The sequence below is a fragment of the Muntiacus reevesi genome, chromosome 3 (assembly GCF_963930625.1).
Source record: "Muntiacus reevesi chromosome 3, mMunRee1.1, whole genome shotgun sequence".
Classification (NCBI taxonomy): Eukaryota; Metazoa; Chordata; class Mammalia; order Artiodactyla; family Cervidae; genus Muntiacus; species Muntiacus reevesi.
The window spans coordinates 261,808,750-261,873,834 of NC_089251.1; the positions used below are offsets into that span (position 1 = coordinate 261,808,750).

General features: G+C 36.1%; 1 protein-coding gene and 1 pseudogene across 1 annotated transcript; both read left to right on the forward strand.

Annotated features, from left to right (window-relative positions):
* Positions 1 to 3,838: 3,838 nt before the first annotated feature.
* On the forward strand, positions 3,839 to 6,542 carry LOC136164249 (ribonuclease P protein subunit p38-like; annotated as a pseudogene).
* A 14,773-nt stretch (positions 6,543 to 21,315) lies between these two features.
* Positions 21,316 to 60,511, forward strand: COL3A1 (collagen type III alpha 1 chain). Its single transcript, XM_065931910.1, has 51 exons — positions 21,316 to 21,523; positions 31,972 to 32,174; positions 32,420 to 32,470; positions 32,895 to 33,008; positions 34,318 to 34,398; positions 36,115 to 36,168; positions 36,633 to 36,686; positions 37,448 to 37,501; positions 38,130 to 38,183; positions 38,342 to 38,395; positions 39,071 to 39,124; positions 39,552 to 39,596; positions 39,731 to 39,784; positions 40,208 to 40,252; positions 40,834 to 40,887; positions 41,295 to 41,393; positions 42,097 to 42,141; positions 42,289 to 42,387; positions 42,580 to 42,633; positions 42,754 to 42,861; positions 43,050 to 43,103; positions 43,732 to 43,830; positions 44,152 to 44,205; positions 44,362 to 44,460; positions 44,791 to 44,844; positions 45,143 to 45,196; positions 45,494 to 45,547; positions 46,010 to 46,063; positions 46,404 to 46,448; positions 47,000 to 47,098; positions 47,189 to 47,296; positions 47,506 to 47,559; positions 49,032 to 49,085; positions 49,168 to 49,221; positions 49,941 to 49,994; positions 50,974 to 51,081; positions 51,520 to 51,573; positions 51,854 to 51,907; positions 52,105 to 52,266; positions 52,382 to 52,489; positions 53,464 to 53,571; positions 54,403 to 54,456; positions 54,576 to 54,683; positions 55,171 to 55,224; positions 55,610 to 55,717; positions 56,013 to 56,066; positions 56,161 to 56,268; positions 57,178 to 57,475; positions 58,152 to 58,339; positions 58,711 to 58,953; positions 60,093 to 60,511. The coding sequence occupies exons 1-51, from the start codon at positions 21,445 to 21,447 to the stop codon at positions 60,237 to 60,239; spliced, it is 4,401 nt and encodes a 1,466-aa protein (XP_065787982.1). The 5' UTR covers positions 21,316 to 21,444; the 3' UTR covers positions 60,240 to 60,511.
* The last annotated feature ends 4,574 nt before the right edge of the window (positions 60,512 to 65,085 follow it).

Sequence of the window (65,085 nt, forward strand, 5' to 3'; positions counted from 1 at the left end):
GAATGGCCTATATATTGAACTAAAATTAGAGCTTTCAAATGTCAAAATTATATAAAAGCATACACTCAAGAAAGTGTTATTCTCTCTCCCTTATAACTTTTACTTTATTCTTCGCTCAAGTTTTCCCATCACTTTGTCTTTTCAAACTATTGTGAAAGTTCAATTCATAAATCAAAACATGATGGTTTTGACTCAAATGAACTTGAGGAAAATGCAACAGTTGTTTACTAATTATTAATTTGACTCCTGCTCTTTTCACTGTTCTCTTAGCTTAACTCAGAGTACTTTTATTTGTTATCCAAAAGCTGTGAACATAAAGACAAGGACTATTGTTTGGCACCACTTGAAACACACTCATTATAAAGGATTACTTATAAACTGAAGAATGAGAAGAGATTCAATAATAATAATCAAATTGTGGATATAAAATAGGGTTTGCCTTTTTTAAAATTTTGTGTGCATGCTCAATCACTCAGTCATGTCTGACTCTTTTGCGACCCCGTGGGTTGTAGCGGACCAGGATCCCAGGCCATAATACTGGAGTGGGTTGCCATTTCCTCCTCAGGAAATCTTCCCAACACAGGGACAGAACCCGTGTCTTCTGCATCTCTTGCATTGACAGGTGTATTCTTTACCCCTGAGCCACCTGGGAAGCCCATTATTATTTCAACTACCCATTTTCTTAACAACTCTTTCTCCTTTCTTCTATTTCACTCCTAAGTGAACCAGGATGCTGCGCATACATAACAAACTTGCTCAATACTTTTTCCATCTCAAAATCTTACTTCAATCAATTCCTTTTCCAAGTTATGCCATATTTTAATTTCACATTCATTTGTCTCACTTCTTAGATCTCACTTTAACATACCAAGACTTGTTCATTTCATATTTCTAGGAATCACCATTGCAGTAAATTGACAGTTCTGTGGTTAATTAACATCTAACCTGTTATTGAATCATTTTAATTGTTGCAGTTAAAGCAGAAAATTGGGACGATCCCCTGGGGGTATGGCGACCCACTCCAGTATTCTTGTCTGAAGAATCCCATGGACAGAGGAACCTGATGGGATATAGTCCATAGGGTCACAAAGAGTCAGACATGACTGAAGTGACTTACCACACAGAATTAATAACCAATATCTGGCTTTAAGTCATATTTGACAAGCTCTCATTTTCTTATGCTAACACTTATTAAGTCCTCTCTCCTACATTTTACTCCTTTATTCAGTTAGGGAATGATTGTTATAGATATCTTATGTAAGCGGAACAACAAGTAAAGTGTTACACTAAAATGTGAGTTGAGCCTTTGTTGTTGTTGCTCAGTCGCTCAGTTGTGTCCAATTTTTTGTGACCCCATGGACTGCAGCATGCCAGGCTTACCTGTCCTTCACTACCTCCTGGAGTTTGCTCAAACTCATGTCCATTTAGTGGATGATGCCATATTTGACCAAAAAAACAAACACAATGAAACAAACAAGGAACAAAATGCTCATATGTAAATTTTTTTCCTGTGATTTTTTAAAATTTTGTTGTTATTATTGCTTGGTTTTTTTAGTGTGTGTTTAATTTTACCAATATGGTATGGAAGAGAAAGTTGTACTTAAGTTCTACTTAATAGGAGTTCCTCTTTAGCATTCTTATCTTAAGCATGAAGATGGAGTTTAGTCTTGCAAAGAGACCAGATGGTGGACTACTCTGCAGCATTAGTTCATGGTCTGAAGAGAATGATAACATGTGGTAGAGTCAGCAAAGAAATGGATTCCAAATCCTTAGCAGAGCTCTGAAAGATGGTAATAATACCTCGGCAAGGAAAAATCAGATGTTTGCAGCAGTTTCAAGCTCAGATTGATTCCACCCTTTTTCTTCACCTACATTTCCAGCTTTGTTTCAGAGTGGTTATTGTTGCAGATTTGAGATGAATGGACAGAGAATCCCTTTATTGGGCTGTTAATGTCTGAGGGTCCACCTGGCCCTCTCTACAGCAAACTTCTAGGTCCAAGCAGATTGAATTTGATTATTGTCTCAGCACCCTTGAAAAGCAAGAGCAGAAAAGTGTGATCAAAGTTAGGAAAAATGACAGGGAAGTTAATCATTTTGTAGTTTGGGTGGTTCAAAAAGTTTGGAAAGATTAGAAGTATTAGGCAAGTTGGAAACTTTTGAATAGGTAGTGTTATAACAACTGAAAACATTTAATACTTCTTCTGATAATTTGTGGAAATTGATTGCCTGAGGGTTGGTGTTGTTTGAAGATGGAATAATTTAATAGCTATTTTGAGGAATATGTCCATAATAAATTATGGTTAGTTTAGAAGTACTTGATTAAAAATCCATCACGTGGAAATGACTTCTGAGAGGTCTCCCATCCCATTCGTTCCATGGAGTCACTGTCATTTTCATGGTGAACTGGGCTGGGTGAACCAGGTCCTGGCCTGGAGAGCATTCTAAATGCTCTCGCTAAAATAGAGTAAAAATTTACTAAACAAACATTCTGTGCACATTCACACCGATTACATCTTATCTGGCTGAAAAAAAAACAGTCTTGTGTGTTATTTTTTGTTGTTGTTGTTCAGTTCCTAAGTTGGGTCCAACAACTTGTGACCCAAAGGACTACAGCACGCCAGGCGTCCCTGTCCTTCAGTATCTCCCTGAGTTTGCTCAAACCCATATCCACTGAGTCAGTGATGTTATCCAATTATCTCATTCCCTGTCACTCCCTTCTCCTGCCATCAGTCGTTTCCAGCATCAGGGTCTTTTCCAATGAGTTGACTCTTCGCATAAGGCGGCCAAAGCATTGGAGCTTCAGCATCAGTTCTTCCAATGAATATTCAGGGTTGATTTCCTTTAGGAGTGATTGCTTCAGCACTCAGCCCTCTTTAGGGTGCAACTCTCACATCCATACATGACTACTGGAAGAACTATAGCTTTGACTAGATAGATGTTTGTCAGCAAAACTATGTCTCTGCTTTTTAATACACTGTCTAGGGTCAGAGCTTTTCTTCCAAGGAGCAAGCATCTTTTAATTTCATGGCTGCAGTCACTGTCCAGTGATTTTGGAGCCCAAGAAGATAAAATCTGTCACTGACTCCATTTTTTCCCATCTATTTGCCATGAAGTGATAGGACTGGGTGCCATGCTTTTTGAATATTGAATTTGAAGCCAACTTTTTCAGTCTCCTCTTTCACATTCATCAAGAGGATCTTTAGCTCCTCTTCACTTTCTGCCATTAGGATGGTGCCATCTGCATATCTGAGGTTGTTGATATTTCTCCCGGCAATCTTGATTCCAGCTCGGGCTTCATCAGCCTGGCATTTTGCATGATGTACTCTGCATAGAAGTTAAATAAGCAGGATGACAATATACAGCCTCGATGTACTCCTTTCCCAATTTTGAACCAGACTTGGGAAGTGCGTTATTTACTAGATATTTATTTAGAAACTTTTATGGCCTGGTAAGCATATTGGGTTAAATAAAATAAGAGAGTGATTTAAAGATAACACTGAAACATTTTCTGCTGGATCCTAAATGTGTTTTTATTATCCAATTTAAATTTTTAAGAACATTTATCTCCATGGGCAATCTAAGCTAGTTTCCATTCAAATACAGAATAAAGTGTAATTCCCCCACCTCCTCCCTTTCCACACTTTTAAAATTCATTCTTTCTCTCTTTTACTTGCAACAAATAACAAATGCATACCATAAGCTAAGCACCATGCTAAGCTCCAGGGATCTGGATGTGAAAGAAACAAATGAGATGACCATCTGCATGGCACTGAGACCCCCAACAAAGGACACAGAGGAATAATCAATTTAAATAACATGTGACAATTACCTTGAGAAAATGCCGGTACTAAGGAAGTACTTATCAGGAACAACTGGCTTTTTTTGTCCTTCAGGGAAAGTTTCCCAGGGCAAGAGCATCTGACTCTGAAGACTATATGAGAGTCAGGCTAATAGTGTGGATTGTGAGAAGAGTGTGTCAAGCAGAATATAGGTGACGATCAAAAGAAGGTGATGAGTTAGAGGAAGTCAAAGTAGTTTAGGATGGTCAGAGTGAAGACTTGGAGTGTTAGACCTGAGATAACAAAGTGAGATGAGGAAAACTGATCTGATTCTTCTTAAAATGTAGGTTTTTCTTCTAAGAGTGGTGAAGTCCATTGGAAAACCATAAATTGGTGCATGACAGGATAAGATTTGGACTTTAAAATAATTTCTCAAGAGATAGTATACAGAATAAATGTAAAAAGAAGAAAGCCTAGAAGGCAAGAAACTGGAAGGGTGTTACCTGATCCAGGCAAGAGATGGACTACAGCGCTGATTTCCAGAGTAAAAAGTGTGGCACTCAAGAAAGAGGTCAGAGTGAAGTAAATGATGATGGTTTATTTATTCATTCATTTATTTTTACAAATATTCACTGCATATCTACTATGTCTAATACTTGATACTTGAGTATTAGGTGCTGGAGTTACAGGATAGAACAAAAGAGACAAAAGTCTTGTCTTTATGGAATTCATAATCCGGTTGAAAAGGCAACAGTAGAAAAGTAAGTAAAATATATAGTCTATCAGAAGATCATAAGTGGTGAGAAGAAAAACAAAGCAGGAAAGAGATAGCAGAGGGCTGGTAAGGATGTGAAATTTTAAATGAGATAGTCAAAGAAGTACTCAGTGATATTGGAGCAAAGATCTGCAGAAAACAAGGAAGCAAACCATGTAGATGTTGGGAAGGAGAGATCCTGAGTGAGGAGGAGAAGAAGGGGAAGAAAAACAAAAGATATTTTAAAGTAAATCACCAACTCAATGGACATGAGTTTGAGTAAACTCCAGGAGTTGGTGATGGACAGAGAGGCCTGGCGTCCTGCAGTCCATGGGATAGCAAAGAGTCAGACACCACTGAGCGACTGAACTGATAATTGAACTGAACTGATAAAAAGACTACTCTAAAAATAAATGTTTAGCTAGAACTCTTTCTCCACTGACCGGGAGGGCCTTGACCAGAGCCCTCCCCTCTCCCCTCTTAAATTCAGGGTTTTTAAGAGATCAGACCTTGCTCTTCTGTGATATCCTGGGCCAACTTTCCATTTGGAAGTGTCCCGGTGCAGAAGAACAATGAAGAATCCTCCTGGAATTCAGGAGCCACAGGAGACGTGGGTTCTATCCCAGGGTCAGGAAGAGCCCCTGGAGGAGGGCATGGCAACCCACTCCAGTAAACTTGCCTGGAGAATCCATGGACAGAGGAGCCTGGTGGTCTACAGTCCAAAGGGTCACAAAGAGTCAGATGCGAGTGAGGCGACTTAGCACGCAGGATGCAGAAGAATGAGAAGTGTTCTCTGAGTGGTTTTGCACCTTCCCTCTTCCCCACCCCAACGCAAGGACTCTGTGCTCGCACATCGTTAGACTGTTCTGGAGCCTCTTTGATGCTTCCAGTCTTGGCAAAGGACTCTTCCTGGCTGGAGTCCATAAAGATCTTTCTCTGCCACCTTTCTAACTGTGCCACCCCTCTGCTTTGAATGTGACAGCTGCTCCTGACGATGGAGCTGATGCCCAAAGCACAGAACTGATTTTCAGAATGGCTGCAGCCCCCAAGTGCCCAGGAGGGGCTCCAGGTCGAAGGAGAGGCCTTTACCTGTGAAGGCAAGGCTGAATAACCCAGTGCAGCATCGGCAGGGAGGATATGAATTTCATACTGCAGACCCTGGAGGACAGAATTAAACCTCTCCAGCTTCAGAAGGTTGTGGACAGGAAGAGAAGAAAAAGCAGCCACCTTTGGAAAAATAAAGTGGAAACAAGATTAGCATGGATGTGAACACTGGTGAGGAGCAGAAGGTGGAAAAGACAGGAGGTGACCCTCAGGCGTCAGGATGGACTCCCGCCGACGTCAGGAAGCATTGACGCCATCGGCATCTGCGAGGTCAGCAGAGCGCCGGAAGGGAACCAGTTGCTCTCAGCCTTGGTGTGTCTGTCGGCCAAGTTAGACGTCGTCACGGCACACGTGACGCTGCTGAGCCATCAGCGGAAGTGCCACCATCTGCTGGATGCCCCAGCCCAGCCAGAGGCTCGCACCCGCCCTGGGCTTAAAAATGAGTCCTGAGCTGAAAATACGTCCTGGCCTCGGAATTCAAAAGAAACACCAGTCCCTTTAGGGAGCATCTGAGGGCCGTCACGCCCAGAGACCCCCAGTCTAAATGTGCCGTGACCTGGAGAAAACCTGGAGACAGAATCTTTGGAAAGCCTAAGACAAAGAGATTTTGGACACTTCCATTGAAGAATTCTCTAAACCAGAAAGAAAGCTCATTGAGGGTCAGCAAGCTGTAATGTTACACCCCTGAAAAGAAACTGATTCCAAAGCCCAATAAGATAAGGAAACCACTCAAAAGCAAAAACAACAACAACAACAAAAAAAACAGTTTCAAAATAATCTTAGATAAATCTGTCACTTCATACAGTTGTAAAATGACACTTCATAAAGAAGTCTTGGGGCTGCCTGGGTGGCACAGTGGTGAAGAATCTGACTGCCAATGCAGGAGACACAGCTTCAATCCCTAGGTGGGGAAGATACCCAGGAGTAGGAAATGGCAACCCATTCTGGTATTCTTGCCTGGGAAATCCCATGGACAGAGGAGTCTGGTGGGCCACAGTCCATGGGGTTGCAGAGTCGGACACAGCTGAGCAACTGACACTGGTAAACATGATTGACAGTAGTATGGAACAGGGCTTGTTCAGGAGCTAATGGCTTTTATAGATGTGTTTGCTCCAACTCTGAATGTTTTGGGTCATTATGATCTGGAAATAAAGGGTAACTAATCAGACTTTATTTTTGGGGGCTCCAAAATCACTGCAGATGGTGATTGCAGCCATGAAATTAAAAGACACTTACTCCTTGGAAGGAAAGTTATGACCAACCTAGATAGCATATTAAAAAGCAGAGGCATTGCTTTACCAACAAAGGTCCATCTAGTCAAGGCTATGATTTTTCCAGTGGTCATGTATAGATGTGAAAGTTGGACTGTGAAGAAAGCTGAGCACCAAAGAATTGATGCTCTTCAACTGTGGTGTTGGAGAAGACTCTTGAGAGTCCCTTGAACTGCAAGGAGATCCAACCAGTCCGTCCTAAAGGAAATCAGTCCTGAATATTCATTGGAAGGACTGATGCTGAAGCTTAAACTCCAATACTTTGGCCACCTCATGCGAAGAATTGACTCATTGGAAAAGACCTTGATGCTGGGAGGGATTGGGGGCAGGAGGAGAAGGGGACGACAGAGGATGAGATGGCTGGATGGCATCACTGACTCAATGGACATGAGTTTGAGTAAACTCCTGGAGTTGGTGATAGACAGAGAGGCCTGGCGTGCTGTGATTCATGGGGTCGCAAGGAGTCAGACATGACTGAGAAACTGAACTGAACTGAACTGAATCTGCCTTTTAGATGTATCTATCCTCTTTCCTAATTTCTTTCCTTAAAAAAAGCTATTGGCATGCACAACTTCAATGCAAGTCTGTTTTTTATGAAAGAGAGGGAAGACATATTACAAAAGCCCTTTGGTTGTCAGAATCTTTCATTGCCCAATTTCACATTTATGAGAATTTTCTGGATGGCTAAGGAAGTTAGAAACAACACCATGTTCAGTCTTTCCCTGATAGTGTAGAGGAGGGGAAGGGTAGCAAGACTGTTATAGACCAGGCCAAGGTTAGGATTTAGATGTAACTTGGATGAGCCTCTTTGTGTGAGGCTGGTGGAAAATAGAAGCAATGTCATTTTGAAAATCATTTGCTCTGGAAAACTCATCCTGACAGCTATAGATAGGGTCATGTGGCCTTCACAAGTTTCTGTATCATCTTTGTCATAGTATTTATCACTCTGAGTTGAAATTTCTTGTCAGCATTTCAGACTAGACTGTAGATTTATTAAAGATATAGATCAGGTCAATTTCATCACTAAGTCACATGCCAGACACAACACTTAGTACACAATAGGTATACATTTAATACACATAAGTACACATAAAAATATACATTTAATTCATAAATGAGGGCATAGGCCAATTTAACAGCCATATTTCCCTGATAAGATTGACTAAAACCTATCAACTATTTTTTTCACATCAACTACTAACACACAACTCCTCAGCTCCGTATATTCAATGGAAGGACTGATGCTAAAGCTGAAACTCCAATACTTTGGTCACCTGATGCAAACAACTGGCTCACTGTAAAAGACCCTGAGGCGGGAAAGGTTGAGGGCAGGAGGAGAAGGGGATGACACAGCATGAGATGGTTAAATGGCATCACCGACTCAATCGAGATGAGTTTGAACAGATTCCGGGAGATGGTGGAGGACAGGGAAGCCTGGTGTGCTGCAGTCCGTGGGGCTGCAGAGCCGGACACGACTGAGCGTGAAATAGGATGACAAGTACGACTAGTACACAGTCACGTCTCTTCACCATATTCCTGGGCAACCGATTTTTAATGTAAGCTTTAAATTTTAACAGCTTGTAATAAATTTTAATAGCATTTTATAAATGCAATTACATTAATCTCTTACATAACTTTGTTATGTCGATATCAGCCCACTATGTAACTAACCCCAAATATGTAGAATTGTCCAATGGGAAGGTAGAAATGTTGAGATTTTTGTCCTATCATTTTAAAGCATGCTCACTCTTCTCTGGGCAAACAAGGGTAACATTATTGTCAGTACTTTTCTAAATCAGAGTGAATCTTTATTTTAGAAATACTAAAAGAATGCATGCTTGCAAGACCTTGAGCTTTCTACAGGACAGTATGAATCTGACTCAATTGCTATGACTGACAAAACAATGTGATGGCCTGATGAAGACTATGCTTGCCATAACTCAACAAAGCAGTCACAAAAAGGCTAACGACCCTATCTCTGGATCATGGATGTTAACAGTTCCAATATTTGTTAAATGGCTAATACTCTTTTTAAAACTGCTGCATATTTTGATGTGAATTTTCTTTGATATCTTGCTATAAGAAACAGTTTAGTTGGACTGAGAAGGTAAGTTTCATTTTTCCTTTTTCTAGGTTTATTTCGCTAAACTATATACAATAGAAAAAATAGATGCCACCTACTAGTAGTGACAGTTTGTAAGCTTATTGCCTCATTCTGAAGCATCTCATTCAAAATTTATACATCAATGAATCAGGGTGCCTCAATTAAAAACAAAATGAAGTCAAATGTAATTAAATAACAGCAAAAAGAATGAATCTAGGAAAGGTATAATCCCCTATTTTAAAGTACAAAAATTTTAGCATGATCTTTAAGTGAAAAGCATCCATATATGAGTTCCAGAGAGAGCTTAAATAGCTCATAGTTCAGAAACCACTTCATGTGCAATTAAAACAAAATGTTTGGTTTTCTTTACCTGTGTTTTACAATAATATGCTCTAAGAAAAAGAATGATACTCTGTGAAGTCCAGAGAAGAGATGCATCTACTTCTGTGGGAGCTATTCGGAAAACAGATACTGCTGTAAAAATACAAAACATATTACAGGAGGGGAAAGCAAATCTAAGTAAATAACTGACACATTTTTAATTGGAGAAAAATACATATGATTTTTTAAAACAAATCAGTCAAATTATGTTTAAACTTATCACTTCATAAATGAATTTATTTTCTTAGAATAAAGGATTTTGTGGACAAAGTATTTGCTGCATATTAAGTAAATTGTATAATCTTTATAAGGCTAAGAATTGCATTACTTTTCTGTTTAACCATAGCAAATTTAGTGTTTTGCTTTGTACACAATAGGTAATTGAATAGTATAATTAGTTAATTTATCATAAACTGTTGGAATCATCAAGGAAATACGGCTATTCACCGAGAGGCACTTACCAGAATTGTTGGAAAGTAAGTTTGAGGAAAAATTGTAGAAAGTGGACAATGTTCTTGAAAATCAAAATTTATAAATTGAGATCAAGTAGCACATCTATTGAAGGATTACAGTAAAAATCAAATAAAAATTGGAATTTGTTAACTGCTTTAACTGTTAATAACCCATAGTGTCCTCCAACTAACTGTTTTTTTATGTTTTTCAATTGCTTCTTGGCACTAAATCAATATGTTTGTCAAAATAACAATATTTGAAAAAAATTTTCTTTGCAGAAATTGAAAATTAATAAAACTCTTTAAAGAAAATGATAGAGAAATCAATAAAGAGAAGACCCAGCTGAGAAATGTTGTAAAGTCTGTGAAATACTTGTAAAGACAATCCTATGATCCTTTTGGAAATATTTGTCTAAGTATGTCATTTCGGGACAGCTCCCTGCCACATATGTAAGTTTTGTTGGAAACTGTTCATTTCTGCACTGTCAGGATGGGATCATTTTGTACAGTTTACAACGTGGACAGGCCCTGAGGGGAGGGAAAGCCCAGTTTTTCACTTTCTGGTTTTGCTTGGCTAATCCTAGCTTAACGCTGACTGCAATAAAACTTGGGTTGTCCCAACAGATTCTGAAACAAACAAAAATCATATTTAAAAATGTAATTTAATAGCAGAATGAGATTCTACACAAAGATTCTGCTTTCAAAGGTACATGCATACCATCTCAATTCAAGACAATAGACTTCAAGGACTCTTCCACTGACTTTTAAATTCCATAAAACACTGAAAGATTTTTCGTTTTTAATATTTTTTCACTAATACAACAGAAAAAATTCACCTTTGACTACATCTTCAATTGATACATTATTTTTAAAAAACCCTTTTTCATCTAATCTCTGGGATGGTCTTTAAAATCATTTTCTGAGACATGAAAGAAAATTGGAATCATTACCAATCATTATCATCCTTTTGCTTTTTGATGCAATGTTACACAATTTGACTTGTTTAATACTACTTTTTCACCAGAAATCACAGCAAATTGTTTGTCGTAGTTAAAAAAAATTAAGTCTACTCTTAGTGAATTCATCAAAGGAAACAGTGAAAATAATGTTTCAAACAAATATGCAATTAAGAGAAAAAAAAAGAACTAAATACAGCTACTCCAAAGTTTTCATTGAAGAGAAAAACATTCATTTAAATGTAATGGTTCTAAAGATTGACAGCATTCAAGGTTACTAAATTGAACTTATTGTTAATATATGGGGATCAAAAGAATGGATCCTGGAATCAAATTTCCTGGGTCTGAACCTTGGATCTGGGTTCACTAACCTTGTGATCTTTGGGAAGTCACTTTACTCATTTGCAAAACAAGTATAGCATTCATCGTGCTCATAGGGTTGTAGTGAAGATTAAATAAATTATATATATATATATATAGTGTATGTTATATTTTTATATATTATATTAAACATGTATAAAAATAAATACATGTAAATAAAACAAAATAATGCTGCTGCTGCTGCTAAGTCACTTCAGTCATGTCCGACCCTGTGTGACCCCATAGACGGCAGCCCACCAGGCGCCTCTGTACCTGGGATTCTCCAGGCAAGAACACTGGAGTGGGTTGCCATTTCCTTCTCCAATGCATGCAGGCATGCTAAGTCACTTCAGTCGTGTCCGACTCTGTGCGACCCTATGGACAGCAGCCCACCAGGCTTCTCCATCCACAGGATTCTCTAGGCAAGAATACTGGAGTGGGTTGCCATTTCCTTCTCCAAAATAGTGCTGGTATATTCTAAACACTAAATAAAAATTGCTACCACTACTACTATTATTATTAAAGGCTTTGTTTATTGTTTTAATCATAGACAATCACCCACAATTATTTTTTCATGAAAATGACCTTCTTCATACCGAGTAAATCAAAACATGAAAACCCACTTCATAATTCATTCATTAAGCTGGAATTTACTGAGCACCTTATATGCCAGGCGGGCTACAGTCCATGGGATTACAGAAAGTTGGACATGATTGAGTGACTAACAGTTTCACTTACATGCCAGGAACTGCATCAAGCATTAGATATTTAATATTTTTCAGATTCCATTTTGAGATGATTAAAACTATCTGCATTAACACTCTTTAGGATGTGCTTAGTTGCTTCAATCACATCCAACATTTTGCAACGCCATGGACCATAGCCCACCAGGCTCCTCTGTCCATGAGATTATCGAGGCAAGAATACTGAAGTGGGTTGCCTTCTCCCACTCCAGGGGATCTTCTCGACCCAGGGATCACACCTGTGTCTCCTGCATTGCAGGCAGATTCTTTACCTGCTGAGCCACCGGGGAAGCCCCAACATTCTTTAAGGTTAAGGATTTAAATGACACAATCAAAAACAATACCTGAGGATATTTTATTTGTGGGAGGCCCTCTTCCTCTTCCTGAACCCCATTCCTTGCCTTTGTCAAGGCAAACTAACATTTACAAGCCAAGCATTTTCTTATAAGCTTTAAAAAGAATTCTCTTCTGGCTGGTGATTCAAAACAAACAATTCAAATAAGATATTGTTTGGAAAAATGTTAATAAACTTGCCCTGGCAAACTATTTGAGTTTTCTTGCATTACTTTCATTTGGCAGGAATTTTATTTGGGGACTAAAAAAAATAAGAAATGAAGAAAAATGTCATGAATTTACAGAAGGATATTTTTATTCTAAAGTAATGATTATCTTATAAAACCACTATTCCAAGTTGAGAATTAGGAAGCCTTTCATTTAAATTTGAATTATATAAATTACACTGGAAAAATAACGGAATCATCAGAAAGCTTAGGATCATTGGTATCAGACTGAATTCTCAGCATCTCATCTGTCAACAGATTCTCACTGAGTGCTTGTTCTTGGAGACTACTTACAAGGTGCCAGAGAAACAGTGACTACCAGAACCCAGTCCTTTCCCCCAGGAGCTTTCATTCTTGCAGAAAATGCGAAATAATAATTATGAGTAATCTAAGAAATTATCATAAGTAAATAACTACCAGAAAATGAGTCACTTTGGCAAGTGGCCAATCAATATGGCCCATATTTTGGCATTGTTTTTCAATATCTTAAAATCCTGTGTCTTAAGATTTCTTTATCCCAAACTCTTGATGCCCACTTTCCCTAAGTTCTAAACTTTGAGAAGAGGAAATGAGAAGTGTTCTCTTCACCTTCTTTAGCCAAGGAGAAGAAAATTTAGCTGTACCAATGTAGTGCTGGAAAAAAACAGCTAGGAAGAGAGCTAACATCATGGTCGGTACACATGGGTACCCAAGGTGCCTGTCATCACTGCTGTTTCTTCTTCTGGTTCACTGGTCACCCTTTCTTCTTATTAACTGCTAGGAAGGGCTTTGCTAACTACTAAGGCTGCAATCATTAGCAATTTGGTGAGATTCCAAAATACACAACCCCTAGAAATTTTCCTGGATTCCTTGCTTGGAGAAACACTGCAAGCAACTTACGGCACACAAATCAGAAAGGTTGGCCTGGAAAACCATTTATGTAATTTCTCTGCTTTTGTTTTGGGGAATCTTCCAAATGCACTGTCTAGAGAATCAGATATAATTTTGAGCAGGGGATGGTAACGTGGCTTCAACAATGATTTTACTTTTCTTGTAATTTTGCACTCGACATCATTTTTTCCAGTGGTGTGTCATGCTGTCCCAGTTGACCGTCTAGCCATATTTTGTTCTGGTGTTTGCTGTAGCAAAAAGTGCAGATATAAAGTTACCTTCTTCAACTTAATGTTAATTTCAGTGAAATATCTCAAGATGCATCATCTCCCCTTTTCCTCCACTAAATCTATATGATCTCAGAGTCCATCCTTTTTTGATTATATTTCAAATAGGAAATAGTAACTCTGATATTTTGAAATAATTCAGGAGCCTTATTTTAGCTCTGGATTTCTTCTTAATCAGTTAGTCATCACAACTAATAATTAGCAAATGTATTTATTTCTTATTTCTTCCCTTCCTCACCACAAAATGTGTTGTGCACATCACTTCAAATTGGGAGATGATGAGGGTCAATGAATTTTTACACAGCCCTTTGCAGTTTGATCACATCATGCCTCCAACTATTAACCTTTAACTGTTGGCCTCCCATTGCCAGTCACACCCTAACTGATATTTTAGAAGTGACTGTTTCAGCTCACACCAGGCAGCAATCAAGAGTGATACAACCCTGATGCTGAATCTCGGTCAATGAGGCTGCTCACTTTGGAGCTGTCCTTGATGCTAACAACCAAAAACTGGATTGCGATTCCTACACACAGGGGTACTCTTGATAATACTATTATCTGACTTCTATATATTCCTAGAGATACTCAACTAAACTGACTGGCGTTTGCGTACATCTCCAAGGAATTTAAGTCAATAAAGCAAGCATTCAACATTTGTCTTACATTATGTGTGAGGTGCCTGAATTTGTGAAAGAGAAGGGAAATTTCAGTCTTTTAATGACTTGATTATTTTACATTTTTTTTTCTTTTTAAAATTTTGACTGCAAGAAATTGAGTCAAAGGAAGTGAAGCAGTTCAAAAGTGTGAGAACTCATCTTGAGAGTATTTCATTCTCATGATATTCATTTATATGCCACTTAAAATTTTTTTATCCCCGGTAGAGAGGGAGGTGGGAGGGGGGATCGGGATGGGGAATACATGTAAATCCATGGCTGATTCATGTCAATGTATGACAAAACCCACTACAATATTGTAAAGTAATTAGCCTCCAACTAATAAAAATAAATGAAAAAAAATTTTTTTATCCCCAAAATAAAACAGATGAAAATTTCGATCATTTCTAGCTCAATTGTTTAATTTTTTATTAAATTAACCTGTCATTCTTTCTTATATTCCTTGGTAAATTACTTACATTTCTTTCCATTAAAAAGCTATTGCTATTATTTTTAATGCTCTTACTTGTGATACTTGTGGGAAACACAGAGTTCAACTGCTTTCAATTGGTTTGCTAACTAGTCCTATTGTTTACTTTTTTTAATTTTGGAAACAAATTAATAACATCTGTAAGTTTTAAAAACCCATTATCCAAAGACTTCCTATGCTGGAAAGAGTGACCTTCCTTTTTTCAGGTTTATGGAAATACTGAAAGTAATTAACTTATTAAAAATTGCATCAGTTCTAAAGAATACAAAGAAATAGATTACTTCACATGCATTTTGTTGGATTAAGTGTTTCATATTGTAACTCATGTGACACTTAACATTTACTAATTGCATATTGTATGTAAGACCCAGTAATCATTACTGTTGGGTATAAAATGATGAATGAGCCTGAATATTGCCCTGGAGTAGCTTTCAGTCTAGCAAGAAAGATAAGACACTGGAAAAGAAACCAAGAGCCATGAGAAGGGTAAGGAAGATTAGGAGAGGAGGAGAAAGATCTCAACAGGGAGGATCAAAGAGATTTCCTAAATCAAAGATCTTGAGTTGAGTGTTAAAAGTTGGAGTCGAGCATATAGAGATGAGGAAGGTTCATTTTAGACAGAAAGGCAGCATAAGCAAAGGCACGAATACAAATAAATATGTTAGGTATTGGAAAAAGAGAGCCTTCGATTTGTTAAGTTAGTGTCTGAATTGGGATGAATTGCATATCAGAAATCATCTAAAAGAGTTGTTGGGGTGGGGTTGGTCAATGGAGTCAGTAACTGGACATGAAAGAATAGAAATAAAGTAACATGAACCTACTCAGCATGATCATCCAAATATTAACACTTTGAGTAATCAGGATGGCATAAATTTTATATGGAAACTTTCTGCTTGGAGTGGCTTACTTTCTTTAGTCAGATGTTTGATTTAATTATTTCATGAAATGTAGCTAACATCTGTAAAATGGTGAAGAGCAGAGGTGGATTCCTGGTATGGGTCCTGTAATTTTAAGAAATGCCAATATTATTAAACTTTAACTTCCCCCCACACTTTTATTTATTTATTTTCAATAAGTTTAAAATCTTGAGGGGTGCAGCATCACATAGATTCTGTGTCCAGTGGCTTGAGCAGAAGGTTGCTTCAGAATTTGGCATTCACCATGCCACTGTTTCCATGAACACAAGTGGAATGACTTTTCCCCAGATTCTTTTGGTTTTGCTTGGTTTGCCACCAGGAGTCACTGTGTTCTTTGCTTTGTACACAAAAGAACAATTCTTGCTCAAATAGAATTCAGTTTTATTTCAGGGATTATTATCTTCAATTTTTAGAAGAGCTGTGTGGTGCTCTGTCTGGCTCTGGAGATCCTACTTAAGCCAGGAGAAATGGTCTTGGACTACAGCCTTCCAGACATATCTGCATTTTAGAAAGTCTATTCCCAGCAGGCCTTCACAGGTCCCAAGATGGTGGAAAGAGAATGTCTAATATTTTAACTAATCCATACCAATCCATTCCTTTTTTTTTTTTTACATTTATTAGTTATTACCTATGATTGACACAGGAAGGAGTTTACTGCTGTGCATTACTTTTAAAAAGGGGGATGGAAGTAAAAAATAAGAATAGCCTATAAACAGGAATAAAATAAATAAATATATGTACATATATATATATATATATACATATTAAGCAAAACTACTAAAATGGACATTGTCACATGAAAGCAAAGACTCTAAAGAACAACACTTCAATCTATTGGGATAAAAGGAGCCTATATACCATAGCTTTCTTCCACCAAGAATCTAATATTGAATTATTCCATAGACCAATACAAAGTCTCATTATAGAGCTTCTTTAAACATGACTTAATGTATAGACAGAAATGCAGTCTTCAGATAATCAAGCAGAATATGTTTTACATGAACATTAATGCTGACCTGAAGAAAGTTTAGCTATGCAGAGTAACAGTCATAATTTACACCTAGGAAAGCCACGTTTACTTCCATTTATTTGAGGACAGAGAAGCAGATGGCTCTAAATTTCTTTTTCCTAAGAAACTATTTGGATTAAAAAACCCTAAATATAGCCCCCCATGGAATATCTGAATATAAAAATATTGAGAGGAATTAAAATTACTTGAAGCATGTAAATCCAATAAGTTTGGCTTTGACCTATCTCAATCTCCTATCAGAAGACCGTAGTTTGGGTCTTCTTTTTATCTTCAGACAAAATTGGCTTCATTTGAAAAGCTATTGCAGCTGTGTTGGATACTGCTGAAAATTCCTAAGTATGACTCAGATGACAAATTCTATTTGATAGAGAGTCTAGTGGGATTTGCAGAGTGGAGCTTCAATCCTGAAAACAATTAAGACCCAAGAGAGAACTTCTGAACTACTATGAGATGTTGCATCCCAGAACCTTTAAGACAAAATTTATATTTTATAAATTACAACAGAATTTATAAAATAATCACACTGTTTTGAGATGAGTCAGTATGCTAGGTAATGTGATTGATTCTAATTTTCTATAAATTTTCAAATATAATTATAAAATTAAGATGGTAAATATCACTGAAACATAAGTATATAAAGACTTCATTCCAGGTGGAAATAACTACAAAATTTCATAAACTTTCACAATTCAAACACATATATTAAGGCAGTTTCCATGAAATTTTACTTGCTCAAATTTTTGTCAAACTTTAAAAGCATATGTGAATATATTTTAAAATATATACTCATGTATATATACATGTACGCTTACACACAAACCACACGCATAGAAATACATATGCAAATTCTCTTGAATGCCCTAAGATTAAACTCCATCATTCAGTGTAAATTAATAAGGATTAACTCAAAACATTTACAGTTATAGCAACACCAGAAATTAAAGACTAGTGATGAGCCAAAATCAGAATATTCCTTTTTTAATCGGTCATTAACTCTACAACAGTATCCTTTTTCTTCTTTCCATCTTTTTACAATCCCTCATTAAAAAAAATGTATTCACCAAGTTCCTAAATTGCATAAAAATACTGTTACCACATCAGTGACTAATTCAAGTGGAAAACATGGTGAAAAAAATTTGGAAAGTGTGCTATTTAATTCCCATTCCAATTCCAATGAGTAATTTTGAGGGTCATGTAACCTCTTTGAACTTTCTGTTCAATCTTGGGGTAATTTTCAACTGAAAAAATGCAAGGAGAGAAATGCAGGACCTCGGGCTTAACAGCAAAGAATATTAAAAAAAAAAATAGATAAGAACAGAGATACTAGTGTTTCCAAAATGAGCATATTTCATTTTATAAAGCATCAAGGAAATGTACCAAAGTAAAATTTCTGTGTTAAAGAGAAGTGGTTATCAACACAGTTCTATAGGAACAAAATTAAAGGGACAATTAACTCTACTTCAGAGAATAAGAAGACATTAAAGGGTCTTGAAGAATTGATCATGGTAATCATTCAAAAATTTGCCTGTTACGTCCCATTACCAATCTCACAGCCTCAATCTTAGATAAATCTATGGCTAGATATGCCCAAGTCCTTCACTACAGCATGACATTTGCAATCACATTTTGTCTCTTCTATATGCATATTAGTATTTGTTTAAATTATTTTTAAAGGAATGCATCTCTCCAAACATAATTTCACCACTGACCTACTTCTCTAGGAGTAGCAAAGAGAATATATGTTGTATTTTACAATTGTATTGTAAGTTATCATATTTTAGACTGCAATTCTGATATGGATTCAGTATATTTTTAGGTAAATCTTCCCACAGATACATTTTAAGTGTTTTATAGTGGTTTAAAAGCATATAGAAAATGTCCATTAAAAATGCATCTCTTATGCTTAAAGAAGAAAATCACATATGAAGCAATACAAGTGAGAGAGACAGAGATTTTCATGTGTTTTTCATGATGGAGGTAATTGATTTTCTTACTGCCCTTATAGAGAGCACTGCTGACATTCACTGGTCTACTGAGTTCATCACAGCTGTGCTTATGCGTCTCTCCCAAGCTCCGTTTTCAACTGGAAAAGATTTGAATTTTTGCTTGATAATCTGCCACACCCTGACTTTGCCTCATCTTTCTAGTCACTCTTTTTTGTTAAAGGAGAACCAGATTAATCAGCGCTTTAGTTGGTGTGGGTGTTTAGATTTGTGTTAAACTTTAGATGCAAGCCAGAGAGCAAAATGACATGTTCTGTTTGAGCTGGCTAATATCAGAGAAATCAGGGATGTATAGAAAGAAATGTGTGTCTAGGTTACTGTGAGGACATCAGCTGTTAGACTGCACAGTAGAATTCACCAGTGTGTGTATTTCACCCAGTCGTGACACTAACTGTGATCCACATCCATCTAGATACCATATTATAAAATATTTTGACTTGAAGAAGAAAAATAGGATCTGGGACATAGACTACAAAGGATCCTGGTGCAGGAACCTCAACATGCTCAAGGTAGTGAAGAATGCTAAATCAGAAAATTTGGAGTATGAGATTTATCTCTGGATCTTTCATGGATATCTTAAAACACAATTTGTGTGTGTGTGTGTAAAATATCAACTAACTTTTCTAATGAGCACATTGATCATGGATTTTTCTTATGGGTATAAAAATTTTATTTGAATAGATATCAAATTGAGAATTTTAAGAGAAAAATTACAGTAGAAATCATATATGTAGTGCCTGAAATAAGACATAAAAAGCATTATTTTAAAACTAACATATCCAATTTTCCATATTAGAAAGCAATTCTAATTATAATGAAGAAATGTAATGCATTTCAACTTTCATTGATCATTTAAAATAATAAGATGATGTGCACAGATAATGAATTTTTTCACACAAATGTCAAAGACATCAGGAGAAAAATTAACCATGTTTCAGAATTGGTTTGAATACAAGGGAATTTTTTTTAAAGTATAAAATAAAGATGACTGAGAGATAGAAAGATAGATATAACAGTCTTTTCCCCTAACATGTCCTCTTTGATCCAAGAGCAGAGCTTGTTTTCATGACTGTTCAATCATTACCCTTTTCTTTTTTGCATTTAAGTAGCAAATCTCTGGTTTAAAATCAGAAGATGTACAAGAGATTGGTCCAACTGGTTTTCTTTTCCTGTCACCAGATGATGTCATCTATATTGGAACATCTGTGTGCTTTTTGTAACTGGGCCTATAGGGAGGCCTGTGGACTACTGTCCTCACTTATAGCATGGATGAAACCTGGGATTCTACAGATAACATGTGAATCGAATAAAAACTGAGTAATATGAATTGGCAGAAAGAGAAAGAAGAAGATGAAAACAAGTTTAATGGAGAAAAGTTTTGAACTAGGCATTAGAGAAGTAACTTCCATGAACTGCTGTGAGGTGGGGAAAATTTTATGTGCACATACATGCATGGAAATGGCATGGTTAAGTTGACATGGCAAAAATAAAATAAATGCAGATGATCATGATTACAATTGAGTAGCTCATCCAGAATATAGAGATAAATGAAGGGCTGATGATTAGGTTATAAAGAAATATCTTGATTGCTAGAAATAACTTGGTACTGTAGATAAGCACATTATTCTTGCAAAGATTTATCAAAGACCTATAAATGGTATTTGCCCTTCTTTCAAATACAACCCAGAAATTACTCCCCACATCCAGAAATAAATACATTGAAAAGCTATCTCAATGTGGTCTGGAAATTAGACACATGGAAATCCAAATTTGGAAATATTTATACTAGTATTTATACCAATCCAGATAAAATGAGAACTTCTGGTACTATTTTGATATTTCACATGACAAGCTCTTTCTCTTTCTGTTTCTTACACAGTCAAGACATGAAGGGCTAAATTTTCCTCTAGAAAAATCCATTTCAGCTTTTACAAGCAGCATAAAATTTGAAATCTCACAAGGAATCCCTCTTTGGCTGGCTAAAGACATTTGTGAGAAATAGAAACAGCTCTAGATAAGCATCTAACTTTTCAGGTGCCATTCAAACATACCTTAGATACATAGCCTTTTGACATTTACCTAAAACTGAATTTCCAGGACTCAGAGTGGGTGGATGAATGAAAGGGAAAAACAGAGGTTTTTCTTCCAGTTAATTTTTTGCAGTTCCCTATTTAAATTGAGTTAGGGGGGATTCTGGCAAAATCCCAATATAAATATCTTCTAGGAAGATCAGGGTTGCAAATTAGTCATGCTCAAAAATGGGCATCAGGCAATTTCTCAAAATTATGCAGCTGTTAATAAGGGGTTATTTAAAAATACACACATGTAATTCTTTTATTAAAACTCAAGGCAGAGCATTTTGATGTATATTTTAAGTTATGCAAATATACATATGACTAAAATATGTAACAAACATATACATACTCAGATGCACACAAACTCCAGATGTGCCATTTTTCTTTGTGGGTTGTGTCTTCCATAAGGGAAAAAGGCATATTAATCATTTCTTTTACTGCTAAGGGGATGGGTGCTGCTCTCATATTTCAGAAAGGGGCTGGAAAGTGAGGGAAGCCAAACTTTTTCCTATTTAAGGCCAAAGCACAGGAATCTCAGTGGCTGAGTTTTATGACGGGCCCGGTGCTGAAGGGCAGGGAACAACTGATGGTGCTACTCTGACCTGCTTTTCTTTTCTCCTTTTTGCACAAAGAGTCTCATGTCTGATATTTAGACATGATGAGCTTTGTGCAAAAGGGGACCTGGTTACTTTTCGCTCTGCTTCATCCCACTGTTATTTTGGCACAGCAGGAAGGTGAGTAGGTATTGCTTTCAAGAAACTTCACGGGGTTTTTGTCTTTCCTTCTCCTTACAAAAAGGTAGAAAGGGGAAATCTCTCTCATAAATGCTAATTTTGTCTGTCAGCTCCCAGCTGTGAAATGTAGAACTGACCAGGATGGTGCCTTTTATATTTGCTTAAAGAGAATATTGTCATTTCTGTATTTAAAAGTTCTCCGGTCCTTGAAGATAAAGATGTTCTTGTACTAGCTTGTTTTCATGTTAAGAGCACTGGAAACTCTTTAAATGGCTTTAAAAAGTTCCCCTCCTGGATTGTTAACATCTTGGAATGCTTCCCTAAGCAATCTGGAAGTTATTGGTCTCTTGTAATACTTTTATGCTCTCCTTTGTATGCTGAGTTCTTTGTCAGGATAGTGTATTAAGAATTGTTCACTCAGTAAGATGAGATAATTAAAAAATAGCATGCTTTAAGTATAAAGGGAAATACTATCTATTACTAGAATCACTGAATATATTTCTGTAAATAGCAACAGTATCTTCAGCATTCTTTAAACAGGTTCAAACTGCAAAGAAGTTTCATCATTTCTCTTTTTTTTTTTTCGGTTTCAAGCACTTACATAGTTGATTAACATGTATTTGCTAGTACTTTATTGTTAAGGGTCTAGTGTTTTTGCATGTTCTACATTTTAACTGCTTTTATGTTAATAAGGAGAAGATTTATGAAAATATTTTCAATAAGAATGTTTGACTTTTCTGCAAACAAGGTAAAGATACTAGTGTTGTTTGACTTAAAAAGTTGATTTGCTCTATTTTCTAATAAATGCAAGCAGTGATTTTCACATTCTAATTTCCTTGAAACCATGTTTGGTTCATTATTTCATTGTGTAAAAACATGTCTTTTAATTTATATGTTTCTCAGAGTCATGAAAACATCTGACATATAAGAATTAAAATTTTCATAGAAATAAATCTTTAAGTGCTAAATTTGAAGATGCTAGAAGAAGCCTCTGCATCTACATTTCTACACACACATAATAAAAAAGTTTGCATTTAAGCCTATTGCTTTGGTGAACATGTATCTGAAAACAGCTTTGCATTTTTAGTATCATGTCTTTAATGTCCTCACAGGTTGTTTATGTAAGTAAGGGGACACACCCAATGGTCTCGCTTCAGTTATATTCAGCCCATGGTCACAAAAGAAAAGAAATATCCATATTCTTTGTTCCCTTTATTTCTTCTGCTCCTTTTTCCTTTTCTCCCTTCCTTTCTCCACCTTCTTTTCTCTCCGCCCCTTTTGGCCTCTTTCGACCTCCTCCCCCTTGTCTTTCCTTCACTCATCACCCCACCCCCTTCCCAGGCAAGCCCATGTCTCCTGTTCCCTCTCTTCTTTCTCTATCACTCTCTCCCTCATCCCCAAGTGTCCTCCATGTGCCTCCATCTTTTTTCTCTCTTCCTTCCTTCTGTCTCCTCTGCCTTTCCTTCCCTTAATTCTCAACTATCTTTCCTCCCCCCTCTCTTTCCCTCCACATGCTATCCTCCCAGAAGATGTCACAACTCCCAGTCCTTGGCTAAAATACCAAATGACTTCTACCACATCCCCACATCAATAAAATCTTTTACTTATCTAAAAATTCTTAAATTATCCTAATTTCCGGGGTGTGGGGGAGAATCACAGAGTTCTCATTTACTGGAAAGACTACAAAACTTTTGCATTTAATTCAAAAGAGTAACAAAATATTTGTGGTTGCTTGGTGGTTACAATCTTTTATAATCATTATGGCTATTTTCCTTCTCATTCTGACTTTAGAGGGGAAAAAGTATTTTAAAAGTGTTCTACAGTATCTTTGTATCACATAAATTCTTTTCATTTTCCCTTTAGTTTCAAAATATAGTAAATAGCCATGAAATTTTGCTTTTAGGCTTAAAAAAAGTTGAAAAAGATTTTGTTCAGCTTACTGTTTTTGTTTATCATGAAAAAATTGTTTTAAAATAGTATATCTTATTTTTATTACAGGTTTTAAAAAATCTTTCTGTTAGATTAGCTATAGGAAAGTTATAGGAGGTGGTTGAATGTCCAACACGTTGAGAATAGTCATATATAGTTCTGGGGTATGGATTTCTTATAAATGTCCTGAGAATACCAGATAGAAACAGAACAGCTCTAATGAACACTAACTTCTAGTCTACTAACATAATTTTCTGGAACATAAAACAGGTCCTTACAAAATTTTGGTCTTTTTACAAATCTGTGAAAGTTCTATTTAATTCACATGTTTTTTTGAACCAATGGAGAAATGTGATCTGTTTTATATTTCCTGTAGTTTATAAACATGCCAAGTTTTAAGTATTGATACAAAGACTCGCCACCTAGTGGCTGACAGACAGTTACCATTTGCATACTAATGCCAACATAAATTTTACACAGCTGTATTCCATAACTTTATAATGATATTTTAAAATATTATTTGTGAATTTTAAATATTCAATACTACTTTGCTAAGAAAATAGGTATGATAAAATAGGTATATTACTGAAAAAAATATTGTCAAGCACACTTACTCACACACAAACACATGATAATAATATTCAAAGACCTTAGGAAACGGACTTGAAGGTTATGGCCATATTCAAAATTCAGCATATAACATTACACATATAACATATAACTATTTTTGTGAATATTTGTAAAGTTTCTGATTTTTTTAGAATATTTGACATAAGTATTTTAGTTATAGCTTATTAGTTGGTAAATAAAAGGATTAACAATTATTACTTATATTGTTTTATTAGGAAAGGGAGATAAACTTTTATTTTAATTAAAAGTGTTCTAATGTTTCAGCTTATATTTTGTTACTCTGATAATTCCACTGTGATAATGAATTGTGGGCATTTAATTGTTTTAGAATTAAAGTCCACTGTAAATGGACTCAGAGAATCAGTTCTTTACCACAGGTTATGAGAGTCTATTTTCTGTTATGCTTATTTCCATTGTGTTTTAAGAGGGGATTTGTAACTGATCAAGCTCGTTCAAGTTTTCTGGTTTGTGTTGTCCTTAAAATGAAACTTTCCAAACTACTGAAAAAATATAGCATAAAATCACTAGAAACAATTGTACTTTTAAAAGGAAAGAATACATACTTGGTCACATAAATACAGCATATATATTTAAGTCAGTCATGTAACATAGATTCAGTGCTTTAGCTAAGATTCCACAACTAGGAAATATCTAGGGGTTAAGACTAGGACAAAAATTCTGTTAAATCTTAGGTAATTAGAGGATACAAAACAAACATTTAATCCAGGGTATCTTAATTTTCTTGTTTTTTAACTGTCGTTCATAGGGGATACTAAAAACTTGTATATTGTCCTAGAAAACATATGAGTTAATGCACTTCTAAGGTAAAAAAAAAGATAATTTGTCTGTTTAACACTTTGAATTGTTAAATCTACTTTTTAAATAGGAGCCTCCTTTATAATTTAACCAGAAATTATCTCAGTTCTGTAAAAATATAAATTTCAAGTAAATAAAGTACTGATACAAAATTTTGTGTTTTTCATTCATGATACCTTGCATTTTCTTCCTATCTCTGGAGTATTCATCATCAGATAACCTAAATGCCTATAAGTAAGCAGATTCTGATTAAATTCTGAAATTAAACATCTCTATTATAAGAGAAAAGAGCAAAGCCACGGAAACAATTCTGGTAAAGAAAGAAAGACTGTGGTTATGCGCTTTTTACTAATTCAGATTCTTGGGTTGATGTCTTATCTAAAGGCTCATTATAAAAAATCAAGAACTGTTGGATGTGAGTTTTTCAGGAGTAGAGTTGAAATTGGAAGCCCTCACCAAAGTCCCCGTCGCAGGCAAGATTTTGCGTAGCCACTCAGGGAGAAGAGCGCCATCTACTGAAACCCCACAGTTTCGTTTCCACTGTGGATGGCTGGCGCAGAGTTCCAGAGATTATGCAGCTCAGTTCCTTCATTTTGGAACATCAAATGATAGCACCACCTTGAAGTGATTAAAGTGGATTGCTTAAGAGTTAAAGTTTTAGAGATGAAAGATGTTATTGCCTTTGCTGGACAAGAAGAACATTTGTAAAGTTTCCAGGTCTACAATAACTTTCTGGAAACGTCTCAGAGGGCTGTTTCTTGTAAAACAGTTTTCCTTAGAAAAAAGTACAGTGCTGTTGTTTTCCACATTGAAAAGAAAAAGATAGAAAGGAGAGGGGTGGTGTGGTATAACAAATATCTAGAGTTTTCAAACGGGAAACTTGGCCTGTTTCATGTCACGATGACAACGGAAAAAACGAGATAGCAAGTCTTACACAAATCATTTGTTAACTGCAGTTTGGGAAGTTACATTAACCACTAGAATTTCTGTCTGCGCCTAATGAAAACACAGCAGAAATGGATTCCTTTCAGATTAACTAATACAACCCTTGTATTTTCCATGACTGAGGTCAAGAACTGCCGTTAAAATGTAATCTTAGTGAAAAAAATGAGAAGTTCAAAGAAGAGTGCAAAACTTAGTGTTCCCCAAAGATGTAAAAATTGAAGATAAAGGATCCAGAACCTATTAAAAGTTATATTTGCTTTGAAAAGTCAGATTAAGAAATTATTGTTTCAGCAAAATGGCACTTATTTTTTCAAAACTTTGTTTTCTATAATATTTGGTTTGGAGGAGAGCAAACAGGAACTGTTTCTCAAGTTAATTAAAATCAGAGAAACTCTCTGGAGCTGCCTGATATGTTCATATATGTCCACATTCAGAAGGGAATCTCTTAATGAAGTTAGAAGTTCATTAATATGACTCATTTAGTTACTATGTGTTCTGCCACTCAATCTTAGACATCCTAAATATATATATTTTTCTTCATGAATGCATAAACCTTATCTGTTCATTGTTATTGCTACAGACAGGATCCTGGTTTTCTGTATCTAGTAAAACATATGCTGAATTCCCAGTGCCAGTTAATCCTGTTGGTGGTCTGGATGTCATTAGGGTGGTCTTGGAGTTTAAACTCTTTTTCATAAGTTCAGAAGAAAATAAACAACAGAATTCAATTCCAGATGTTATCTTCTTGTGTTGAGGCCAGATTGAAAAGATTTTCTATGGGAAAATATTATTCCTTTAAAAAAATAGAAAAGAAAACCCTGCTTTTTTACATTCTGATTTCAAGTTTGCTGGACTTAGAAATTATAATGGGAAAGAGCCTATCCTGCCCTTGAAACTACAGAAAGGGAAAAGAAAGTAGTAACTAAGAATATCAAATTTAGAGATACCTTTCCTAGGTTTGAATCTTAGCTTTACCTCTTACCATATAACCTTGGGAAAATCACTTCCTGTCTATGTATCTCAGCTTCCCTATCTGTAAAATGAGTATTGTGATGGCACCCACCTCACCAGGCCAGTGGGAAAATTAAGTAAGATACATATGCAACACATTTAGAACAGTGCCTGCAACACAGGAAAGACAGACACAAACTCTGCCTAGTATGAGTTTTACTAAAACTGGAAAATAAAATTACTGTAAGGAAGGTGAAATTAAAGTACTTCATAATTCAGTGATAATGAAAGTAAGAATAGAATTTTGGTTATCAGACATAAAATTTAAAGATGTTTGCCAACTGTAATTATACAAGTAGACTATATTTTCTTCAGTATTCTTGTAATTTGTCACTAATTAGGTTATATTATAATGCAATGGCTGATTGTTAGATAAATGATACTTTTAATTCTAATTCTTTAATTATTTTTATTTTTCACAGGACAAAATCTTAAAGGAAATATCTAATTGGAGACATAAAAATCATATATCTATAAAGAATAAAACAAGAAAACATCTAGAAATGATTCATAAAATTTCTTGGTCTTTGGTTTTTTTGTAGGGGATAAGAATAAGAAGACTCTACCTTGTCCATGCAAAAACCATTTTAAAATTGAAATTATCCATCTACATAGGTCTACAGAGATTTCCTTCAGTCCTTTTTGTTAACTCATCTAACATATTTTAACATATTCTGATTAATAATAAATAGCCAAAACATATTTAATAAAAGTGTGTGTTTTCCAAACATTAGTATCATTTAAAAGCCAAATATATTTCAGTTGAAAACTGTATGAACGCCTTTTGTTCACACTTACAAAATATTCAGCTTTCTACAGTAATAGGAATATGTTATGATAATTTGCTTATCACATCTGTTATTTTTAGATTTTCAGATTAAAGAACACCTTTTCTCTGAGAAAGATTCAGTAAGAAGGGAAGAGGAAAAAAAACTAAACTTGCCACTCAAGCTAAATTAACAATTTGATTGGATGCTTCAAGACATATAATTTTTACTCCAAAACGAGAATTAAAACAAAGATAACTTACAATGTATTATACTTTAGTCACAAGAGTAAAATTTTATCAAATCAGCATAAATTAACATGAAGAATGGAAACCAAAACAACAAAATGAAAACTCTTAAGAACATCTGAAAATATGTTACTCGATTTTATTTTTCTCTGAAGTTCCAAAACAAAGAGCTAGAAAATTAAAGAGGCAAAGAATGGATTATGTCATAGACTAGTTTCATTTTGTTTTATAGCTTAGATGATGATTTAGTCTAATGCATTGTTGTGTGACCACAAAGAATTGATTTCAGAACTGCTTTTTGTACTCAGAAACAGGAAGTGACATGAGAGATGGGATTTAAAATTAGTTACACATTGGAATGGAGAGGCTTAGTTTAAGCAATAACAATAAAGGAGGGAATTGGGAAATCTACTATTTGTCCAGCAGTAAAAATTAGATTATTTGCCTTTTCTTTAACATATTTGCAAAAGTATGTAACATTGTCATCAAAGCTTCTCTGAATTTAGATATCTAGAAAAGAAGGGAATAATATGAGATTACTATTGTTTCTGAATTTCATTTTTTATTTCTAAACACTGCAAGTGGCTAGCTAGAGCATTTAATTCCTTTTAAAAACAAAACATTTTTTTTCCCTTGACTCTGGCATGATTTTTTCATGTACAGCTAGGCTATGGTCCTAAAACTGAGGACTGTGAGACATCTGTGTAAGAGGTATAGCTTCTAAGAGAACATACTGCCAACCATATTTGGTCATACACAAAACAGAAAGCTAAAGGGAACTGCATAAAATTCTGTGTTCTTTCAACAAGGGTGACTGAGATAGAACAGTAAAGAAAAGTCGGCTGCAAGTTTCTGTAAGAACTGACTTCAGGAGAGTCAAATTTCTTTCAAATGGATGAGAGATAAATTATGGCCATAAACAGAAGTGCATTAATCCTTACTTTTCAACCATTCCAACTTTCTTATTTTATTGAGGACAAATAATAGTTTTTAAAAAGTACACCAAATTAACTCAATCTTTATATTGAGACCTTTATGTTATAAAAAGCGTAACACACAGGTATGACTTCAAATAAAATTTGAAAACAAAAAACTAAATAATTTCCACTTATGTAACATTGGGCTTAACCCCAGTTCTAACAAATTCATTTACAAATTTAAATATCAATATTATGCTTATCTGTTTAATGGTTTGCAGAGGGAATGGAAAATGCTGTGTTTCTAGGTTTGATGATACCTCCAATGAGACACAAACATAGGACTATGAATACATAAGGGAAAATTTTTATGTTAATTTTAAGGCAGATTATAAACATAGTAAGAGAAGATATTAAAAATACGAGATACTTGACCCTAGCTCTGTCATCTTCATTTGTCTTTAATACATCATCAGTATCCAGCAGCTAATTTTTATAACACAAGCCCTATGTTAAATACAGAAAGATATTCTTGACTCAAAGGCAAAGAGCTGAAAAAATTGTTAGTATAAACTGATGGTGTCTTTTTTTCTTTCCTAGTTTTATTGAAGTGTAAATGACAAATAAAATTATATATATTTAAGGTGTGCTTCCCTGATAGCTCAGTTGATAAAGAATCCGCTTGCAATGCAGGAGGCCCCTGTTGAATTCCTGGGTCGGGAAGATCCTCTGGAGAAGGGATAGACTACCGGCTCCAGTATTCTTGGGCTTCCCTGGTGGCTCAGCTGGTAAAGAATCTGCCTGCAATTCAGGAGACCTGGGTTCAATCCCTGGATTGGGAAGATCCCCTGAAGAAAGGATAGGTTACCCACTCCAGTATTCTGGCCTGGAGAATTTCATGATATTGTATAGTCCATGGGGTCGCGAAGAGTCAGACATGATTGAGCAACTTTCACTTTCAAGGTTACAACATGATGAGTTGATATATATACACAATGTAAAATGGTTACCACAATCAAGTCAACTAATACATCCTATATCTCACATAGTTTCCTTTGTGTGTGTGTGGTAAAAACACTTAAAATCTACTCTTTTAGCAAATTTGAAACACACAATACAATATTGCTACCTGTAGCCAATATTCTGTACACTAGTGATATTTTCAAAGATGCTAAGAAGCCTAGAAGCCATATTATTAATGAGAAAAGTCTTGAACTAAAACAAATCTGTTGAAATACTTCATATAATGCTAGTTTAAATAATTCATTTAAGAAAAGGGAGCCACTGTAAACATTGAAGAGTGAATTTCATGCAATTTTATTAAACAATCTTTCATCTCATCAACACTTTCGAACCTTAGTTCCTGAGTATAAGATGCCAGTTCTCCTTAGGGAAAGAGTTTAATGTCTGGATCTTTACTGTTCATAAAATAATGGGAAAAAAGATGGCACTTCTATTAAGCATGCCTTTCAAAACACCATTTCGATAGGCCTACTTCATTCACATTAGGTAAGCATTCTGGCATTCAGCTTTTATGCTCTCAAAGTATAAAGGAATGCTCCTTTAAAGCCGAGACAATGTTTCTTTCCAATGTTCTCATCTGTTTCAAACATGGAGGAGAAACTAAAATAACTTTTAAAAATAAACAGATTCTTTCTTGCCTACTTAAAATTGCAATGAAAAAAAATTCATGCTTTCTCTTATTAGCCGTAAACCACATAGGGTAATTATAACATATAAGAATGGACTTTTAAACCTCTTGAATCCATCAAAGGTGTAGCACAAGATCATTCCAGTTGGATGTACACACATAGATGGAAATGAGGAATAGAGGGATCCTGCACAGTCCATAGTTTCTAAAATTCTACTTTTTTTTCTAAATTTTTACTGAGTCAGTTAAACCTCTAAACCCAAAATATTGGGTTGGTCAAAAAGTTCATTCAGGTTTTTCCATAACATCTCATGGGAAAAACCCAAACGAATATTTTGGCCAACCTTACATTTAACATGAATTCAGGTCTGGAGAGGGTGCAAAAATAGGAACTTGGAAAGGTTTGCTTCATGTCTGTATGTAGTATCCAGAAAGAAAAGCCTAGGACTCTCCCGGAGGCTTTTAGGCCATGAGGCACCAAAAGTGTACTCAGAGTACTGGCTGTCGCCCAAGCAGGCCTCTTTCAGCAGGCATTTTAAAGATCATGGCTCTGAGGAAATAAAATCTCACTGTTCCACAAAAACACAAATACTGAACAAGTATATGATTCGTTTGCAAAAATTTTTGCAGATGTTTAGTAACTTCTGATTTATTTATTCAGTTACTGGCAAGTTATCATAGTAGCCCTCAAGAACTAAAGTTGTATTCAACCACAATTCAGAGCCACTGCTTTAAAAATTGAGACCAGGTTTTAGTTTGGCAACCCTTAAGCCAACTCATTGTTAATAGCCACTGAAATTTCAGTACCCTACCTATAATTAGGAAACAAGTCTAAAATTTTGGTCAAAGCGAATTTTTGACCATTTTAAGCCACAAATACACATGGTCATGATTCATATTTCTCCCTATTATTTTAGCATATTCCTTGCCAATGTTTATTTAAAAAAATTTTAGTGATTTGGAGACCACTTTACATCCATATGGGATATACAATATATTGTAGCATATCATGTTGTCCTAGTAATGCCCAACAGAGCTAGCAGTGATAGTCAATACATGCAATGAGACTTCTTAAGGTTTTCCCAGGAATCTGGAAGAGTTTTACGTGGCCAAGAGTAGCTCAGTTTTCCCCTGAATTTCTCAACTAGGTTAATAAAATCCACAAAGTCTTCAGAGTTAGTGACAGAACCATCTTTATAGTTTAATGCTTCCATCTATAGCTAAAGCAAAGAATAGCAATTAGAAAAACTTCTTTTCAATTGCACAATTAATAAATAAATGCTTAAGTGAGTGTGGGATTTCCACTCGTGGTAAATTCTTACTATAAGCAAAATTAAAATATCTACTGGCCTTAAGGCAGTTTTATCTTGGTGTGCTAGTTTGATGTTAATAAACAGATTTGGTTTTTTAATTATTACTTCATAATTAATTAAGACTACTTAGCAAATTATGTAGGGAGAACATAATACTCTTGAAGTTTAACTTCTGGATTTTTTTTAATGTGAAATATCACACCATCTCTCTCATTTTCCAGCTGCTGACGGAGGATGCTCCCATCTCGGTCAGGCCTATGCAGATAGAGATGTTTGGAAACCAGAACCGTGCCAAATATGCGTCTGCGACTCAGGATCCGTTCTCTGTGATGACATAATATGTGACGACCAAGAATTAGACTGTCCCAACCCTGAAATTCCATTTGGAGAATGCTGTGCAGTTTGCCCACAGCCTCCAACAGCTGTGAGTTTAAAGAAAATCTGTATATATTCATGATTCTTATTTAAACACATGAGTAGTTCCTATGTCATAGGAGCCAGAAAGGAAATAAAGGTCGTATCTGGCAAACAGTCAAATGGGCATTACCAGTAAAAGGTGAACCTTCCTATTTAAAACCAGGGGTTAGATATGATTTAGGGTAAGAAATTGGGACATATTTCATGGAAAAGTTTTTCCTGTGCTTAATCTCTATTTTTTCCATTTATTAGCCCACTCGCCCTCCTAACGGTCAAGGACCTCAAGGCCCCAAGGGAGATCCAGTAAGTAAACAGTGAAAGGAAATTAGTTCCTTGATGAGTTTTTCTTTTTTTTTCCTTCTAATAACCTTTCCATATTTGAACTTTTATCATTTATACATTTCCTTTAGTACCACATATTTAAATAATAACACAGGATGTCTCAAACTGAGAATCCGTAACTGTACATGTAAGCATTTGATCTCCCAAACTTTGTCTAATGTCTTCACTTCTATTATCAGTTTGAAAAATAAAATAGAGGTCAATATGCAAAGGAATAAATTACACTGAAATGATTTACATCATTTGTTTAAAAATGTATAGATTCCCAAGAAAACGTATCACATATATTGATTTCTTATAAAGCACAGAAGCTACAATTTGATAATGATTCTAAATCACTAAGAATTTTCAGTGTTTTCTTTATTTTTATCTCTCTTTTTTTTAGGGTCCTCCTGGTATTCCTGGGAGAAATGGTGATCCTGGTGTTCCAGGACTGCCAGGTTCCCCAGGTTCTCCCGGCCCTCCCGGAATCTGTGAATCATGTCCTACTGGTAGCCAGGTAATAAATTCTGGGACTAACAGATCACCCATTTAAAACTATCTGCTTCATTTTCTCTTCTTTAGTCCATATTGCATCTCACTCCTGTGGCGTCCCTATATCTATTCTCTGATCTTATATATTTCGCAAATTATTATTTAGTGCTTATGTCTGTGCTAGGCACAGTTCTATTTTATAAATAAATTCACTTTCTCCATAATTCTAATGCCATTGCTACTATATCTTTACAAAATTTCCCAACTTCTCAACAGGCATATAATATATGCACCATGTTTGAGAAATGAGCAATCAACTACCCAAAGAATTAACCCTGCGAATTTAGGAAGCACTGCAACTGTGCCTTGTTCCCCTTATAATCCTCACGGTAAAGCCTCTGAAAGTCTGTACAAAAAGCAGTTGAGGAGTTATGAACACTCCTTAATGACTTGAGGTCAAAAGGATTATAACTAGACTATGCAACTACTCTTGTCCAGGCTTCAGAGCATATCCTGCTCCTCTGGAAAATCATGGCAACCCACTAACTCTGCATGTAAGCTCTACATGTAACTCTGCATGTAAACAAATAAGTAAATAAGACAATGCTTCTGCTGCGTGGAATTAGGAAGAATTAGAAAACACATACACAAATCACTGTGGATTGGGGAAAAAAAGATTTTAAAAAAATCAATTCAGCAGGAGGCAAGGATAGAGTCTAGCTTATTCTTATCATACTGACAAACAGAATCCATTGCTAGGCCAAGAATTCAGAATAAAATAATATCCAAAACAATCCAGTAAAAATATAAACGTCTCCATTATTCTTGGGCTTGTTATGGGGATGTCTATTTTTTGGTGAATCTGTTAGGCATTAACCAAAAACTGGAGATAAAAATTTCACTTGTATCAGTAACTTTTGGACAAGTAATTTTATATCTTCATTTTTTTCTGCTCAAAAATGTTATTTGATCAGGCTATTTGATCTCACGGCTCTTTCAGCCTTAATCTATGATCCTATGTTTCCAAAGCTGTGGATATCACTTAGAAATGATATGCTTGGTAAAAGCATATAAAAACAAATTATTTAGAAACAAATTGCTTAAAATTAGTTGAGAAAATTTTGCATTACATAGACAAGTATTTCTGTAGGACATTTAATACCTAAAGTTACAGGGAGAAATAGCAAGATAATTAAATCATGCATATACTCTCTGGCATGCAGAAAACTTTCTATCAATGAATAGATGTTGCATGCATTTCTACTAAATGCTTTTGAAAAGAACTATGATCTATATAGCAACATGATCTTGTCTATCTGGTCTCTTTACTACAGAACTATTCTCCACAGTACGAGGCATATGATGTCAAGGCTGGAGTAGCAGGAGGAGGAATCACAGGCTATCCTGGACCAGCTGTATGTACAAGTGTTTGTCAGCATTTCTGAGAATTATTTAGCCTTCCATTCTGTTAACCCTTGAATGGTTGTTCTTCTAGTAACACGATATTATAGCAGAATTGTACAAAATAGCTTATTTTTGTTAAGGCTGGAAAAGAAAACGGTAGGTTTACCTTGATCCCTCTATCCGAATTCATTTCTTCCTTCACTGACTCATTTCACACCTGTTTTGCCACTCCTTCCTTCTGTATACCACCAGGGGCACACCTGCCTTCATGCTTAAATCTTACACTCTATTTCCCAATTGCAACCAAATTTTGTTGTTTTTTGCTTCCACTTTTCTTCTTTTAATGTCCATTCATTATTTAAATGCTGCTATCTGGATAACAATCCACAGGATAAAAATCCATTATCACAATTCATCTCACCTCAAATCCTGAAATCAAATACAAATGTTTCCAGAATTTATCAAGTCTTTAAGTTCATCTACTGTAAGGGATAGCAATTCACATTGTACCCAAAGGGTTTTCTTCAATGTAAATGACCTAGAGTTTTGGTAGAAGAAAATAGCAAAAGAGCATTGAAACCTGGGCATTCATGCTTGATGCATGTGTCCCATGTAAATGATGGTTTTTGAAGAACAGCTCTTAGAAGGAACAGTACCAGGGAAGGTAATGATTTTACTGCCAGAAATGTAAGTCTGTGTGAATGAGACATGGAGCTGGATTGCCAGGGATCATGGAGGATTGCTGCCCAGATCGTTGGACCCCATATTTCAAAAACTTCTAAAACTAGGAAGTATAAAACTTCAGCTATTAGATCTAAATGATAAATTACAGAAAGACGCTTAGTAGGTAAAAAGTAAAAAGAGAATTTTAAAGTTTTAGAGCCTGGGTTTTATTTTATCTTTATTTTTTGTATCTTTTAAAACCAGAATGATAATTGCATTAACCATGTAAATGTCAGTATCTCGCGTTTTTCAGCTACATTCACATTATGAATCCTATTTTTCAGTCATACATACTGTTTATACTAAAAAGCAAGCAATCAAAAACAGCTAAAAAAATCGAATACTTATTTTTTTAATTAGAAGATTAAAATTTAAGAACTGACTTTCTAAATTTATTATCAGTATTAAGTATGCTACAAAACAAGATTTTCCATTTAATCTGTATTTCTGAACAATGACAAATCATTTATAATTATAATTTATTATTGCCCCAGATACAGCGAGTCTTACATACACATTTAAATCTTCATATCAACACAGCTCAATGATACTGGACTGATTGACATCATTATTTTTAGAAACTTGTGTTTATAGTGTGCAGATTAATATTTTTCCACATTGAGTTGGGCTGCCAGGCAAAAGTGTTCTTCTTCACTAGCTCTAGCATCATCTTAATGTTGCCGAGATTCTCATAGCATTTTATATAGATTTTTCCAGATTTGGAATGCCCCTTTTGGAAAACTCAGGTCAACGTTTTATAACATTTGTCTATAATTTTTATTGACTCTGAGAGAATTTCATTTAAAGTGAAGTTTTTGTGATAAGATTTTCATTTAGCATTAGTAAAATTAATTATATCTATGTATAGGTACTGCATGATGAGGTACGTTGTTCTCATTTTTAAAGATGTCAGCATCATTCCAAACAGAGGCATCTCTGGTGCCTAGACAAAGTGCATTTGGGAAGCATTTGGTTTGTACTGACCCTTCTCATCTGTGTTGCAGGGTCCCCCTGGCCCACCCGGACCCCCCGGCACATCTGGTCATCCTGGTGCCCCTGTGAGTAGAGCCGCTAGCGGTGATTTCCTTCTCATGACTATTGTATGAACCAAGTTAATACAGAGCTTGCTGCAATTTTGCCATTCCAGCAGACATAATCCCCGTTAAGTACAATAGTAGCAACCAAGAAACTATCATTCCTTCAAAGACGGAATTTCATGCTTAGTTCCTTTCCACCAACAACTATTAGCACTTAAAACCTTGGTAAAAATTAAATCATATTTTTAATTTGCATGTCGTATGGCTTCAAGTCTGAAACAATGCAGTTTCAATAGAACTAAGTGTGCAAAATGGAATAAATGGACTATTCTGACCTGAAAATTTTTGGTTTCCATCTCTATGAACTGGAATAAAATTCACTGACTTTATTCACAAATTCTGATTTCATACTATCTTCAAAATGTAAATGAATCATATGAAATTAAGTTAATTTAAAAATATTTACATGTTACATTATCCACTAGGGCTCTCCAGGATACCAAGGTCCCCCTGGTGAACCTGGGCAAGCTGGTCCTGCAGTAAGTAACATTTATATCTATACTTAATAAACTGACAGTTTAGATAGAAACCACCTTTATATTCAAAAGCATAACCTGCAAAATATTTATCAAATTTATTTAAAATAACAAACTGTACTTTTATGATTGTTGAACTGGTTCCAAAGATCTTTTGGATTCAGTCATTTCGATATCTTAGAGACTCTATTTTAATCTAGGAATTTATTAGCTAAATAGCCACTACAGCAGTCCACTTCCTAGTACGAATACAAGTCCTCTTTCTGTTAAATATAGATTAATTTTCCTAATGCAACTCAGTTCACCTGCATGTCTACTCTTTTGAAATATAATTTTTAAACTTAATTTTTTGAAATAAGCATATTATAAAAGTCCACCAAGAAAATATGCTGTGTAAGTAAGATGAAGTTAGTTTAAATTAATATTCCAAAATACCTATATATTTAAAAGTTCAATATCTCAAAAAATGTAGAAGTGTATTTGGGTTATATATATATATAATGTGTTATATATATAATATATATATATATATAAAACACTTATACATGGTACTTATAATTTTCATTAAACATAACTTTAATAAACAGTAATAATTAGATTTAATATAGATAACTTATTAAGCCAAGGTTTCATTTTCATAATGAGACACATTGAGAGTATTTTCTAAAAGGATTTTTTTTCTAGGAATACACCTAATTATAATAATAAATTGATTGTAACAGAAAAATCTACAGATATATTTGTTTTTTATTTCCTTTTTTCAGGGTCCTCCAGGACCTCCTGGTGCTATAGGTCCATCTGGCCCTGCTGGAAAAGATGTAAGTTTTTAAGAAATGCATGGGGATACAGTACAATTCAATGCATGGGGATACAATATTCTAAATAATATAATCCATGTTCTAGAATCTCGAAGAAAAACCTTATTCCAAAATTTGTTGATATCTTAATAACATTTAAGCTCATGTTAATCTCTGAATATCTATGCTCTATTTGTATAGGTATATATACCATTTTTAAAATTCGAAACTAACAAAACCCCTCATCCAATGAATACATCACTTAACTAGAGATGTTTCTTCTCTCTGTCTCTTGTAATAAAGAAATTGGTATCAATGCTTTATGAACTCGAAAACTTAAAAAACACCATTAATATTATTTTATTCTCTTTTTCCATTTAATTTCCAATGGCAAATTCTTCCCACTGGACTGAGAGTTGTTCTTAATATTTGCTTGGAGCGATGCCTGAATTTTTAATGAGTTTATGTCAAGGTGGAAGAAACACGCCTCATTCCTCTTGCTGAGGAAGCTTTTCTCACAACCATATGTTTAGCCTAACCCTGTTCATGAATCCTCAGAGAGAGAAATACAAAGTAATCAGTTCACTAACTGGCTACAGTGAGTTTTCTCTTACACAAGCTCTCATATATTCTTTTTTTCTCCACCTAGGGGGAATCAGGAAGACCCGGACGACCTGGAGAGCGAGGATTGCCTGGCCCTCCGGTAAGTCTTTAGTATAGAATGAATTAGTTGGAGAAATCACAGTGGTCTTAAGTTGAAATTGTATGATTAAATTATACTTTAAAATAGAAGGCATTTTACTAATGGATTGTGAGTCTACTTGAGAATTCATTAATATCATTTTTATTCCTTTTTTTTAGGGCATGAAAGGCCCAGCTGGTATGCCCGGATTCCCTGGTATGAAAGGACATAGAGTAAGTACAGTTTCTAAATTAACTCTTCCGTTGTTCCATTTGGCTATGTTTATTTACCTAGCCAACTTTATTGGGCAATTGAGTGTGTGCCAAAAATGACTGGTTCCAACTAGTTGTTTGGGTGGTGTTTTTTTTCATTTTCTGAATCTATCAACTTTGTTGACCAAATCAACTACTTATTTTACATAAAGCAATAAAGCTGAATTTAAGTACATGGAAGATATTTGTAAAAGAATAAGTTTCTCATCGCCACTGTCAGAAAAGATTAAAATAAATTATTGATAACTATTCTTGACTTAGTCAATATGATTTACAGATCAAATCAAATGACTCTATTCTATGCAAAACATTAGGTAGAGTCAAACAACTAGATGGAAAAATCTATCAACTTCATAGAAATAAAATTTATGACACAGATATTTGCTACTGTACAGTTAAGGCAACTTCCTAACTGGACTAAATTGTACTTTCTAATTAGATCGCATTTTTTTTACTGTAAAAATCAATGTTCTAGGTCTTCAGTGCACTGTTTTAACAGAGTTTTAGATCATTTATGTCAGTGTTGAAACAAGTGCTATGTGCTAAAGCTAGCTATAAAAATTTAATGTAAAGTTTTTAACTATTCTGAATTGTTAACAGGTCTTAATATTTTTACTACTTTTATATATATCATAGGGCTTTGATGGACGAAATGGAGAAAAAGGCGAAACTGGTGCTCCTGGATTAAAGGTAAATCACAACAAACTCACATTCTGATAAATAAATTTATTTAAACGTTATAGCTATATTTAAGGTTTATATTTTAGGGTTTGGATTTTTCTAAAACCTGCCTGAGTTTTGCATTTTAGGAGCTAAGTAATAGTGAGATATAACTGAGATGTTCTATTAAAGCTTCCATAAAGCTGATAACTTAAACTGTCTACATTAGAAATGACTAAGTATCCCCAAGTAACACGCTGACTTCTTCTGTCTAGTCTTCAAGTTTTTAAAATGCAAAAATTGAGGTTTACAGTATATAAGATTGCTACAAAATTTTATATTGCTTAATATAATTTTTTTATTCAGTTCCATATGTTTTTTATAATATATTATGTTGAAAAAATTATAAATTTTTGTCCTGTTATACAAAATGGTGACATATTTTGCATGTTTCTAGGGGGAAAATGGCCTTCCGGGTGAAAATGGAGCTCCTGGACCCATGGTAATTATGTTTCCTATCATACAATCTTCAACTGCACCATCACATCTAATGCAGAACTTGCCTCACTGCTTCCCCAGCCATTTTTATACATGTCTAGTTGAAAGTAAGATCACACTTTTAATTTTATCCTCTAGGGTCCAAGAGGAGCTCCTGGTGAGAGAGGACGGCCAGGACTTCCTGGAGCTGCAGTGAGTATTCCTACTGACATTACACAATTGCAATCCGAGTCACAGATAAGCATCTCAGTCAGTTTTCAGGCTGTGGCAATCTGCCAAAAGTTTTTTATAAAGTTGCATTTAAAGTCACCTCCATAATTAGCAATAATTATAAGCAAACAAATAAGCTTTTTATAGTTATCTGGTGAGGATTTTTTAATGTGTTAACTTGCATTCGGTTCTTAAAACACAAAATCCAATCTTTCTACATCAGATCATTGCTATACATATCAGAATTTTTAACAATTTGCCTTTAAAAGTATATCATTAAGCAGATTTTAATACACTAGAGGAAAAGTCAACTCAGTTACATCAGACTTTTAGTTAAAATATCACTTCACTTGTGAGCAGCCTTTCAGAAAGACGAAGATGTTTGAGACCAAATTCTCTTTTTAGGGGTCTCGAGGTAATGATGGAGCACGAGGAAGTGATGGACAACCGGTAAGTAACTTTTTGTTGAACCCTGATATGCTCAGTGTAATGAGAGATTATGGGATTGTGGAATATTGAAATAATATGGATTGCAAACCTAAAACTCAACATTGTTCATGAATATCTGATCAAACTGACACTAATCCCATAAACAAATTCTAGAAACAGTTAATCTAAAAACTCTAAGGCCATAAACAAAATTCTGATACTCCTTATTATACTTGGCCAGTTGCTAACATCTCTATGGTGCTTAACAATGTTCGTTAAGGGCTAATATTGAATTTGGGACAATTAAAAGAGTCTTGCAAAGATAGATAATAATGCTATCTCTATTTTACAAATGATATTTCAAGGCTAAGCAACCTATACAAAGTCACAGAATTCATGGCATAAATGGTGGGGAATGGGGGATCCAAATTTTCATTTTATTCTGCCATATTGTTTCTCCACATAATGGTCATCTCTGCTGATAATACTGTTTTTAATCTGTACAGTTTTCCTCTGTATTGTGCACGTACCCATTCATTATTTACCAGTGGTATGAGTTTTCCTTTACTTAAGAGATCTTGATTTTTTTTTTCATGTTTTAGGGTCCCCCTGGCCCCCCTGGAACTGCAGGATTCCCTGGTTCCCCTGGTGCTAAGGTAAGCATGTATTTCCATAGAAGAAGGTAAAATATATCTTGAAGACTTCAGAAAATCATTGGATTGCTTCTTGAAAATGGCTTTTTAATAGTCAAGTGGATTTATTTGATTTATATGGATGTTTGAAGCCCTGTCCTTGACTCCAAAGGGGATGTTATCCCTGGCTTTCAGGATTCTGATCTCTTCTGATGTCTTTTCTTTCTTCCCAATCTCTTTCTGTGAACAGAGATAACACAGTTACATACACAGTTATGATTTTTCTCTGCCTTTATGATTAATGACACCTCACTTTAATTTTCATACTACTCCAGCCTTTTAAAGATGGATTTAAGCAGGGCTGAATAATAAACTAGCTAGGAGATTAGAAGTGGAAAGGGAGACTGACTACTAAGGGTTTTATCTCTTAGGGTGAAGTTGGACCTGCGGGATCTCCTGGTTCAAGTGGCCCCGCTGGACCAAGAGGAGAACCTGGACCTCAGGGACATGCTGGTGCTCCAGGTCCCCCTGTAAGTACCAAAAACTACTGAGAGGAAGAGTGTCGCTACACTTTATTTCATGAAAGCATATATTTTAATGTTGCTATCAATTAAAGTTACTTTTTTGAAAAAAAAAAAAAAAAGCTGCTTAGTGCTCTGCAATACCTCTACTAAGATAGATATTGATTTGATTGTACTGAAATTAATTTTTGAGGTCTGTGTTTTTCTAGAATTTATGAAGGTTGTGGTTATATGACACCAGATGAAGTAGAGGGTGAATAGCTATCTGATACTCTGAAGACTATGCCCCAAACTAATCAACAATCAGAAACATTCAGAGAAGAAAACAAGACCAAAGAAAAACCCTCTTCTCTTTATGTACTTACTTAATAATTTAGTCCTAGTGCATATTATCTTTAATTTATTAAGATAATGATCATTTTTTGCTACTTTTTATGTGCTGTCCTATAGTTGGAGGAATCACCCAATCTCTATAAAGCACAACATGTGTGCGTGCTAAGTCACTTCAGTCATGTCCAACTCTTTGTGACCCCATGGGCTGTAGCCCACCAGACACCGATGTCCATGGGATTCTCCAGGCAAGGATACTAGAGTGGGTCTTCATTTCCTACCCCAATAAAGCACAACACCCATCAACAAATTTATTTTACAGTTTATATAAGTGACCTCAAATGTAGGTGCATTATTATGAATATGCTCTTTCCCCCTCTAGGGGCCTCCTGGGAGTAATGGTAGTCCTGGTGGCAAAGGTGAAATGGTAAGATGTCCCCACGACTCACCCTCATCTCGCTCACGCTCACTTTCCTGGCTTCCTTTGCATTGAGCATGATCATACATGTAAGTTGGTTATTGAGCAAAGAAAGTTCAGGTCTGGCTCACGTGAGTGTCCTTGGGTTGTTCCTAGGGCCCTGCTGGCATTCCTGGAGCTCCTGGGCTGCTGGGAGCCCGCGGTCCTCCGGGGCCTCCTGGTACCAACGGCGCTCCCGGGCAGCGAGGTGCTGCAGTAAGTGGCTTGTTTCCTTCCTTGTCTGAGAGGTGTGGCTTATTTCTCACAATAAAAGTAACAGGCTCTTTGTTCCTGTTCCATTGAATTTATATTGATTGCATTGTTTTTGTAATTGAATCAGTTGTGACTGGTGATGATTGTGTTAGTCTATTTTCCCTGTTTATTAAGCCACAATTATGTTCCATTTAGGGTGAACCCGGTAAGAATGGAGCCAAAGGAGATCCAGGACCACGTGGGGAACGGGTAAGTATTGCCTCAACAGATCCAGTTATTTCTTAGAAATATAGAACATAGTTAAGAACTAAGCATGTTAAAAAAAGAAAAAGTGCTTGAAGTTCAGTCATTATTTCTGTCATTTCACAGGGAGAAGCTGGTTCTCCAGGTATCCCAGGACCTAAGGGTGAAGATGGCAAAGATGGTTCTCCTGGAGAACCTGGTGCAAATGGACTTCCTGGAGCTGCAGGAGAAAGGGTATGTCTCCCATGGGCATGGAAAAGGAAAACAATCATAGAACTTCACCTTCACGGTGAGGCAATTGTATTTGTTCTTAATCTGAGTAGTACTCAATCCCAATGATTATTTTGAAGCATCTCATACTATGCGAATTATGAAAAGTTTTTACGTTTTGGAGTTAAATATTTGCCTTTCCCTATTTCCAGGGTGCGCCTGGATTCCGAGGAGCAACTGGAGCAAATGGCCTTCCAGGAGAAAAGGTACAGAACATTAGTTTCAAAAAAAAAAAAAAAAAAAGAACATTAGTTTCAATTTTCAGAAATGCTTGTGCTATATATAGATATATTCTTCTAAACAGTTTCCCGTTAATTAAAACCTAAATATCTGAAAGAAATATACTGGAATTAAAAATAATAATAATTCCAAATGTAAAACAATGACTCCAGCTCCTATTCAGCCATTCTCCTAGCTTTGTAACTAATGTTACTCAACCTCTGTGAGAACTCTTTAACTTATCTTTCAACTAGGAATTATTTATCTCAATATCATTGCAAGAATAAATTAAAGTGCCTGAAAGTTCTTTGAAAGCTCTGAAGTGCAATATAAATTGGATTTCATAGCATCAAAGATATTTGATTTTATATACACCAAGATATATTGATAAGCCCACTAAATATCAATTCCTTCAGCATGTGATGTTCATCAAAGTTACCTTATAATATTACTTAAACTAATAGATAATGTACTTTACACTGAGCATTTCAGCTATGTCCCATCTCTCTTGAAGGAGACAAAAGAAGTTCTCTAGCTGCAACCCCAGTACCCTCAATGTCTAGGTCAATGAAGGCACTTTTACATACATGTTTTTTTTTTTTTTTCACTACATAGGGTCCTCCTGGGGATCGTGGTGGCCCAGGACCCGCAGGGCCCAGAGGAGTTGCTGGAGAACCTGGCCGAGATGGCCTCCCTGGAGGTCCAGGATTGAGGGTAAAGAGAAACACTTGTTTGGTCGACACTATCATTTAGTAAGAGGAAAAGCAAATGAAGAGCATTCAAAAATAACTTAAGTCAGACACTATGTTTTGTAGGCTCAAATGAAACAAAATTATTTTACAAAAATTTAAGCTGGTATAGATTGAAGAACATAAAATAGAATGCTTCAGTAAGATATTTAAAGACAGAAAAATGTGTGTAATATGAGGCTATATATATCAGTGGAAATCTCAAAATTTTATGCATAGATTTTTTAGTTTTTTCTTTTCAATTATCATTGTTAAATCAGCTGACTGACTGAATTCTTCAATTTAGGGTATTCCCGGTAGCCCCGGAGGACCAGGCAGTGATGGGAAACCAGGGCCTCCTGTAAGTACATTTTCAACATCTCATTTTACAAGTCCAGAGAGTGATTAAATGCACAATTTGGACTAGCCTTCATGTATATTGTATAGCTTTAGTATGTACATTGCATATTTTATCAGATTTTTTGAAATTTCTGTTAATATAATTTTTTCTTATTAGGGAAGCCAAGGAGAAACGGGTCGACCCGGTCCTCCAGGTTCTCCTGGTCCGCGGGGTCAGCCTGGTGTCATGGGTTTCCCTGGTCCTAAAGGAAATGATGTGAGTTCCTCCCTTCATTTCTTCAATAAATAGTTGATGGAAGTCCTTTTATTTTCCATATGGGGGTGCAGATGGCCCCAAATTGATTTCCACTTCAAAACACAGAAGAGTATATGAGAAAGAAGCTTCCCTCTACCGTGTGAGAAGGGAGCTAACATTTTTTCTGGAGTTCCGGGCAAACAGCAGAACACTTACAGAAGCCTAGTCTAGAAAGGAGTTTTCAGTTGGGGTTATATACATGTGTGAGTAGGGGGCAGATCAAAAACATGAGAGAATACGATAACGAGTAATTTCCTTTTGAGATTTAGTAAATACTGGCTACTTCTTTAGGGTGCTCCTGGAAAAAATGGAGAACGAGGTGGCCCTGGAGGTCCAGGCCCTCAGGTATGTAGCCTTTATCCACTCATTTCCAGTCCTCTGACAGTGCTCCCCAAACTTTTTGGCCCCAGGGACCAGTTTCATGGAGGACAATTTTCTCCTAAGACTGAGGGAGAGGGGATGGTTTGGGGATGATTCAAACACATTGAATTTATTGTGCACTTTATTTCTATTATCATTAGATAAGCTCCACTTCAGGTCATCATCCTGGAGGTTGAGGACACCTGTTGTATTAGAGGCATTTCTCTCCAACCCTACGACTTCTGTTTTCTTTATCTCCACTTCCATAACTGCTTTTTTTTAGGGTCCTGCTGGAAAGAATGGTGAAACCGGACCTCAGGGTCCTCCAGGACCTACTGTAAGTTTCCTCACATGAATTGGAAATGGAAGTGGATGGGAATGGGCCTGACAGTATTGTTATAGTTCGCCAAAGCAATTATGAAGATTGTTTATTTAATCAGCTAGCTAAATACTGCACTGAGTAAAGTTTGTGCTGTATATGTCTTCCTTACACCACTTCCGAAAGCCAGACTCCGCCTTCCTTCATACCATTGATTTTCAAATTAAGCAGTTGGCCTGTTGAGATGAAAACTATTTGGACTAAATATGAAAGGATATTTTATAGTGAAGCATCTCATTGTATTTTTTTACATAGGGGCCTTCTGGTGACAAAGGAGACACAGGACCCCCTGGTCCACAAGGATTACAAGTAAGAAATTGTTAATTAAATGTCATTGGGCCCCTATTTTTATCAGTAGTTTCCTTTGATAGCTATACTTGTTAAACTAATCAACACTTCAATTTTTTTGTGACACTGAAAGATAATTCATCTTAAGCTTAAAATGTGTGCATCTGACTTCTACTTTGAAGTTCACATAATTCAATATGCTTATATTTACTTTTATTGTAATTTAAATGTATCTGGCTAAATTCATCTAATCATAATTCATTTTTAGACACAGCAACAGAAAGAATAGAGGGAGATGAACATAGGTTTCTAAGGCTGAATATCACCTCTGTCACAGGATTTTGAGGGCTAAAAATTTTCTACACCTAAAAAGACTGCTAGAACCGTCTTTTGAATACTCTGCAGAAACATCCTTACTTAAGAGAAGCTTTCCTATAATCAACCTTTGACATGATCATACAATACAAATATGATTCTTTATAGGGCTTGCCTGGAACGAGTGGTCCTCCAGGAGAAAACGGAAAACCTGGTGAACCTGTAAGTTAAATGTCAAGTTTTCAAAACTCGGAAGCCAAAAGAATAAGCAGTAACCGTGTATAAATGATTAGCTCTCACATTTTCATGCCACAGTATCTGAGTTTTAACGTTTAGTTTTGAAATAACAAATGTTATTTGTTAGTTTGTTAGCAAAACAAAGAAAAATTATTCAATCATAACTATTCCATGAAAAGTTTGAATTTTATCATAAAAGGACTAAAGGAAGAGAATATAGCTCATGACTGGATAAACTGAACAAGTCAAGTTGTATTTTGCTTGTTTATTTATATAACATATATTCTGATAGAAGCCTAATCATGCAACGTCATCACTGTCCTAGGGTCCAAAGGGTGAGGCTGGTGCACCTGGAATTCCAGGAGGCAAGGTAAATATTTCAACTTACTTTCTCACTTCTTCAGCATTTTTAGTATATCAAACCAAAATATTCCTTTTTTAGACATGCAACATTGAAAATGTTTGATGATTACATTTAGGGTAATCCAAAACATTTCCAATACATTAAATTTGCATCATCTGGAAAATTAAATTTTCTGACATGAATAAATAGAGTAGAGTCACCTATAGGCCTGAAATTAAAAAAAAAAAAAAAAAAAAACAACTTTCTAGTGTATTGCTTCTCTACAGGAAAACGGTCTTGATAGAACAACTTTGAAATTTTCCCCTAGTGATAAAATAATAATAATAGTGTCAAAACTAGCTCATCAGGCCAGGTATAAAAATTCCTTTGCTTAGGGTAACTCATTTTAAGTTTCCATTTCATTCAATTGATCAAATGCAGTTTATAATTATTAAAATTTTCAGATTATTCAAAAGTTAAGAGCATTGTGGTCTGTATCAAAAGAATACAATGTAGGGTATTGTTGTTTGGCTGTAAGCCTGAGTTTCCTAACAGGGATGTCTGTCTTCCTCCTGTAGGGTGATTCCGGTGCTCCTGGGGAACGCGGACCTCCTGGGGCAGGAGGGCCCCCTGGACCTAGAGGTGGAGCTGGTCCCCCTGGTCCTGAAGGAGGAAAGGTAGTGCCCCCAGCCAATTCAATTCACTTAGACTTTGCAAAATGCATTTTGTTTCTTTCTTGTGAGCTATGGTTTCTCCTTTAATTTCAGGGTGCCGCTGGCCCCCCTGGGCCAGCTGGCGCTGCTGGTACACCTGGACTGCAAGGAATGCCTGGAGAAAGAGGGGGTCCTGGAGGCCCTGGTCCAAAGGGTGACAAGGTATCAACCTATTTCTTGTTAATTATGTAATATGACATACTTTTTTGGCTAAAAGAAGCAACATTACTGGAAAGTAATCTGTTTCTAGAGAAACTTTTTAATTGAAACACCTACAATGTATTGCAGTGAATCTTGAGGGTTGCTCTTCTTTTTGTCATATTTTCATTGGAGATGCCTCTAATCTGATGCCATTGTTTTTTATTTGACAGGGTGACCCTGGCAGTTCAGGTGCCGATGGTGCTCCAGGCAAAGATGGTCCAAGGGTGAGTACTCAAATTGGGGAGAAGCAAAATTTACCTTTATGTAGTATGAAACAGCCCTTCACCTCAACTTATTTTTTCCAAAAACTCCTCATGATAAGTTAGATCATACTTTGCCACCTTCAGGGCATTAAAAAGAACTAAATGACATGATTGTTAAAATTCCTGATTTCTATCACTAACAGTTCAACAATGACCTGAGAATGGGAAAATTGCAAAAGTATGATAAATATTACAAGCTAAAGTCATAGTAATTGACTAAAATCCAAGATAATCAATACTGCTCATGAAAGAACTTTTTCATTTAAAAAAAAGCACTGAAATTTCATGGTATATTCATGCCAAGGAAATCTACTTAGCAATAAAAAGGAATGAACCATTGATACATGCAACAACGTATACAGACACCAAGGACATCATGCCAAGTGATAAAAGTCAATCTCAAAAGGATCCATACTGCATGATTCCATTCATGAAACATTTGAGATATGGAACAGCTTTATGGTTGCCAGAAGTGAGGAATAGGGGAGAGGGAGCTGGATATAACTATAAAGAGATGACATAAGGGGGTCTTTTATGGTAATTGGATATTTGAATATCTTGAGTGTGATGGTGGTCATGCAAGGTTATACAAAATAAAATTGCATTAAAAACCACATACACATATACACACAAAAATAAGTGCATGTGTAACTGGTGCAATCTGAAAAACTCTATGGATTGTACAAATGTAAGTTTCTTGGTTTTAATACTATACCATAGTTGTGTAAGATGCAATCCTGAGAGAGGCTGGGAGAAAGATGCACAGAATTCTCCTGTATATTTCTTTGCAACCTTCCATGAATCCATAAAACTATTTCAAAATAAAAGTTAAAAAATACATTATAATCAATTCTGTCCACATTAGAGAACACCTAGATATGACTGTAGCAAATAAACATGATAATTAAGCCATTAGATAGGCATTATCTTTACTGAAGTTGCCTTAAATTCATAAATGCTTCACTTTTAACAGACTAGATGGGTAAACCATCATCCAATATTTTAAAATCTAATATTTTATTTATGTAATATAAGTAAACCTTAATATTTGAAAATTTTGATGTGAAAACTTTGATATGTGCAACAATACTTTGAGTGGTTAAATATTTTGAATTATACAGTTAAATAAAGCAGTACACTTTAATTTTAAAAGATATGACTGTAACATCTTACATCATGTCTTATTTTTCTTCTGCAATAGAAAGAAAACTGAATGAATAAATTGCCACGGAATTATACAACCCATAGAATCTTGTATTTAGTAAACTGTGCAGTATTTACACATTGAGTAAAGAGGATCTAATTCAAGCCACCAAGGAAACCACATTATCCAGTTTATTAGATGAACAATATATCCATGTATATGCTTTTTGATCAATAAGGAAAATGATGCTGCTCATCTTCAATATCAAAGTATATTTCTTTTTCTTTAGGGTCCCACTGGTCCCATTGGTCCTCCTGGCCCAGCTGGTCAGCCTGGAGATAAGGTAATGCTTAGCACTGTTTAGAAACAGAAAATGTCTTTTGTTGTTGTTTGGATGAAGGACAATTTTTTTTTTCTTTTTAAAGGGTGAAAGTGGTGCCCCTGGACTTCCGGGTATAGCTGGTCCTCGTGGTGGCCCTGTAAGTGTTACAGACATTTTAACATCATTTTAGCCCCACACAGGCAGCAGCTATCTGTGCTTCCCTCTTCAGCAATTCTGTCCATGGCCCTAGTCTCAATGGTGGGATACTACTTGTTAGCATCATATGACATGCAAAGCAAGGTGAAAGTTGGTAAAGCCAAGATTCACGAGAGACTATGAGACCATTTCAAGTCTTGCCATCTTTCCTAAGTAATTCTGGAAAAAATATAAAAGTTACATAAGTAATAATATGCATTTGTAAAAGAGTATTTCTTAAGGCCATAGGATCTTTGCCTGAGGCTACTTCTAGATCTAAAATTCTCTGCCTTCAGGGTTTGCAGACTCAGGAGATATATTTAGTAAATGTTCTTAATTAACTAATCGAATGATTTCTCAACACTTTAACCTTATTTTTATTTTCTAAAATCCTTGCATTTTTGGAAGTTATACAATTAGGTTTTTTAAATACTTCAAAATTCTCAAATTATTTTTATTACACATAATATCACAGTCAGAGGCAGAGAAATCAATGGTTCTGGTGCTACTTCTAATTTTATTGAAAAATGGAGATGTCTTTAGAGGTTAAACTCTGCTAGCTTTGCACACTAACATTATCTTTCCTTAGTTTAAAGGAAAAGATAGATGATGTAGAGGATGACATGTACTCCCAATAGGAAGATGTTTCACCGTGACTAATGAGGATATTTTTCACTTAAGGGTGAGAGAGGCGAACATGGGCCACCAGGACCTGCTGGCTTCCCTGGTACTCCTGTAAGTGTGATCATTAAAATATGCTTGTCACGTAGCCCAGAATCACTATCTCACTGAAAAATAGTAGGAGAAGAAGTCAAGTCTGAATTCTAGTCTATCTCAGCCATTCATTCACTATGAGGGTTCATTTATCCACCTCTTTTTTTTTTAAAAAACTTTATTCTTACTGCTTAAAAGATAGATACAAAAACACCTGGCCTGCCTTTACGCCAGATTAATGAGACTAACACGATCTTTTAGACTTCAAGCACTCTGAAAGTTTTTATTAAAGTTCTTCCATTTTTAAATGGTACTAAATAAAATTTCCTCTAAGCCCCATCTTTCTCAAGTGCATTTATTGGTGCTTGCTTTGAAATGTACAATCCTTAGAGAGAGGTTCTCCCTTATGAAAAATAATGTAAATCGTACCACTCTGTTGACAACTTCCTTTTATCATGGAAACTCTTTTTATTTTCTGGTGGCTTCATGTGGGGTGCAGGACCTTAGTTCCCCAACCAAGGATCAAACTCATGCCACCTGCAGTGGAAGCATGGAGTCTTAACCACAGGATCACCAGGGAAATCTTTATCATGGAAGCATTTTCATTGACTTTGTTTCTTCCTCCATGTCTTCAGAGACTGTTCTAATTTTATTTCAACATCTAAATATATCCACAACTATGTACAAAGTAGATAACTAATAAGAATCTACTATATAGCACAGGGAAATCTACTCAATGCTCTTTGGTGACCTAAATGGGAATAAAATCCAGAAGAGAAGAGATACATGTATGCCTGTGGCTGACTCACTTTGCTATACAGCAGAAAATAACACCATTGTAAAGCAACTATATTCCAATAAAAATTAATTTAAAAATTAAAAATAGATTAAGAATATCTCTCTGCATGAAGAATTCTATTTTCTGAAGAAATTAATAAGGATAAGCCCAGTGCATTGTGAAGGGTGTCAGCTTACAGGCTGTTTTTGTTTCTGAATGCAGGGCCAGAACGGTGAGCCTGGTGCTAAAGGAGAAAGAGGCGCTCCTGGTGAGAAAGGCGAAGGGGGCCCTCCTGGAGTCGCAGGACCCCCTGGAGGTTCTGGGCCTGCTGTAAGTATCTCTTCTTCTCTAAGCCTTCTAAAAGAAAGTACTTAGCTTTGTCGATAATTTAATATTTCACTCCGAGAGAGCGTGTCATGGTGACAAGAATACAGTTTTCATAGGAATACAGTTCTGAGTTTGAAGCTTAGCTCCAACCATCTAGTTACATCCATCAGGTTATTTTCATGTCCTCAAGAGAGTTACTGCTTTTGTGTTTTGATGTAGGTTCTCATTTCTGTTGTAGTGTTTTCCCCCAGTTTTACTGAGATGTATTGACATATAACACTGCATTGTAGAAGTTTAAAATGTACAACATAATGATTGCATGTGTTGTGAGATGATTGCCATGATAAGTAGAGTTACTGATTTTTCAAAGGCTGAAAGCTAATCCCAAATTTTTATTTTGATGCTATTCCTATCAACCATTTTTATCTCCATTCCATATAGGGTCCCCCGGGTCCCCAAGGTGTCAAAGGTGAACGTGGCAGTCCTGGTGGTCCTGTAAGTAATGATCTTCTTAACTATTATTGAAAAGCATTAATTAATATCAATCTGTATAAAAACTGCTTTGAAAGCCCTAGTTTCCTATAGAGAGTATAAAATTATGATCACTTATTCATGTGTGAGTTATATGCAAATTCCAAGAGAAAAAAACAAATCATAAATCTCAGAATAGGATGCAGTTCCTACCACATTTCTTACATACCATATTTGTTTTTAGTAGTTAATTATTTGTTCTCCTTGATTTTTGACATTCAAAAGTATATTTATCATTTCGCAGGGTGCTGCTGGCTTCCCAGGTGGTCGTGGTCCTCCTGGTCCTCCTGGCAGTAATGTAAGTACTTTTTAAAATAATTTTAAGCCATATATTCCTTAAAGAGTACGAATGTATGCATAGGATGAGAAACTTATTCACTGCAACTTCTCTTCTTATTAAATCGCATATAAAATTATTTGAATCTAAGTGAAAGAGGGAAGAAAAAATGTGCTTTTTCATTATAAAATATTCAAATATCAAACATTTCTTTGTAGGGTAACCCAGGCCCCCCCGGCGCCACCGGTCCTCCCGGCAAAGATGGTCCCCCAGGCCCACCTGGTAGCAGTGGTGCTCCTGGCAGCCCCGGGATCTCTGGACCAAAGGGTGATGCTGGCCAACCAGGGGAGAAGGGAGCACCTGGCTCCCAGGGCCCTCCGGTGAGTGTTTTCTTTGCTCTATTGATTAACAGCAGTTTTGTTTTCAACCACAAATCAATAGAGGAAAACATAGTCACGTGAAGAGTAACCGAGATTTCATTATCCGTCACAACAGGGAGCTCCGGGCCCACTTGGAATTGCAGGAGTTACTGGAGCACGAGGCCTTGCAGGCCCACCAGGCATGCCAGGTCCTAGGGGCAGCCCCGGCCCACAGGGCATCAGGGTGAGTGCAGCTATCTTTCGCTGGACCTTTGTTTCCTTTGTGAAGTCTGATAGTCTTCAGATATCACATAACCATGGGAAGTATGTAACAAACAAGTTTTCCTGTAATTAGATGTAAATTCTTGATAATTTCAGTTTCAGGAAGCATGCATATTATTAAAAGGCTCTGGAATCCAAAAACAATGCACATCATAGACCAACTGTGAACACACTCACAAATAGATTGATATCACAGGAAATATCTTGTCATCTCAAATACCCCTGTTAGGAAACTTGTCAGCATTCTTCCATTTACTGACTGTCAGTCTTGAAGGGGAAAATAATATCAGCTTGTAGACCTGTGATTCCTTTAATTGATACCAATTATCCATCAACTCAATTCATTTTATTCTCCTGACTTTCTTTCACTGATACTTCTATAACATCCTAGTGCTTAGCATCTTAAATATCCATTTAGCAAATAGGGTAATAAAATTGTATTTTATTGGGGCTCACATTTGACACTTTGAGCACCCTTTTAAACTGAAAGTCATATAATATTGTAGTGAAATTACAACATAACATTTAAGTCTATTCGATTTATATGAACATATCCAATAAATGTATATTCTTTAAATAGAGTCAAATATTTGATATATCCTAATTCTAATGGGCACCATAAACCTGTGGTTTCATGATTAATAATCATTATTTTTTTCTTACAATAGCCATGTCTACTTATGCACCTCATTTTAGGATGTATTCTAATATAATCAACATAATTACTCGGGCATCCAGGTTCACTGGACAAGTTAGAAAATACAAGGAATTTGTTCCCCACAGCATTTTTCCTCTGGCAGGGATAGTTTTAGGAACAAATTCAATAAGAATTGAATAATACAAAGTTCGTCCCTGGAAAATGAAGACATCTAAAAGTATCATATTAATTGATTTCCTAGAAAGAAGTATGAATTTCTTTTATTTCTTTGTACACAGGGTGAAAATGGTAAACCAGGGCCTAGTGGTCAAAATGGAGAACGTGGTCCTCCTGGCCCCCAGGGTCTTCCTGGTCTAGCTGGGACAGCTGGTGAACCTGGAAGAGATGTAAGTACTCGTTCTCAGAAAACATCCAAGAAGTCACATTGTTGTTCAGTAGCTAAGTCATGTCTGACTTGGAGACCCCATGGACTGCAGCACGCCAGGCTTCCCTGTCCTTTACCATCTCCTGGAGTTTTCTCAAGTTCATTTCCATTGAGTCAGTAATGCCATCCAATCCTCTCATCCTCTGTCATTGCCTTCTCCTCCTGCCTTCAATAACTTATTTAAGCAAGGGTCAAATTGGCCTTATGTGGGTCTAAAAGTGTCAATATTGCCACATGTCAAAGTTCACCTTCTTTCTCTAGTAATAGATATTCTTTCTATTACAATATATTACAATACAACCTTAACTGTTCGTGTTCATTAATATTTATGCAGTGAATGATCATTAAAGGAGAAGGATATGATCTTTAGCTAAATAAACAAAAGAGTTGGGGATAGGGAGAGCCCCAGTTTACAGAATTCCTTCCGGGCAAAAATATTCTGCATATTGTTTGTGATTAGTGCTTTCTTAAATTGTAGATTTTCATTATCCACTTGAATTACTGTGTGTCGAGCTTTTATTCATCACCTCTCTCCTAAGAACCCTTTTGCGTTTCCTGGTCACTTGTCTCTCTCAGCCTGTGAAACTGCAGTGCCATGGGTGTACTGCATCTCTGTGTAGGCATTGTCAGCCCTTGCAGGGCCACACCCATTGTCATGTCTAAGATTTTTCACTCCCGAGAACCAATTTTTACTCTCTTTAGGAATGATATCTTACCCATGGAGAATGCATGGCTTCAATGTTATTTAAATAGTTCCCCCAAAATTGATTTCTTATTTTTTTTCTTTAATCAGGGAAACCCTGGATCCGATGGTCTGCCAGGCCGAGATGGAGCTCCAGGTACCAAGGTATAACAAACACAAGTACAATAATTTTTTTTGTAGGTTTTAATTATACCTTTTAATAGATGTAATTAAAGCAATAGCTGCTGATCAGATCGATTTTGGAACTGTGAACTTGTCCGCAGGGCGACCGTGGTGAAAACGGCTCTCCTGGTGCCCCCGGAGCTCCTGGTCACCCAGGCCCTCCTGGTCCTGTCGGTCCAGCTGGAAAGAACGGTGACAGAGGAGAAACTGTGAGTGCTAATGAACACCATCTTTCCTTATTTATCCATTTTCCGCGATAAAGAACTCAGCAGATAGAAGACAGAATGTCATATCCGCCAACCAAAAGATCTACTCTCATTTGTTTTACAATTGTGTATGCTAGTCATTCCTTAGACAACTGTGGTGACAAAGATATACAAGAAGTTTCTGGCAGTAGTCAATGAAGAATTCATTTTTTAAAATTCAAAACGGTGCTAATCACACCAAGGGTATATCCGCTTGGTCAACATATAGTTGAAATAACAGGATGTTCTCAGTTTTCCTGTTTAGACGCCCAGGTAAAGCTATAAACAGGTCAAGGATTTGTAAGGAAAAAGGAATACTAAGTTTCAGGAATATCAGCAAGCATACCACTATTCTCTCACAATGAAAAGATTAGCATTTAAATAAAACAAATCTATATCAAAAGGTAAACACCTCCCCCTGTGTTTGTCTGTTTGTTTATTTTTATTTTAGGGCCCTGCTGGTCCCGCTGGAGCCCCAGGCCCTGCCGGATCAAGAGGCGCTCCTGTAAGTTTGTTTGTTTGTTTTTTGTCTATTTTAACTAATTCTATGGTGTAGGAAAGTCTATTTTCCAGCATGTTCAGGAAAAAGGGATGAATAAATACATAACTGTGGAACCAAATTTAAACTTTCCTCTGATGAAACAGAAAGCAATTTAGGATCTAAAATGTCCTTGGGGCCATGGGTATACGTGGCAATTACTGGGGCTCTATACAATTCTCAGTCCAAAATCCAAACAACTGCAACAGTTTGTATAGTTGTATGTATGCCATGTCTGTCGATGGGACTTCTAGCTTGTAGAATATTATACAATGGACTTAATTGTTATAAGTTCTAACTTGTTTTTCCAATGTGTGTGTGTATGATCCTAATTTGAGATGTGTTTGTAAAGGGTCCCCAAGGCCCACGTGGTGACAAAGGTGAAACCGGTGAACGTGGTGCTAACGGCATCAAAGGACATCGTGGATTCCCTGGTAACCCAGGAGCCCCCGGATCTCCAGTAAGTTCATCCACTTTGTTAGAAAGTCCTCTTAATGCATTTTCACTGATGAGATAGGCACACCTTAGAGATCAATAATAGAAAAATGTTCATCTCTGAAAGCCTATGCTACAAGAGATTAGAAATCAATTTAAGGACTTATTTGAGATAGTAGTTGGCATGAGACAATGGGGAGAATAAGGAAAAAGAACTCATGTTTCATCTTGAGCCTCAAGTCTCTTGATCTGACCTTGAAAATACAGTTTCCTGAGCTTTTAAAAAGGCATCACTCAAATTCACCTTCCTTTCCTTTCAGGGTCCCGCTGGTCACCAAGGTGCAGTTGGCAGTCCAGGCCCTGCAGGCCCCAGAGTATGTACAAGAGAGATATTGGAAGTTCCATGTTTTAAAATTTTTGCACTGCAGGGAAGTGTTCTAGCATTGTGATATCATGATCATTTCTTAGGGACCTGTTGGACCCAGTGGGCCCCCTGGCAAGGATGGAACAAGCGGACACCCTGGCCCCATTGGACCACCAGGGCCTCGAGGTAACAGAGGTGAAAGAGGATCTGAGGTAAGACATTACTTATAAACATGTGTATTTAATTGGCTATAATCTGCACATTTTCAGAAACACTTTGCAATATTTTAAAATTGAGATAGGGAGTTAAACAAAATACAATTACCAAACGTAATTTTGGAGCTGAACAATGACTTTCGGACATTCTCCACCACATGAAAACTTTCTCCATCACACTGCCAACAACAGGGAGAAAAAAAGAAAACATTCCTTACAGTTTGGTCAGATAACAGTTACATCAAAATAAAAACATAGCTCAGTTAATAAAAAGAACTCTGCCAGTGCTGATCTCATATTAGAGAGCTCACAACTATGATCACCATAATGACAGGTTTAGAGTACTGATTCATTCCACTGCTCAAATAGTTTACACCATCATTTCTAATACATTCTATCCCACACCTTTGGGGTAAATGGAAGAAAAACTATTATCCCCACAAGTTACCAATTAAACACAAAGTTAAGTGGTTAACCCCAAACCACAAGGTTAATGATAAATCTGGGGTCAGAATCTAGGTTTCCTAATCATAACTCCTCTGACATGTCAGCCTTAGAATTGCTCGCATCTTAGAATAAAACACGATAGAGTAAAATCTGTGATCTAACACCACTTCTTCCAATACAGTAGAGCACAATAAACTTCATAATAATGGGTTATAGTTATAAATTGGTTAATATTCTATCAAAAAGCAACCCAAGTAAACTTGCATTGAAATAATTATGCTGAGACAATGTATTAATTCTTTGTAAGACATTTTCTTGGGCTAGCAGTGTATTTTTTCAGTGGATACCAAACAAGGTCACATCAATGACGTTGTGTTCTTACACATCAATGTGTGTGTTCTCACACATCAGTGACGTTAGTTCTTGCACATCAGTGACATATGTTCTTGCTCCTTCTAGGGCTCCCCGGGCCACCCAGGACAGCCAGGCCCTCCTGGGCCTCCTGGGGCCCCTGGTCCGTGTTGTGGTGGTGCTGGGGTCGCTGCCATCGCCGGCATTGGAGGTGAAAAAGCTGGTGGTTTTGCCCCGTATTATGGAGATGAGCCGATGGATTTCAAAATCAACACCGATGAGATTATGACCTCACTCAAATCAGTCAATGGACAGCTAGAAAGCCTCATTAGTCCTGACGGTTCCCGTAAAAACCCTGCTCGGAACTGCAGAGACCTGAAATTCTGCCATCCGGAACTCCAGAGTGGTATGTTGGGGAAACTTTCACACTCATAGCAACAAGATAACAGGGAAAACTGCCTGTATTCAAATTTAGGGAAAAGGAAAATTTTACTGTGACTAGAAGATATTATATAGCAGGAATAATGCTTAAATAGTGTTAGTTGAATTGCAACTCCTTGATGTTGTAAGAAAATGTGAATTTGTAGGTGTATTTAAATGGTAACATAAATTCAAAATATTCCAATATAGTAAAATTTAAAGACAATTTTGTAGAAATTTTAAAACAAATCATGTTTGGGCACATTTCTTCATATCATCACAAAGTTATTTGAGTTATAAACAACATATATCACTATGTTCTCAGGATCAAATATTTATAATTTGATGCAGGCATAATTTGCAATTTAATCATTGTAGCCTATATTCATTGAAACAGTTTTTATAATGATCTAATTACTAAATTTTTCAAATTAAGAAACTATCCAAAAGTTCCTCTATTATGCTACACTAAAAGTAGAAATATGTAAAATACAAATATATCGGCAGTCAACATTGTGAATGCCTCAGTCAGTCACTCCAGTTGTGTCAGATTCCTTACAATTGGAAGGACTATAGTATGAATGCCTTACAAAATCATTTTGGCCCAAATCCTATTACTGGACTTTATAACTAATTCTGCTGTCCTTTTTATTACTATCCAGGAGAATATTGGGTTGATCCTAACCAAGGTTGCAAATTGGATGCTATTAAAGTCTACTGTAACATGGAAACTGGGGAAACGTGCATAAATGCCAGTCCTCTGACTATCCCACGGAAGAACTGGTGGACAGATTCTAGTGCTGAGAAGAAACACGTTTGGTTTGGAGAGTCCATGGAGGGTGGTTTTCAGGTAAGAAAAGATATGCCATTTTTCTTTAACTGATTTATCTTTGCTTCCCTAATTTTTTGTTCCTCCCATTTGTTCATCACAAAGCAAAGATAGTTAATAAATAGAAAAGTGAAAGAGATTGTATATACTCAGGTAGCTATTATAACTTGTTTCTCAAGCTAAATTAGATTAAATGATTCTTAATACACAATCACCTTTCTTTCAAATTTAAGATCTTCTTTACTCTGACATTATGTGTTATACATGCAATTAAAAGTCATAGATAAAATGCATAAACAATTTACATTATAGTGACCATACTCCCTGTATAAATCCATTAGATATAATTGCAGCTAAAACGTTTGATCAGCTTTATTTGTTCCCTACCACAGTTTAGCTATGGCAATCCTGAACTTCCCGAAGATGTCCTCGATGTCCAGCTGGCGTTCCTCCGACTTCTCTCCAGCCGGGCCTCTCAGAACATCACATATCACTGCAAGAACAGCATTGCATACATGGATCATGCCAGTGGGAATGTAAAGAAAGCCTTGAGGCTGATGGGGTCAAACGAAGGTGAATTCAAGGCTGAAGGAAATAGCAAATTCACATACACAGTTCTGGAGGATGGTTGCACGGTAAGTATCAGCATTTTTATAAGCTTGCCTTATGATGAGCTCAGCTTGCTCATTTAATCATGCTATTTTTAAAAGAAGGAAGAAAAATAATGAGTGTGAACAAAAGATGGCATTCAGTGTGAGTTATGTTGAATACTGATTCATTCCAGGGAAGGTTAAATATCACAAACAATGAGTTTATCTTCTCAACCTCCAGGTGAAAACTAGTTGCTGTGAAAGCAATTGAAATTTAAACCCATGATATAAACTTTATCAGATAATTTAGATGGCTACTATCCATTCTACATAACTGCCATCATATGATCTCAATCTAAAATCTGTTTCTAATTTTAAAGGTTACTTTAAACCAACCCTTTATTATTATCATTTATAAACAGAAGGAGAATTCACTCCTAATATTAATAATATCTCACAAGTTCCAATGTAAGAGACCTATCTACTTCTTAGTAAACTAGCTCTCTACCTGGTAGCAATGATAGGAACTGAGGTTTCTGAGAAGGCACTGGCCTGTGGCAGTCTCCCTATTGGGTTTACCCTGAAGTACTGTAAGGCTTTTGGTTAATGATATGGTTTACCTGCTGGGAGGACTATCACTTTGAACTGGAGCAAGTCTCATATGTATAGAAGATAACATCACAAATTGCTAACTCCCTTTAAGCATAATCTTTAATATTATTATTTAATATTATTTTTTTTTTATGGGGCCCTGAAAGTTCAGGGTTTTTGTTTTTTTTTTTTTAAATATTGTTTTATTAGTTGGAGGCCAATCACTTCACAACATTTCAGTGGGTTTTGTCATACATTGACATGAATCAGCCATAGAGTTACACGTATTCCCCATCCCGATCCCCCCTCCCACCTCCCTCTCCATCCGACTCCTCAGGGTCTTCCCAGTGCACCAGGCCCGAGCACTTGACTCATGCATCCCACCTGGGCTGGTGGTCTGTTTCACCATAGATAATATACATGCTGTTCTTTCAAAACATCCCACCCTCACGTTCTCCCCCAGAGTTCAAAAGTCTGTTCTGTATTTAATATTATTTAATATTTAAGCAAAATATTTTTAAAACTTCATCAGAAAAACTAAGTAATTGTAATGTCATTATCACTTACAATTTTTATTTGCTCTTTTTTTACAGAAACACACTGGGGAATGGGGCAAAGCAGTCTTCCAATATCAAACACGCAAGGCTGTCAGACTACCTATCATAGATATTGCACCCTATGATGTCGGTGGTCCTGATCAAGAATTTGGTGCGGACATTGGGCCTGTTTGCTTTTTATAAACCAAACTCTATCCAAAGTCCCAGAAAAAAGCTTCACACTCCATATGTGTTCCTTTTGTTCTAATCTTGTCAGCCAGTACAAGTGACCAAGTTCCAGTTATTTATTTCCAAAATTTTGGGGAAAAAAGTGTAATTTGACCAAAAAAGGATATTTGTGTTTGCTATTACACCAAATACAGTTCAAATGCTTATTGTTCTATTTTTTTACCAATTTCAATTTCAAAATGTCTCAATGGTGCTATAATAAATAAACTTCAACACTCTTCCAATAACACTGCGTTACATTCTTTGAATCCTAGCCCATTTTCAGAGCAATGATGGTGCTTACCATTAAAAGATTACCTTTCTTCTGAAACAGTCAAACAAGAAATTAGAAAAGAACTTCCTGTTTCAACTACCTCAACCTGGTCAGAAACACAAATGAATTCTGTAAGTCCCAGAAGATGAAAAAATTCGTATAAAATGCCAAAGCTTATAAACTTCACTGATTAAGTTCCTAAAATATTGGTTTAAAAAAAAGGAGAATGTAGTGCAAGAATTTAAAGAAATAGTTTGAAACCATAATTAATCTTGAATATCAACTGCTTTTAAAGGTGCTTTTCTTTTTTCTGGTCATTGCTGGTCAAGTTTACCAATATTGGGCAAGTCTTTAAAGACACGTGGTCTGGTGCTAATGTACTTTCACTTTTAAAACTCTAGGTCAGAATTGTTGCCTTGCATTCAAAACATAGATGCACCATCTGTACTTGTCTCCTGTCCAAAATGTTTCCTGGTGTATCACTGCAGGAGACACTTTCCCTGCATCCTGTGAAAGTCAACAACAACGAAAAACTAAATAAAGGGGCTGCTTTTGTCACAGTAACACAGAGAATGTGTTGAAATTAAACTTTGTAAGCTTGTATGTGGTTGTTGATCTTTTTTTCTGACAGACACCCATAATAAAAGATCATAATAAAACATTCCTGGTTTTTGTCAACTTTTCATACATGTATGTTTGCACTCAGGAACTCCAGTGATTTTTCCTGGAAAAAGCATATAGAGTCTTAGCTCTCTCGCTTAATAATGCAATAATGCTCCTTCAGGAATATGAGATAGTATAACTCATGATGGAAAGAGAAATAATGCTCAATGGGGAATCTTGCAAATTTTTAGATCATACTTAGTAGAACTCCTTGGGACATGTTGAAAATCGAGGGCTTCTATTTGACACAATTCCTGGAAATAGTAACATGGTAAATTAGCAAGTCCCTAAAGTAGAAGTAATAAAGGAGGAAATTTCTGGTAATTCAGAAGAAAGGTAAGCTGGGTTTAGCAAAACAGACTTTAATATTGAGAATAATTGCAAGGTTAGACCTTTTCTACCTCTACTAAACACCACCTCATTGCAGTCATGGGTCAGGGCAATGCAAGTTATTAATTTTCTCCACCAAGTTATTAATTTTTTAGCTACTGTAAATAATAGTAGTATCATCTTACATACCTTACTTTATAGTTTTAAATGTATTCACTCTATGATTAATAATAATATTTTCAAAAATAAAAATCCCATCAATCATATGTCACAACTCTTTGTCCACATATCATCCTCCAGACTCAGCTCAATTCAGTTCAGTTCAGTCACTCAATTATGTCCGACTCTTTGCGACCCCATGGCCTGCAGCACGCCAGGCTTCCCCCATCACCAACTCCCAGAGCTTGCTCAAACTCATGTCCATAGAGCCAGTGATGCCATCCAACCATTTCATCCTCTGTCACCACTCCCCCTCTCCCTCTCAATCTTTCCTAGCATCAGTGTCTTTTCCAATGAGCCAGTTTTCATCAGGTGGAGTTTAAGCTTCAGCATCAGTCAGTCCTTCCAATGAATATTCAGGACTGATTTCCTTTAGGATTGATTGATTTGATCTCCTTGCAGTCCAAGGGATTCTCAAGAGTCTTCTCCAAGACCAGGTCAAAAGCATCAGTTCTTTGGTGCTCAGCTTTCTTGATAGCCCAACTTTTGCCTCCATACATGACTGCTGGAAAAATCATAGCTTTGACTAGATGGACATTTGTCTGCCAAATAATGTCTCTGCTTTTTATGAAGGTTGGTCATAGCTTTTCTTTCAAGGAGCAAGCGTCTTTTAATTTCATGGCTGCAGTCAACATTTGCAGTGATTTTGGAGCCCCCCAAAATAAGGTCTGTCACTGTTTCCATTGTTTCTCCATCTATTTGCCATGAAGTGATGGGGCCAGATGCCATAATCTTTGTTTTTTGAAGAGTTAGTTGATTAGCAAACTTAATTTTTTATGCAACTTTAATTTTTTCATGTCTTGCCATGTAACATGGCATATTTCCAGAATCCAGGGCTTAGGATATGGATACACTTAGGAGCTATTCCGTCTACTTGAAAAGCAATACACACAAGAAGAATGATGGTGGTCATAGCTGTAGTCAGGGCAGCAACAGCCAGGTTCCTAAAAGAACTTGACCAGTAGTGACGGAAATGGCAGTCAGTGCCCAGTTCTCTGGTTTCACCAGGCTGCTTCTGGGGTGTGATTCTGAAGATGGCTCTGAATGTCAATATCCTCTTCATGTTTGTTCATTTTATGAACCTGGGTTCTATAGCTTTCTCTGAATTTTCCCAAACTTCAAATAAAAGCTACAAATTACATTTCTACTTAAATCAGTCAAAGTTGTTTTAGATTTTTGCAACTAAGAATCCTGACTGGACTAGCAATTGATAACAGAAGTGATGACAGGGAGTGGGAAAACGGAAAGTTCGGGGATCAAATGTTTGTACTGGTTAAGGATCAATGTGAGAAAATCCAGGTTGTATCCTGGGATGAGAAGTCAGTGGTCCATGGGAATAGGATTTATCATCTCTGATTACCTGCAGTGATTTGCACTTTGAAGCCAAGGCTTAAGAAGATGAATGGCCTCTGCTATACAACAGTATATTTAAATTTCACGAGAAAGTGCAGGACTCATGGGGGTATGACTGTTTTTCTAGTGATGCACAGAAAAAGAATAGTAAATTCAAATCCCTAACTTCCTGACTCAAGGTGCAGAAAGAAAAGCTATAGACTTCTCTGTACTACAATAAAAACATAAATTAAATTGTATTTTAGAACTCATCCCTTTGTAGAAGTCTGAGATAACTGAGAAGCAAATATAAATCATAATTCTGCAGATCACAAAACTTCACCATAAATCTAAATGGATTTTCTGATTAACTCTTTGATTGTTGTATAATTGGGAAATAAGGGGACCCCTGGAATTTGCATGGGGTTAATGCTCTTCAAATATTTCTGTTTCACATTAAATTTCTCTAGCCTTCTAAAATAAGACCTTTTATTTCCTGTCTGGTAATAATTCTGCTTCTCTTGAAACTCAAGATGCCTATGAGAAAAGACCAGTTCTCCCCAAACCTCACTTCCACCACTACTTATTGTCTCCAGATTTATAACTAAAGTCAGATTCCAGAATGCTTCAGGGGGTAACAATCAAAAGGCCAACCTCAGGAGGAGGCTTACACATAAAAGAATGGAAGAATTTAGCTAATTAATGTTGTCTAAAATTTGGGCCATATGTGTGGAAGCGTGTGGTGAGGTTACTAGACAAAGGAGAATTGTGCAATTCAGGTCAGACAAAATTTATCAATATGTCAGGGTAACAGAGAGTTCTAGGAAGATTATGATTATGAATGTGGCTGGTTGACTGAACCAGGCCTCAGTGACAGCGCAAAGTAAATGAATTTGAGATATCAAATTGGCAAAAGGAGACGGCAACTCAAAACTAAGACAGAATTTTGGAATAGTTTATCATCTGTAATATACCATTCACCTTCAAATTTATGTTCTCAGGGTGGACCACCAAGGTCTTGAGAAATGAAAGGCAAGTGTGTGACGGCACCTTTGAAAACCTTCTTGTAAGAGTGCCTTTAGTCTGGAGATGGAAGCAGAAAAAACCCAGCTGACATAAACTTCTTGGAGCTTAAGTTTCAATGGAGATGGCAGAATTACATAAATTTCAATGGAGTTGACAGGATTACATTCCAAAGGCATCTCTAGATTACTAGAAACAAAGTAAGAATTGTAAGAGACAGCAAGGTGGCATGGTTTAAAAAAAAAAAAGTCTAATTCCAAAAAGTCTTTGGTGTTGGCTAATTTATAATTATAGCCTATTTGATAGGCCCTATAAATGGGCTGCCTGGGGCAGTTTTACTTAGTTTTTTATAAACAAAAAAATTCAAAAAATGGCCAAAAAATCAGTGTAGGTGAAAAAAGAGCTTAGCAGAGCCACCACCCAGGCCATAGTCCTTTCACCCAATTCCCAGACTATGAGTTCATAGACCAGCACCTTCAGTGAAGAAGTGCTTTGAAGGCTGTCCTGTGCAGAAATGACACAGCTACTGGGCAATTACCATAGGCCAAGCACCATTCTAGTCACTTTAAACATTTTTAATGCTTCACTTCAATATCCTGTGGGGCTTATTATCTTCATATTAACCAAAAAAGAGAAAATAAGTCATGAGATTTTCGTAATTGCCCAAGTTCACCTTGTTAGTAAGAGGGAGGGCTAAGATTTTAACTCAAACAATATAACTTAGAACTAAAACTCTAACCATGTAAATAAACATGTTTACTTAAATGTTTATTATAAAATGCTTATTAAACTGTTTCTACAAAAGAAATCTAAGCTACCACGTTATAGACACACTAGGGAAATAAAATGCAATTCTTGAAAGAAATTACTGAAGAGTAATTATAAATCATCACCAATTCCTAGGTATTCAGAATGTCACTTTCAGCTTGAGTTGGGATTTTGATTATGTACATCCAGGATGCTGCTAATTCATGCTTACTT

Bases quoted from the DNA above. Each gene is read 5' to 3' on its own strand.
- COL3A1 (XM_065931910.1), top strand. From the start codon at position 21,445: ATGATGAGCTTTGTGCAAAAGGGGACCTGGTTACTTTTCGCTCTGCTT. The intron at 44,206-44,361 runs GTAAGTACATTT...TTTTCTTATTAG, and splicing joins ATGGGAAACCAGGGCCTCCT to GGAAGCCAAGGAGAAACGGG. The intron at 45,548-46,009 runs GTAAGAAATTGT...GATTCTTTATAG, and splicing joins CTGGTCCACAAGGATTACAA to GGCTTGCCTGGAACGAGTGG.